The following is a 60,948-nucleotide window of genomic DNA, read 5'->3' as shown; positions in this document are numbered from 1 at the left end:
ATTCGCGCCAGTGTCACACCCTTTTACCCCGCCCATTGACTTCCTGCTTCACAGGACACTGCTGTTAGGGGTTATGGATTTACTTGAAATATGAAAGCATAAATTAGAGAGATTAGCATAGAGTATGGTTTTTCTTTTTTTCTTTTTTTTTTTTAATTCTTTATTTTTTGATTCGACAGGAGCAACAAATATACAGGGTAGGGTTTGCTTGCGCAGAAGCCAACAATAGTATTACAATAGCATGCAAAAATATGCTGCAAAACCCCCCTGAGATCCCATAGCAGCACATCCGTGTCTTTCGTCTCCCGTCGAGGGTTTTATAGGTCTCAGGCATACATCAATTGTCCCAAAGGAGATCTAAAACGGTAGCTAAACGGTCAGCTCTAGTTAACCTCTCTCCCGTATCACGTCGATCATGCCTGAGAAGATTTATTAAGAGATATAAAAATAAAAAAATTAACAAAGTAGAAGGAAGAGAAGTGACCTTCCTTTTAGAATAGGTAGAAGTGGGAAAGAAAGTAAGAGAGAAGAGAAAAAGATGTGGTGCAGAGTCCGGGACGCGACGAGGGCAGGACGGGCAGCTGGGGGAGGCCCAGCGCTACCGCCGCCAACCAGAGATCCTCAAACCCCTTATTGCTCTATTCTATATTATCTGCCTTCCGCGGAACCCACTACGCTATCATCCCACGGCTCCCAGAGTTTCCGGAACTTCTCTGTCGTCCCTCTAACCCGCGACGTCAGGTCGTCCATTATCCGACATTCACGGATCCTGGATATCACGCCTGTAAACTCCGGACCTTCAGGCGAGAGCCACGCGGTGGCAATAGTACGTCTCGCCCCAAGAGTTATTTTATGGACTAGTGTCTGCTCTCTTTTGGTCCAGCCATCAAGGGTCCTATTCAGTAAGTATACCCATGGATCCAATAGTAGGGGTTTGTTAAATGTCTGCAGCAATAATCCCTCCACTGCCTTCCAAAAGCCACGTAGTTTCGGGCATTCCCACCACATGTGGAGGTACGTTCCCCGGGATCCACAGCCCCTCCAGCAATCATCCGTGTCCAGTTTGCGCATCTTATATAGTTTTGAAGTGGTGTACCAGCGGAACATGGTCATCCACGTCTGTTCCTGAAGCGTGACGCAGATAGAGGAATTTTTGTTCGCTTCCCATATTTCTTGCCATTCCACGCCTTCTAAAACTTCCCCTAAATCTGCCTCCCACTGATCGGTATAAGTCAACCGTCCCCATTCTTTGTTCTCCGTGCCAAGATGAGCGTATATGAGTGTTATCATGCCCTTGGGGATCGCTCCATCGCGACATAATTTCTCATAAAAAGTCAGTCGTTCCTGGGCAGCTCCCTTTATGTGGGTTTTGCCCGCGAAGTCCCGGATCTGAAGTTATCTAAAAAAATCCGTCGGGGTTAAGTGGGAGTCTCGTTGGAGTTCGTTGGTATAGTTGGTGAATCCGCTGCAGTCCTGTTCCCTCTAAATTCCGGAAGTCTCTGGGGGTCATTCCCGGTGGAAATTCCCTGTTCCGAAGTATCGGGGTCAGAGGGGAGGGGGATGATGCTAATCCGTATTTGTGACGATTATCATCCCAAATGCGATGCGAGTTGAGTATGGATGGGCAAGTCCCTCGTATAGCAGGTCTATGTGCCGTCGGGACCCACATGGTGAACTGGGGGACGTCCCAGCCCACCATCATGGATTCTATTTCAACCCATCTCCTTTCTTCCGGTGGAGAGTGCAACATCGCCACCTGCGTCAGCTGAGCCGCGAGGTAGTAGAAATAAAGGTTCGGAAGGCCCAAACCCCCTCTATCTTTGCGTCTGTAAAGAATCTGTCTAGATATTCTGTGTCTCTTGTGCTGCCAAATGAACTCACCGATGGATCTTTGTAACGGTATCAATTGGGTTTTAGTAACGCGTATAGGCAAGGCCTGGAATAAAAACAGGATGCGTGGGAGGACATTCATTTTGACAGAGTTAATCCGCCCAATCCAGGAAATGGGTTTATCCGTCCATTTTTCTAAGTCCCCGGTTAAGATTCTAAGCAAGGGACCGTAGTTAGCGGAATACAGACGTAGAGGGTTAGCTGTGAGATGGATACCCAAATATTTCAGTGTGTCTCTTTCCACCCTAAGTCAGAAGGCCTCTCGTATGCGATTTACGTCTGCCTCTTGCATATGGATCGGCATAGCACTGGACTTTTGCATGTTAGCTTTATATCCCGACGTTGCTCCATACTCCCGTATGACGTCATGCAGCGCCGCCATGGAGTCTAGGGGGTTCGTGATAGTGAGGAGGACATCGTCGGCGTAAGCCGAGACAGTGAATTCGCCATCTCCCACTCGCACTCCCCTAATTCCTGGATGTTGCCTAATAGCTTGCAGCAAAGGCTCCAACGCCAGTACAAACAAGAGGGGAGAGAGTGGGCACCCCTGTCTGGTTCCATTAAAAAGCCGAAATGGCGTCATTGAGGCTCCTGTAATCTGCACCTGTGCTCGCACTTCATGATACATCGCTTTCGTAATCATTATAAACTCGTCTGGGAAGCCCAGGTGTTTCAGCACCATAAACAGAAATTGCCACCGCACCCTATCAAATGCCTTTTCTGCATCAATGGAGACCACCAACATGGGCGTCTCCGAGGTCACTTGTTTCCAAATCAGATCAATATTCCTCCTAGTGTTTTCAAACAGTTGTCTGCTCTAAATAAAGCCCACTTGATCGGCGTGGACGAGAGAGGTCAGCAGCGGATTCAGTCTATCAGCTTGAATTTTCGCTAAGATCTTAAGATCGTGGTTGATCAGCGATATAGGCCTGTCATTTTCTGGTCCGAGTGGATCTTTGTCTGGTTTGGGTATCAAGATGATAGTAGCGAGGGCCATATTTGTGTCCAGCCGCCCCCCCCTGTCTCAGGTTGGAGAAAAGTCCGGTCAGTTGAGGTGCAAGTTCTTCCTTGAAAACTTTATAGTACGAGCCGTCAAAACCGTCCGGTCCCGGTGCTTTGTTGCCTTTCAAGCTCGAAATGGCTCTACATACTTCATCTTCTGAGATGTCCGCTGCAAGAATACCCACTGCCTCCCTCCTGAGTTTGGCCATCCCGAGTGTACCGAGATATTTGAGGATATGTTCTTCTTCCTTTTCGTCATCAGCATGCGTACCCGGAGTATGATTGTATAATTGTTTGTAGAATTCCTCGAACACCTGGACAATCTCGTCAGGTCTCGATTTTGTCGTGCCATCCGGGTGTCTGATGGCTGTGATATGAGACCGGTCCTGTCTGGGACGCAAAGTTCTGGCAAGAAGTGAGTCCATTTTATTGGACTTTTCGTAAAAATTCCGCTTCGACCAGACCATAGATCTCGCTTCATCATCCAGTAGCAAGGTCCTAATATTCCTCCTGACTGCTTCCAATTGTGCGTAGGTCTCTGCATCCGGTGCCGTTTGGTGTTTCAGTTCCAGGGACCTCAGCTGACCCAGCAAAGCTTCCAATTGAGAATGTTTCAATTTCTTCCGTCTGGTAGCCAGCTTGATTAGGGACCCCCTGATCACAGCCTTATGGGCCACCCATATCGTGCTCGCATTGACGTCCGGGGTAGTATTAGTAGCAAAATATTCCAAGATTTCCAATCGTATCTGTTCCCGCAGCTAGGGATCTTGCAATAGGGACGCGTTGAGCCTCCAATTCCACGGCGAGGCTACGCACAGGTTGCCCAATGTAATGGATACGTCGGCGTGATCCGACCATGAGATGTTTCCAATCGCTAAGACTACTATCCTGGGCATGCCCGACACGTTGGTTAAGAAAAGGTCAATCCTGGAATACATACCGTGCGGCGCCGAATAATAGGAGTAGTCTTTATCTCCTGGGTGATGTGCGCGCCAGATGTCCACTAAGCCAGTGTCCGCTAGAAACTCACGAAGTAATCGATCCTGTCCCCCCCTGCCCTGAGACCTCGGTGTGCCATCCCTCGTGCTCCTATCCACGGCCGGGCATGGGGTCGCATTAAAGTCCCCTCCAACGTAAATCAGACCGTGTGGTAACGCCGCTATTTTTCTCGGAGCACCCTCCAAAAAACAGGGTCCGGCTGGTTTGGTGCATATAGGTTAATGAGATGGACGGTATGTGAGTGTAGGATGCCCGAGACCAAAATATATCGACCCTCTGGGTCAGCCTCTAGGGCCGTCTTCCGGAAAGGGCAGCTGTTTCTGATAAGAATAGCTACGCCGTTGCGTTTACGAAGCGATCTAGCCTCGTGTGATCCCTTGAAGACGTGGTCTTTCAGACCGAACTTAGCCTGTTTTGGTAGGTGTGTTTCCTGTAAAAATGCTATATCGGTGTGTAGCCTCCTCAATTCCTTGAACAGAAGGCGATGTTTCCTTGGAGCATTGAGGCCCTTTACGTTCAAAGTAGTGATTTTATACGTCATCGCGTGTCGTGGAAAATTCCGCTATCGGATGCCTGGTTACCAAAATCATTCCGACCCATGTCCGCCCCCCAGATCCGCACCACTAAGAAAGATAGCAAAGAGAAAGAAGGAAGAAATACAAGATTTTTTGGGGGGCTCCCCATATGTTAGTCGCTACCCCCCCCCCCCAAGTTAGGGGGGGGGGAGTCCGTCCCTCCGCAGGCGTCCCGCCTGCCGCCATGATCCCCAAAGGAGTCATCCACTACGTCAAGCAAGGGACCCGGAGAAAAAGGGAATAAGAAGTACTCCCCTCCACACATATTGATGCCACCCGCCCAGAGCGTGTACACCCATATGAAGTATGTTGAGGCAAAAAAGTAAAACAAAAACTATAAGACACAAAACCCAGGCCTGAACCCATAAACTTAAAGAAGAGATTCTACGGTGTCACTCATTCTCTACAGAAGGGCATAACCATCCACAAGAACTATTTACAACGTTATAGGCTATGTTTATTAATTGCACAGCTGTTATTTCAATTTTACACCCTGTCATTTTTCACGTCTTTCTGTATTCTGAATTAGGAAGTCTCTCGCCATTCAACTAAAATTATTATTTTTATATTTTTTTATTTTTTTTATTACTTATATTAATTAATTAATTAATTAATTTATTTTGTGAAGTTTACCCTATCAAAGCATAATTAAACTTAAGTGCCACACATAAAAAGGGTATACTACGTGGCGGAAAGTAACAAGTTGTGTCCGCATCCGAAAGGGGGCTAGTGTGGAACGGGACGAGGGAGGAGGGTCTAAGGGGCCCCAACTTGGCAGAAATATATACATGTCAAACAACAACATTCTCTTGGGCATATGTAGGTTTTTTTTGGGGGGGGGAGGGAGGGGTAATTTGCGAGACTAAGGGGAGGGGGGAAGGGGAAACAGGGGGGGGCAGGAGGAAGAAGAGGGGGGAGGGGGAAAAGGGACGGGGGTAGGGAGAAGAAGGAGGGGGGAGGGAGAAGAGGGAGAAGAAGAAGGAGGGGGGAGGGAGAAGAGGGAGGGGGGGAGGGTGAAGAGGGGGAGAGGAAGGCCACTGAGAAGGCTCAATACCATTAAGTCGCCAGAAGGGCCGACCCCACCCCCGTGAGCACCCACGGACCCCCGACCATCAAACATAGCATCAATAAAAACATTTGTCACATGCGTCCCACATTTACAGGGTGTCCAGGTTAAGTGGAGCTGGGTCATTTCTGCCGTGCTGTCGCGGAATAGACGGCAAGTTAAAGTAGCGTCGAGTGACAGAGGGAGATGTGATGCAAATGCTACCATCTCACGGCAAATAGCAACGGCTCATAAAATCCCAGGCCCCAGGGGACATTCATCCCCTACCCCTCCCAAACCAATCGGGAAGCTACCGTAGACATGAAGTTATCCCCTCCACTTCGTTAAGAATATTGCATCCCCAAATAGAGGCACAGGGAGAGAGAGAAAAAAGAGAGAACCGGGGAAAAGGGCCAAAAAGAAAAAAAATAACAAGAAAGGCAGCCCAAGGGGGGTGGCTTGAACCCTCAACCCGTGACTCCCCTCTGCACCCCAACCACTCGAACAAAAACAAAGTGGATATCACCACGACCCACCAAGACCCCCTGCTCCCCACCCCAAGGGGGATGCAATACAAAAGCCCCACTGTGGAAATTACCACAAGGCAGGAAACGGTCGTGATCGGTGAAGCAGCAAATACGATACCCACTGCGCATCAGCGATGGCTCCTGGCTCCTGCATCAATCCACTCGGTCGGCAACTGCGGAAGATCCTCCAAGTATAGGGAGATATCGGATTCCGCCATACGGTCCGTCACCCGATTCACCCTCTCAACCATATCGTTGTGGGCTCGGGCGGTGCACTCCATACGTTCCTCCAGGGCTGCAGTGCGCACACCCAGGGCCCCGATGTCCGCCTGGAGTACGGCTGTCGACTTGGCTATTTCTCCAGCCAAGAAAGCCCTGACCTCAGCCAACTTGGCCAGCACGGTATCTTGCTCCGTGGACGGGGCCTCTTTGTCGGCTCGAGGCGAGGTGCGAGGGGATCCCCCGTTGCCATCTTGGCTGCCCGTCCGACCATGCCGTTGCAGAGTGAAATGATCGAGGACGGAGCCCCCAGGATCAGCGGCTTTTTTCCCCTGCTTCTTGGGTATCCTCTTCTCCATAGTGGGGAGCCACTATGGAGAAGTGCAAAAAGAGGTCGCTTTTGTAAGCTTTGTGGCGCGGTTAGTGCGGAGCTCTACCAAGACACGTCTAGGCTCATCGACGGTCCAGCCACGCCCCTTTCGAGTATGTTTTTTCTTATAGCTGCATCCTATGAGTTTCCCTCCAGCACCATCTCCATCAGATACATGACGCTTGGGAGGTATGACTGTTTTAGTGTTTTTGGTCGATAAGATTCTGTAATTAGGCCCATCATAATTGTCAGCACCAGGCCCACTGTGCTCTTAATCCGGCCCTGCCCCAATATGTTAAATGGTATGAGAACTCTGACATCTAAAGACACAAAATGCACAAGTGAATTATTCAAATCTCCTCCTCTTCTCCAGACTGAACAACCATAAGCTGACAATATGACATGATATGTACATACACAAGTTAACTTTATTTTTTTTTACCGTATTTTTCGCTCCATAAGATGCACTTTTTTTCCCCTCAAAAGTGAGGGGAAATGTCTGTGCGTCTTATGGAGCGAATGTGAAGCTTTACTTACTTGTCTTGAAGCATGGGCCGGCTTCACAGCGCACACCGCGGTACTGGAACTTAAATTTCAGGTTCCGGTTTCCGGCGGAACTGAAAGGAAGTGTGCACACTGAGTGCGCACTTCCTTTCAGTCCCGCCGGAAACCGGAACCTGAAATTGAAGTTCCAGTACCGCAGTGCGCGCTGTAAGGCCAGCCCACACTTCAAGACAAGTAAGTAATTGGGGGGCACTATGGGACGAGGGGAGGGGGACACAATGGGACAAGGGGAGGGGAGGGGACACTATGGGACGAGGGGAGGGGAGGGGACACTATGGAAGGGAAAGTTCACTATGGGACAAGGGGAGGGGGGGAGAACACTATGGGAAAGGGGGGAGAACAGTATGGGATGAGGGGAGGGGGGAACACTATGGCATGAGAACACTATTGGACAAGGGGAGGAGGGGGTTAAAGAACACTATGGGACAGGGCAGGAGGGGTTGAAATCACTATTAGACAGAGGAAGGGGGGGTTAAAAATCACTATGGGACAGAGGAAGGGGGGGTTAAAAATCACTATGGGACAGGGGAGGGGGGTTAAAGATCATTATGGAACAGGAGAGGGGAGTGGGTGGTAAGGAACACTATGGGACAGGGGAGAAAAAAAATATTCTGAACAAACTTTCCCATAGTAAGAAACACTATGGGACCGTTTGTTCAGAATACTTTTTTTTTCTGGGGTTCCTCCTCTGAAAACTAGGTGCATCTTATGGTGTGGTGCGTCTTATGGAGCGAAAAATACGGTACTTTACAGTTTTTATAATGGTGACTAAGCAATTTGATTGATAAATGACTATAGGATTTATTCACTACACAGTAACTTAGTGATGTGATAAGTGAATCTCTAAATTCAAACTAAAATAGGCAAAAACTTGAAAGTTGGATAATTTGTTCACATAAGCAATTTTGGCCTACATTTTGGAATTCAGATTTCAGTTCAATACAATTTACTTTTTTTGTGAGTAAAATAGTATGTATATTGGTCATTACATTTGCTCAGGGTTCTAGATTGCTGTCAACCCCTAGCATGCTGGAAGATCACAGTGGTGTTACAAAGCAATGTCTATTTAAATCACTTTATTAAATTATACCTTTTATCCACCAGAGGGCAGTGAATAGTAGCTATTCGCTTGAAACGAGTTACCTTACTGTTATCATGATATCAAGAAATAAGATTGCATTGAATATGTTCAGCTTTAGAACTTATTGTTAACTAAACACCCTAATATCTCATAGACACTCTAATGCACTCTAATCACAGAGTATTTTTTTTTTACGGAAAAAAAACTAACATTTGTAAATGTAAAGATGTTTTACAAAATAATGTTTTAGAAATAAAATAACTCTCATATCACAGTAAATATTTTAACAAAATAATATTAATACTCGTATTATGCCTAATGCATTAATTCAAACTGATAATGCAGGTTGCTCTCCATCATTAATTAATATGACTGTTGCACACACTAATCAGATCGTTAAATATAATGCAAACTTATAGATAGTCTGTCCATGCACTACTTAGTTTTGACTTGCACGTCAAAATAGCAATTTAAATGTGTCTGTAAAGAGCTTGCAAACCACATCTTTAATATCCTCATAGACTGTGAGCTAATTTAAGCAGGTCCTTCTTTAGCTCGTGTCTGTTATATTCTGTATGTAAATTACTTGTCAAGTATCCCCATTTTAGATTTTGTAAAGCCATGTAGAATAATAATAATAAGAAGAAGAATTTCACTCTGACAGACGCATAAAAAAACATGCTTAACTGGTTTCATCAAGACTTTGACTTTACTTGAAGGCAGAGTGGAGAGTGTGTCAATGGGGATGTAGCTCAGTGGTAGAGCGCATGCTTTGCATGTATGAGGCCCCGGGTTCAATCCCCGGCATCTCCATTTTTAGCTTTGCTGTTTTTGGAAGGCACAGTGAAAGATCATGCATACGGCATTGTATGAGTACACTATAAAAGGGTAAAAAAAATATTCTCCAACTTGTTTTAACACTTGTTCTGGATACAATTTCATGCAATTCTTCTTATGTAATGCCCCCGCAGTGTTCAAGGGATTTATAATTAGTGTTATTTTATGGTACAATTGTATTGTATGGTGTAAAGAAACCCAAAAGGGACTTTCCTAGACCCGGCAGACATAATCCTGTCTCAAAAGTGCCTCATTCTCGAGCTGTTCGGCACCAGCCATATGACAAACGCCAAAACCCAGTGGTACTTACTGTTTAACCAGGTGGCATTTCCTCTACAAACATGGGATCAGGGCGCTATTTTCCAGGATTAGGCGCTCGAAGACCAGCTTTTAGGGATACAACATGTGTAGGGGTTCATACTGTATTTTGGGGTTATTTTTTTCTGTGACTGACCGCACGGCGCCCCGACTTGGTGCCTCCGCCAGTCGCTGCTTCCTAGCTGTCGCCGAGTACCATGAGCACCGCACCAGACACCATAAGCACCGTAGCTTCTTGGCCACCACAGCTGGGCTGGGGTCTCACTGTCCCTTCTCAGCCTGGACCAAACTCCTGGATCCAGCTCCTAGTGAGTAGACCTTGCCTCCAAGAGAGTATAGCACTGTAGCTCTTACAAGAGCTAGTGATTATAGCAATCCAAAGAACAATCCCAAGAGCAGGGATTACAGCTGGTATAGCTTTCCCCTACAAGCACGAGACAAGGCTCTGTGTTGAGGGTAAACTGGTACTCGTTTATTGGTAACCACAACTGGCCTTATGTGCAGGTCCCCATGCAAGGGGTTTTCTTCAACATATTCCAGGGGCATTCCCCACTGGACCTGAGAGTAGACTATGACCAAGTACATACTGTATTTACATTGGCTCTCAGGTCCAGGACCCTCCCACACAAAACAGGATAATCTCTCCCCTGTGCCTGAGAGATAATTGAGTCAAGCACTGTATTAAACGCAATTATCTCCAGGCACAGAAAACATACATTTTTATAAAACCCCAAAAATACCTTTTAAACACACAAAACCCCCACAAAAGTTACATCCCTTGATAGCGCCGATCTGGGTGACAAACATGTCCCAAAATAACCCAGAACGGTTCAGGGGTTCGGGAATTTCCTGAAAGTCATTATTTGACCAACCGCACACATGGTCCCATGCCCAAAACAGTTCCAGAGAATCAGGGCTTGCAGTCTAGTTCGGTAGTTAAAAAAATGAACATAGTCAATGTTCTTGCCCTGGAGCTTGTTCACCTTGTTCGTGGGAACGTGTCCATCGAACAGTGTCATTCTAAGTTGTGTAGAACCGAACGCAGGTGATCCTGGAAGTCCAGCGGTGTTTGGGAGTTTCAGTGTCCGAAAACAGTTCCATGAACTCGACTACCAAACACCGCTGCCTACGTTCACGGGAACAAGATGGCCACCACCTCGTGGTCGTTCATGCGAACAGCGGCCACCCAGATGAACACTTAGAATACTACGGTGGAAAATGTTACAAACTGTCAATTAGGCTTAGCAAGCTCCCAGGTGGTCTTTAGTTCGTGCTACTGTTTGGGAACCGAACCATATAATCCCAATTGCACTAACAGTCTTTTTAAAGTATTTTAGCCAGGTCTATTGCAGGCGGCCACAGTCCTGAGGCAGGTGGCTGGCAAGCAGGCCCCTCCAAAAACACGTGGCAGAGGCATTTCTGCCACAGTGTCAGCCACCTCTGTGCTGGGAGATAATTAAATATCTCTGCCGAAATCCTTGCGAGCTGTAACAAATTTCTGCTTAGTGAATATAGCCCATTCCCCCAGTAACTTAATGACACACAGTTCTGGGAGTACAACTGTCTTTATTGAGCTAAACTCTGCCTTTTTATGCGCAGACCCCAGCATTGGGGTCTTAATTTTCTGTACGCAGTGCCCGCCCATGCGTCACTGTGTCCGGCAGATAATGGAGTTACTGACCGGTAAACAAACTATCTCCATAGTACAGACAGGACAGCTCCTCTCCGTCCAACGTCAGCTCCCCCGTCCGACGTCAGTGGAGCCGAATGCGCATGCGCGGCAAGGGCCGTGCACGCATTCAAAGTGTCCATAGGAAAGCATTTCTTAATGCTTTCCTATGGACGCTCTGCGCGATGGATGCGAAATTCGCATCCAGCATCGCAGATGCGCCTCTAGTGGCTGTCCGGAAGAAGGCCACTAGCGGCTGGATTAACCCCAAATGTTTCTCTGAAACTGCTATGTTTGCATCTGAAGGGTTAAAACCTGAGGGACCTGAGCTGAAGTGGTCTGGGTGACTATAGTGTCCCTCTAATTGTGGGGATGCTTTAGATGTGGACCTATAGCTCCACAAATTCAGCTCTATACATAGGGGATGTAGCTCAGTGGTAGAGCGCATGCTTTGCATGTATGAGGCCCCGGGTTCAATCCCCGGCATCTCCATGTTTTTTTTTTTTTTCTTTCATAAAATGCTGGTGTTTGCATTAAAGTGAACCTGTTATGAGGAAAACAATCACTCCCATAAAAGTTGAATACACCATATAACCTAATGATGCATAGTATATTCAGTGTAAAATATAAAGATTTACTCACTTTGCTCCTCCCAAAGTCTTCTTTGATTTGCCCTGCTAGGGCCACATCCCCAAGCAGAGCAAGTCTCGTAAGTGACGTTGGCATGCTAGCTTCACATCTTTCCTGAACTTTGAGACATTTACTGAAAACTGGGAGAAAAACCTATTTTTAAATAGGGTTTTCTCCTAATCTGTTTATTTTGCATGTATAAGGCCCCTGCACCTCCATGTTTTAACTTGAAAGAAAGGCTACACTAAATTATATTTAACTAAAAGAACAAAAACAAGTCAAATATAATATATAAAATGTGCTAGTTTACTTTGCAAATATAAATGGTTTTAACAAATGACCCCACCTATCAATCACACCCACAGACACTCACACCCACAGACACACACACACACTCAAATTATTTATATTTGTAACATTTACAAATGTCCACCCAGCCTCCCTACCTGGAGAGCTGGCGTGAACCTGTCCCTGGGGTCCAGTGGGGCTTCAGTGAGGCAGGAGGCTGTATACCGGTCAGACGCGGCGAGGGAGCTGTATTCTTCCAGCTCTGCTCCCTCACGCCGCACGGGCTGTCTAATGATGCCGGGAGCCGTAATATGATGTCATATTCCAGCTCTCTGCATCAGCAAACTGCGCGTTTAGTTTATTTTTAGTGGCGCTGCCTTCCTTTCTTTTTTCTGTACCCCTCTATTTAAAGGCTGTTGTCATGCTTAGTTTGAGAGTTGTAAGATAAGGGAGCTGCAATGGGAGGCAAGTTGAGACAAGTTTATCATTAGATACTTTTGTGGAGTGAGTGGTGGGTGGGAGACTGAGTTACACTGTAAATTAAGAATTCCAGCATGCTAGGGGCTGGCATATGCAATGTATAAAGGGAATTGCTGAGCCCCAAATCATGTGCAAGCTGTACTGGGATTATTACATTTGATTTTATTTTTTCACACGTTTATTACATATGGGGGTAAGTAAACATAATTTAAAAATTCCTGGGAATTGACCGTCCCTGTGCAAGTTATCTTGTTTCCAAATGCAAATGAATGTCACATATGCTGCTTACTGTAATTAAGCTTTTATGGGAAAATGGATCAAATTAAATTTGCTTTCATTACATTGATATTCTTGTTAAACAGCATGTAAATGAGGATTATACTTATGTGAGTTTAGATGTAATTAGAATCTTTTTATATTCGTAAGAATCCATATCATGGAAAGCACTTACAATGAACACAGAAAGGCACATGGTCTTCTTTTGTGTCCAATATGCATGTGCAGGCCCATCAATAGAGGGGTACAGCCGATATGGCTGTACAGGGGGGCACGGCCTTCATTCCCAAAATGTATTTATAATATGCCTCTGTGGGACCCCAGGCCACTACCTGCCTGTATAGTGAACAGGTGGCCCAGTAGACTCCATCTTTAGTCTCACAGGGAGCAGGTCCTCTCCAACTCTTGCAAGCTCTGGATTTCAGAGGGTTGCCGTGGGTTATTCCAGGAATTATTTGACAGTGCTCGCGAGAGCAGAAGACTTACCGAAGGCTGAATATGGAGTTTGCTGGGCATCCACTTCACTATAAAAGCTGCTGGCAGCCTGCACAAAGTCACTGGACCACCGGGTAGTGTAATTTCCCACCTCCCAGGCCACAGGTAAGAGGCTCCTATGCATACTTTATTATTATTATTGCCATTTATATAGCGCCAACAGATTCCGTAGCGCTTTACAATATTATTTACACACACTGCATTCCCTACGGAAACACACACACTACATCCACTACACCAGGGCTGTCCAACCTGCGGCTCCCTAGATGTTGCTGAACTACAACCCCCATTATCCCGTGGCTATCTTTTTAATTGAAAGAATCATAGGAGTTGTAGTTCAGCAACATCTGGGTGGCCGCCGGTTGGACAGCCCTACACTACATCCAGCTCTGCTAGAGTCAGTTTGGCTATTTTTGCTTGACCTTTGTGTATATAACATACAAGCATGCACAGTTACTCATTTTTAATCCTAGCTTATGAGGAAGCTGACAATTTAATGTGTGTCAGTGGCAAATGATTTTTGTTTATTGTTTTACTCTAATTTTTTATTATTTTTTGTATATACCTTATATTAAAATGTATGCATCATTTCTAGTTTGGAGCATCTCTATATTTATATTTTTTTTATATATTTTACATCTGTGTTGGGTGAAAGTAAATGACCTTGTCACTGGTCACATGCTCTGATGTCTATGGAAGCTGTTGTCAGGAAGGTTCCATGGTGTAATGGTTAGCACTCTGGACTCTGAATCCAGCGATCCGAGTTCAAATCTCGGTGGGACCTTACATTTTTGCAAATCTACCAAAGGCATATTTAAAGCGCTACTGTTATTGTATGATGACTGCATAATTTGCAAAGACCCCTGAGGGTGACATTGCCCCAAGAGAGGTAGATAAAGGCGAGTTTTACTAACTGAACTTGTCCATCATTGTCTTTCTGCTGGTCCTAGTACTTTCAGTGAAATTTGAACACCATCAATATGTATATTTTATAAAGATATATATTTAAAAAAAAAAAAGTTGAAGAAACCCTTTCATGGCAGAGTTGTGTTCAATCAAACTGAAAGGTTTTTGCAGTGTTCTGACAACTCATGATTTTGATATTTATGCTTGGTTCCATGGTGTAATGGTTAGCACTCTGGACTTTGAATCCAGCGATCCGAGTTCAAATCTCGGTGGAACCTATAACTTTCTTTTGTTAAGCAACAAAATGTAAGAAAATACTTTTGAATGTTTTTAAGAAAGTCTGAGCTTCTTTCTATTAACCTCTTAAGAATGGCGGGCGTGCTATGCCGTCCTTGGGGACCCGGCTCTAAACTCCGGGGGGGCGGCATAGCACGTCTCCGCCGTCCTTTCTTCTTTCCGGTGTGGGGACTCACCTGGCAGCCCAGGGAGTCCCCCTCCGTCCATTTTGGCCCTTAAATCCTTGTGACAGGTACTCCCCCTGCTGCCTTTAAATAAATAAATAAAAAGATGTTAAAACAGTTTAAAATTAAATTATATATACTTAGATCATATAGATATTATCTAAGTATATATATATATATATATATATATGTATATATATATATATATATATATATATATACACACACATACACTGTCTAAGTGTATTTTAATATTAATATATAATTATAATAATATAAAATAAATAAATATGTAAATACGTTACAAAATTTAATTATTAAATAATTTTACATAATTAGGTCATTTTGTTAATAACAATTTGTGGGACCTGCCTGACAACCCAGGCCAAAAGTCCAGGGAATTTGATTTGCTAGCACTATATTTAAGTCTGAAGACTTCGCTGAAGACTTCGATGAACACAAATATTAGTGTTTCAAAACAGTAAAATGTAGTACAACGATGATATCGTCAGTGAAAGTAAAATATTTTTCACACACAAATGGCACTTACACGGACGATATAATTATTGTAATCCATTTTACTGTTTTGAAACACTAATATTTGTGCTCAGCAAAGTCTCCTGAATATAAAAGTACCTCTCATGTACAGGTTTTGCTGTGTTTTCAAAAGTTACAGAGTCAAATATAAGGCTTGCGTTTAAGTTTTTTCACATTGAAATTCGCCAGATTGGTTACGTTGCCTTTGAGACCATATGGCAGGGGTCCTCAAACTCCGGCCCCCCAGATGTTTCTGAACTACAACTCCCATGATTCTTGGAATTACATAGATAGACAGAGAATCATGGGAGTTGTAGTTCAGCAACATCTGGGGGGCCGGAGTTTGAGGACCCCTGCCGTATGGTATGGTTTAAGACCATACGGTCTCAAAGGCAACGTAACCAATCTGACGAATTTGAATGTGAAAAAACTGAAAAGTGTAACATGCTATATTTGACTCTGTAATTTCCCAAAACATAGGGGGTACTGTTTTACACGTGAGACATCGCTGAATACAAATATGTGTATTTTTATTTTATTGCAGTAAAAGCAAACAGTATTATGACATTCACAGTTAGAATGTCACGTATTCTTATTTTCTCCCATTTGTTAATATTTTATTCATAGTAAATGATGTTTCATACATAAATATTTGATGTTAAATGAAAGCCCTGTTTCCCCTGCATAAAATTATATATAATAAGTGTGCACATATTATGAAAGAGGCGAATTACGCCTGAACAGACATATAGCGCAAATGTGTTTGTTTACGTTTTGTCTTGACTTTTCTTTAACCCCTTAACGCCGTTACAGCGTTCTATGCCGTCGAGGCTTTAAAGGGCTTTAAAGCCGTTGCGGCGGCATAGAACACCGTAACGGCTTAAGCCCCCAGGACCTTCTCTGAAACTGCTATGTTTATAGAAAAAAGGGTTAACCTTAGCTGGACCAGGCAGCCAGACCACTTCATTAAGCTGAAGTGGTCTGGGTGCCTATAGTGGTCCTTTAACATTTTGCTTGACATCTATCATGTTGACATCTACATCTGCACTGTCCAGTCTGGTGTTCTATATTCAGCGTCTGACACAACATTCATATTTTATTTTTCAGCCATTCCAGCAGATATAATTTTTTACTGGCAACTAATAGTTTTAATAAAATTATGCTATTCTGGTTTGCAATATCTGCTTATATTTTCAACTGACCTAGGACTGTTCCACAGCAGTTGTTTTTATTTTTCTAATGTTTTATTGAGCTATTGGATGAAGGTGTATGACAGTTAGTGGTCACATGTTTTCTGGTGTACAGGAAGGTTCCATGGTGTAATGGTTAGCACTCTGGACTCTGAATCCAGCGATCCGAGTTCAAATCTCGGTGGGACCTTAATTTTGCAAATGGACTTTGTAAACAAAGTTCTTACATTTCAAACAAATCACAATTTAGGAATGTATGAGTGAGCAAGTACCGATATCAGTGTAGCCCTTCTTTATTTCCTTGAACATTTTTCTTAATCAACCTGTTACAGTTCAATTACCTTCCATTACATGGAAAGGTATTGTTCAATTATGAAATAACCATGATGAAGTACTATCTTCTGGTTCCATGGTGTAATGGTTAGCACTCTGGACTTTGAATCCAGCGATCCGAGTTCAAATCTCGGTGGAACCTTTTTTTTTTTTATTTTAAATCATTTTTGACAACATTTAATAAAAATGTTCATGTTTTCAAGAAAGTCTGGGCTTCTGTAAATAATTTTAAATAGTCTGTACTTGTGAATAGGGCAATTGACAGTTTCTTATAAAGATGTCTATGCAGCTATTGAAAAAAATAGTTGACTCTTTATTCTCCAGTCTATAGCCACATGCTCAAAGGTCTGTGTCAACTGGCTTCAGGATGGTTCCATGGTGTAATGGTTAGCACTCTGGACTCTGAATCCAGCGATCCGAGTTCAAATCTCGGTGGAACCTTACATTTTGCATATAGAAAATCACTTTGCAAAATAAGATCTTGCAAGGACATGTTTAAAACCACAATCAAATGTTTAATCACAATTAAAAAAAATAGCATATTACCGGACCACTTTAGCAAAAATATTTTTTAAAAATCAAGCATTTACTAGATATATCCCCCCCAAAACATTAATCGAATAGTTTTGCATATTTTCAGAGGGGGGAGGTTCTCCATTCTGTTTTCTGCCTATGTACGGTCTAGTCTGGCATTCTATATACAGTGACACAATATTTTATTTTACTTTATTTTCACAGTAAAACACTGTACCTTTGTTTTAATAATAAAAAAAAAACATCACACCTCCAGACTCTTGACTACTTTTGAGTTCACTTTTAATAATCCTTTCATGTAAAATAGAGCTTCTTATATTTACTCACTGCTTGAGTAACAACCACCACCCCCTGATCCTTCCTTTATAGGCACGTGGAAGATGTTTTGGTAGGAAACCTATTTACTAAAGTGAGAATTCAATGTAAATTGAAAATGTAAGGTAAAACTAGCCAAATTGGACTTATTCTCCAAGTCCGCTATACTTCTATTTCGGCTTCTTTGACCTTAAAATCGAAATTCACTTTGAATTCTCCCTTTAGTGAATAACCCTGTGAGTCTCAGTGGTAAAAGATATGACTTAACCCACCACCGCTCAATATGTACTAAATCCCATGAGACTGAATCTAAGCTTCTCCCTGTAGTATCCATCAACCCCGTTTTTACATTATTTATACTCTCCCTTTCATGTTAATTAACGGCACTGAAAGATAGCTCTGGGCACTCATCTCCATCTCTGGTGGAATGCTTTCTGGTATAAAATACCAGAAACCGTCTTTAAATGGTTTAATGGGAAACATTTCGTCGTAACTGGAAAGCCAAAGTCACCAGTTTTAATTTACAAAGTAATAGAAGTAATAGCTTTACTAGAGTTTATGAGTGAACTTACTTGACCTAAAGACATCATATAAAGTCAACTGTCCTTTTCTGTTTTCCTTTCTACCTTTCTCATTTGTATGGTGTTTTGAAAATCTACATACCTGCTGCTGAGTCATTGTTAGCACTCCCCCCTTCCCCCCTAACATCAGTTTGCATAATCACAGTTTATAGTTCTCAACTCTGCTGTTTTCTTGCCGCATGTTTTGCTTCTTCACTGACGACACCCCACCTCAGGTGCGGGTGGGCCCTGATCACATACCTCAGAATGTCTGAAGTTATGCTTTTTTTGTCTTCAAACTCTAAAGCAGTGGTTTCACAGTGGTTTCCAAACCAGTCTTCAAGGCACATCTACCAGCCCAGCATTTAGAGACTATCCAGATGTGTCTAAGGCGTTTTTAGAAAAAAATGATAATGAAATTCCAACCTAGTCAAAAGATAGACTGAAACAAAGTAAGGAAGTCTGTGTCAGGGTGTGTGTGTATCTGAGTTGGTGTATTTGTGTGTCAGTGTGTGTCCAGTACGTGTATGTTCCAGTGCGTGTATGTTCCAGTGCATGTATCTGTGTCTAGTCACACCTTCATGCATGTGCCTTACACAGCTTTCCTAAACACTTCATGTAAAAATAGATCTACAGGGTATTCACTAAAGTTAGAATCAGAAGTGCATTCAAAGCGAGTATCAAATTTAACCTCTTAGTGACCAGTGTGTCGGGTTCTCTGGGGGCTAAAAGACCTTATTTGGAGGGTGCACATTCCAGTTTTCCAACTTGGAATTTTCTCAGCTGTTCTTCGTGCACCCATGTTCTATTTGGGACATTTTTTCCAGCTAATGTAATTTACCCCCTAGGGTATTTCTGAAAAGTAGACACCCTAGGGTATTTCAAATGGTGGTATTTTAACACTTTCCATGCACTAATTCTACCACCAGTCTTTGTCAAACGTTTGGGTAGTCGTTTTTTTTTTGTTTTTGTTTTTTTTGTCAGGTTTTTATTGAGGTATTTGCACCAAAGACATAGTATACCGTATTACAAGGAGCAAGGAACATATGTAACATCATATACAGCGGTAGCATATGCTATACCTCGTTTCAAAATACAAACTAGGTCCTCAGGGGATAAGTGCAACTCATGCAATGACAGAAATATTAGCAGTTGGTCATGTAGTGAGTAGCCCTGTCAGCTAGAGGTGGTGCTATAAATAGGCTTTAGGAGACAACAGGTTTGCAGCCTTAAGTATTGCCACGCTGTACAGGTGGTGGCTGCAGCTTCATAGGGTCCTGATTGTATACTGGTGTTGTTCGCATGAGTTTTCCTCTTTTTTTTTTCCTCTCTCTGTCCTTGGCTTAGCTTTGATAGTCTGATATTAAAGCCAGTTATAGTGCATGAGATATGGCAGGTTAGTGTATGTGTTTTGGTTATTTTTGAAGGTGGGGCGCATAGGTCCCGCGTTATCAAGTGTTGCAAGCTGTTGTTAAATTAACCCCTTAGTGACCAGACGGTGTTTCAATTTTCTTACCATTAACGACCAGGGCTGTTTTTTAAATTTCTGCTTTGTTTGTGTTTAGCTTTAATTTTCCTCTTACTCATATACTGTTCCCACACATATTATATACAGTTTTTCTTGCCATTAAATGTTCTTTCTAAAGATACCAATATTTTCATCATATCATATAATTTACTATAAAAAAAGTATAAATAAAGTATAAAACACACCTTTTCTAACTTTGATTCCCAAAATCTGTTACGCATCTACAACCACCCAAAAACACCCATGCTAAATAGTTCCTAAAATTTGTCCTGAGTTTAGAAATACCCAATGTCAGGGCCGCCATCAGGGGGTGACCGGTTGTCACGGGTCCCGGCGGTCCTGGGGGGCCCGGGCTGCTCTGGCAGTCCTGGGCCCCACTTTCCCTCTCTGCACACATAGATAGCGAATATCGCGATCTATGCGTGCAGCCGCGGGCCCCCGGCTCCCCGTTACCGCAGAGGGGGCCCAGCACACTGCCTCTTCTCTTCTCTCTTCTAATAACTCTCGCGAGACCCAGTTGCCATGGCAACACTCCGCGGGTCTCGCGAGACTTATTAGAAGAGAGAAGAGGAGAAGCTGTGTGCTGCCTGGGCCCCCTCTGCGGTAACAGGGAGCCGTGAGGGCCCCCACCGGACCACCAGGGATGGAATCTCCCCCTCCCTGGACCAGGTAAGCAGGGAGGGGGGAGAAACAATTTAATTAAATTTAAATCTTTTTTTTAATTATGTGAAAATGCCCCTTCCTCCCCCTCCCCCTCAGATTGCACATTTACACACACACACACACACACACTACATACACTGACACAACACACACACGCACTACATGCACTGACACAACACAACACACACACACACTACATACACTGACACAACACACACTACATACACTGACACAAAACACACACACACTACATACACTAACACAACACACACACTACATACACTGACACAACACACACACACACACTGCATACACTGGCACAACACACACACACTACATACACTAACACAACACACACACTACATACACTGACACAACACACACACACTGCATACACCAACACAACACACACTCTGCATACACTAACACAACACACACTCTGCATACACTGACACAACACACACTGCATACACTAATACAACACACACTGCATACACTAACACACACACTGCATACACTAATACAACATGCACACTGCATACATTAACACACACACTGCATACACTAACACAACACACATACTGCATACACTAGCACAACACACACTGCATAAACTAACACACACACTGCATACACTAATACAATACACACACTGCATTCACTAATACAACATGCACTCTGCATACACTACACACTAACACACTCACTGCATACACTATACTGACACACACTCTGCATTCGCAACACATGAACACACTCTGCATTCACTACACTAACACACACTCTGCATCCGCTACACACTAACACACTCTCTGCATTTACTACACATTAACACTCTGCATTCACTACACTAACACACACTCTGCATCCGCTACACACTAACACACACTCTGCATCCGCTACACACTAACACACACTCTGCATCTGCTACACACTAACACTCTGCATTCACTACACTAACACACACTTTGCATCCGCTACACACTAACACACACTCTGCATCTGCTACACACTAACACACTCTCTGCATTCACTACACATTAACACACTCTCTGCATTCACTACACATTAACACACACTCTGCATTCACAACAAATTTACACACACACTACATTCATTACACTGACACACTCTGCATTCACTACACCCTAACACACACTCTGCATTTATTACACACTAACACACACTCTGCATTCACTAAACAATGCACACACTCTGGATTCACTATACTGACACACACTCTGCATTCACTACACTAACATACACTCTGCATCAACTGTACACACAGCATCCACTACACAAACATCCTGTATTCACAGTACACACAATACAGCCACCACAAATTGAAACACTCTGCATTCACTATACACAGACACTGCGTCTAATACACACACTACATCCACTACAGACACTGCATCCACTAAACACATTTCATCTAGTACATACAAACACTACATCCACTACACAAACACACACTACATCACTGTACACACACTACATCCACTACTCAAACACACTCTGCATCCGCTACACACTAAAACACCCTCTGCATTCACTACTCATTAAGACACTGGATTCACTACACTAACACACACTCTGCATCCGCTACACACTAACACACTCTCTGCATTCACTACACATTACCACACACTCTGCATTCACTAAACATTTACACACACTCTGCATTCACTGCACTAACACACACACTACATTCATTACACTGACACACTCTGCATTCACTACACACTAACACACACTCTGCATTCATTACAAACTAACACACACTCTGCATTCATTACACACTAACACACACTCTGCATTCACTAAACTATGCACACACTCTGGATTCACTATACTGACACACACTCTGCATTAACTGTACACACAGCATCCACTACACAAACATCCTGTATTCACAGTACACACACTACATCCAACACAAATTGAAACACTCTGCATTCACTATACACAGACACTGCGTCTAATACACACACTACATCCACTACAGACACTGTATCCACTAAACACATTTCATCTAGTACATACAAACACTGCATCCACTAGACAAACACACACTACATCACTGTACACACACTACATCAAACACTACTCAAACACACTCTTCGTTCACTATACACACTGCATCCGCTACACAAACACACACTCTGCATTCACTGCACAAACAGTATCTAAAACACACAAACACTACATCCATTACACACATTCTAATTCACTTCCACTATACACACCACATTCAGTCCTGCATCATTGTCAGCGGACTAGGTAGGGCGTGGGCGGGCCCGGGAGAGAGGGGGTGGGGGGGGGCCCAGACCTTGTGCTTTGTCACGGGCCCCAAAATTTCTGATGGAAGCCCTGCCCAATGTTAACATGTTCTTAGCTTTTTTTGCAAGTTATAGGGCAAAAAGTACAAGTAGCACTTTGCTATTTCCAATCCATTTGTTTTCAAAATTAATGCTTAAGTTACATTGTAATCCCCGAATAACCCTTCACTTGTATATATTTTTATTATTTTTTATTTTAATTTTTTTTATTCTTTATTTTAGTAGTGCATAGATGGTAAACAAGCATTGTACAGCATGACATAGGTAGTTAATATGATAAGGTAAGTTGCGTGTACATAACAGGTCATGTGAAGAGGCTTGCACTTTTTTTTATATAGAGATCAGTCCAGAAGCAGGCCATATAAACATGAGTAATACATTGAACAAGTGTAGAAGCGTGCGTGATATGTATGTCAAGAAGAATGCTCATTTTGACAGAGTACTAAACAAGAGTATGTAGTCGTTCACTCTAGAGCTATTGTAAAGAATCATAGGTAATATGTTAGAGGTTAGGACACGTTTTAAGTGTATACTTTCAACAGCACAAGGGCATGGGCTGGGGTGCAGGTGTCCTATAGCCCACTAGACTTTGTATTTCAGCTTCAGCCCACCCCAACCCGACAGAGGATAGGTAAGAGTCCCAAAGTCCCCAGTAGGGCTCCCCTCCTGCCCCAGACCTTGTAACTTGACTCGTTGGCTGCCAGGGTTGCGTTGTGGAGCTTGGTGGAGTAGTCAGCCCTGTCTCGTGCTTAGGAGAGAGTCTTTATAGACTTGTCAAAGGTTTGTGGTCTGGTGTGTTTCTGGGTTGGCCCCGGTGAGTTCAGCTGATGGGCCCTGTAGATCCGTCACGTGGGTCTGGGTTGGTGCCTTGTGACTCTTTGTGTGTGCCTTGGGGGTAGTCCTCTGGAGGGCCTGGGAGCTTTCATCCATTGGTGGCACGTCCTGGGACCTGCGGCCTACGGCGGCCCTGGTGTCGGGTGTGCCGAGTTGGTGCAGGCAGCGTCCTGTGCCCGGCTCTTGGCAGGCCCTTTCACCGGTCGTATTTGAGCCGTCTTGCCTCCCGGCTGTGTACTGACCGTATGTGCAGTGCATCGCTGCTGCAGTCTCCACCAGAAGCGATTAAATATTTTATCTAACTTCGCCTGGGTATCTGCGGCATAGTCATATGGCCACCCCTGCTCCAGGTCCTTGCCTCGTCCGACCTCCGCCATCTTTGAGCGTCGGGATTGATTCAGTGTCTTCTCGCTGTACGTTTTTAAATGGTATATTATGGTAGGGGTTCATTTCTGGGCTGCCATACCGTCTCGAAATCTACATAGCCAATCTGGCAAATAGCAATTTACAAAAACAAAAATTGGCAAATCTTATGTTTGACCCTGTAACTTTCCAAATCACCATAAAACCTGTACTTGAGGGGTACTGTTGTACTCGTGAGACATTACCCTGCACAAATATGAGTGTTTTAGAGCAGTAAAATGAATTATACTGATAATATCATCAGTGAAATGGCAGTTTATGTGTGAAAAATGCAAAAAAAACAAATATAAATGCTAATTTTGGCCAGGGTTTGTGACTAAGTGACAATACCATGGGTTGTCTACTTTAACAAATGGTATGCCATGATGGGGTTAATTTTCATTCCTGGGCTGCTATACGGTCTCAAAGGCAACAGAGGCCAAGCAAACGAATCGGGCAAATTTCAATATGCAAACATGGAAAAGAGGAAAGCCTTACATTTGACCCCTGTAAGTTTGCCAAAAAAACATAAAACCTGAACATTGGGGGCACAATTGTACTCGGGAGATGTTTCTGAACACATATTGGGGTTTTCTTTGTCAGTAATACTTAACAGGAACTGAGAATCCATGCCTTAAGTACAATGTGAGAGAAAAACAACATTAAAAATTACTACCCGAAAGCTTGACAAAGACTGGTGGTAGAATAAGTGCATGGAAAGTGTTAAAATACCATGATTTGAAATACCCTAGGGTTTCTACTTTTCAAAAATATATGGTTTGATGGGGGTAAATTACATTGGTCAGCTTTAAAAATGTCCCAAATGGGACATGGGTGCATGATGACCAGCTGTGAAAATTCCAGGTTGGAAAACTGGAATGCGCAACCTCCAAATAAGGTCTTTTAGCCCCCAGAGAACCCGACACACCTATACATGGGTGGTATCACTGTACTCGGGAGATGTTGATGAACACATATTGGGGTGTTCTTTGACAGTAACCCTTAAAGTTATCAGTACATGTATTCTTAAATTGCTAAGTATGTCAAAAAAATCAGCAATTATTTTTTTTTTTTTCAATTTGGCATAGATTGCTGGTAAAATGGTTGCATGAAAAGAGTCAAAATACCCCATGTTTAATACCATAGGTTGTCTTCTTTTAAAAATTATATACATGTGAAGAGTTTTTCAGGGATTCCTGACAGATATCAGTGTTACAATGTAACTACTAATTTTGAAAAAAAAAAAGGAAAAGGGTTTGGAAATAGCAAAATGCTAGTTGTACTTAATGCCCTATAACTTGCAAAATAAAAGCTAAGAACATGTTAACATTGGGCATTTCTAAACTCAGAACAAAATTTAGAAACTATTTAGCACGTGTTTTGTAGATGCGTAACAGATTTTGGGGGTCAAAGTTGGAAAAAGTGTTTTTTTTTTTTAAATTTCATCATATTTTATCATTTTTTTTATAGTAAATTATAAGATATGATGAAAATAATGGTATTAGAAATACTATTTAATGGCGAGAAAACTGTGTATAATATGTGTGGGTACAGTAAACGAATAAGAGGATAATCACAGCTAAACACAAACACCGTAGAAATGTAAAAACAGCCCTGGTCCTTAACGGTAAGAATTTTTTTTAAAACGGTGTGGTCTCGAAGGGTTTAAAAAAGTTGTTGGGGCTCCCTTGATGCTGCGTATCTCTGTCTCCTACCACTACCCTAATCCTACCTTTTTTCTATTTGAAAGTATAAGTTCAGTATTACCACCAGTTTTTGCACGAATTGACTGGTTGTCTCATTGTATAAAGGAGCCCGGATAGCTCAGTCGGTAGAGCATCAGACTTTTAATCTGAGGGTCCAGGGTTCAAGTCCCTGTTCGGGCGCTCCTCATATTTTTATCACTTTTAAAAAATAAAAAATGACCAGAGATTGTCACAGTGAGATATACTATAAAACAAAACAATGAGGATGTGTGGTGACTAAAATTAACATTTAACATAATATTAAGGACACCTTCAGGACGGAGTCAATAGTGCACGTTCTGATCAAAACAAAACGTAAACAAAAACTAGAATTTGCGTTATATGTCTGTTCACCCGTAGTTCCCCTCTTTCAAATTATATGCACCCACACTTATTATATATAATTTTGTTCAGGAGAAACAGGGCTTTAATTTATCATTAACTATTCATATATGGAACATAATTTATTATGAATAACATTTTTTAAAAATGTGAGAAAATAAGATTTTTTTTAAAATTTGCATTTCCGTCTGACATTTTAACTGTGAATTTCATAATACTGTTAGGTTTTACTGCAAAAAAATGCACATATTTGTAATCAGCGATGTGTCACGAGTACAACAGTACCCCCCATTAACAGGTTTTATGTTGTTTTGGAAAGTTACAGGGTCAAATATAGAACATTCCATTTTCAAATTGAAATTTTCCAGATTAGTAATGTTACCTTTGAGACGGTGTGGTAGTCAGGAATGAGAATTACCCCCATAATGGCATAGCATTTGAAAAAGTAGACAAGCCAAGGTATTGAAAGTGGGGTATGTTTAGTCTTTTTTAGTAGCCACTTAGCCACTTAGTCACAAATTACTTTTATGTAATTATATGTATTTATCTATATATATATATATATTTGCGGTTATTTGCATTTTATATATAGATAGATATATATAGAATGTCATTCTAAGTGTATTTTGTTACCAATATATATATATTAATAACAAAATACAGTTAGAATGAAATTACATATGTATATATAATTTATATTAAATTTTGTTTCAATATTTTATTTATTAATTTTATTATTTTATTTATTTATTATTGTAATTATACGTATTTATATATATAATATATGTATATATATCTATTATATATATAATATATGTATATTATATATATGTAACGTCATTCTAAGTGTATTTTAATACTAATATATGTACTTATATTAGTATTAAAATACACTATGTATGACGTTAAATATATATAATATACATATATAATATACATATATATTATATATATAATACAAAAATGATGGGAGTTGCACTCCAGCTCTCCTTCAGTTTCTGCCCGGTGCTCAGCTGCACAAACGTATAGAATTCAAAGAAAGCCAGCACTCAAGGACTTTTGTGTTGCAAAGGTAAGAAGACCTTTTTAATCCAATAGATCGAGAGGTCGACGTTTCAGTCTACCGTTGTGGACTTTCATCAGGACATAAAATACATTATACAATATTCAACTTAAATAAGAAAATACTAACTTACCAAACCACCTCCACCTGTGTGCTGGCGTGGTCCGTTCCCCATCGCGCATGCGTGTCTATCCGCTCAACCCCTTCCGGTGTGATAGTGCAGCCTCTCCATCACCATGGTGACTGGTAAACAGATCCGTGTTTACATGATCCTATGTAACGTGACAAGTGATTAGTGCTAATAGCTCAGCTCAAACTTAGTGTCGAGCTGTCATAAAGAGATCAAGTGAATCTGCTTATGATCTACTATATAGATCGAGAACTCAGCAATATAGACATATAAGCATGTCTGTGAATCCATGCTTCTAAAGTGCTATGTGCAAAAATACACTATATCTATTCCTATATAAGTACACATCACAGTGTATATACTAAAGTGTGTAGTGAGAAGAAAGGTAAATATTCATTTACCAAAAAATACAAAGAGTGCAAGTGCTCTGATATATTTAGAAACCGTGCAGTGCTGTGATAACCTCTTAAAGTGACATGTGCCTAAATTTACATGTAATCCAACTCTTAGATATAACATAAGGAGGGAAGACACTTTGCTAATATGGGGTTGCAGTGTGACATAATATGCAATCACTACCTACACTATGCTTAATATATTAAAAATATGATAGTCTACTGCACAACAGTGTAATTCCCAGATTTAAGAGTTATAATCAAAATCCCGTAAGGGGATTCTTTATAGATTAATTTATCTACTTATATCATGACGATTATTTGTATACTCACTGATCTAAGTATGGACACTGAAAGGCGATTGGAGCAATGGTCCCTCAAATGGATCCATGTACTCATAATAAAGACGCCTACAGTATGGTCCATATGGGATCCTCTCGGGATATACACTGTAAATAGGACTTATCTTACGTCTTTGAAGACCCATACTGAGGACTTATCTTACGTCTTTGAAGACCCATACTGACAACATTCTGAAGGAACATCGAGTTAGACATAGTAATATGTCTAGAGCTCAACGTAACCTCATACAGAGTCTAGCTAATGATCCATCCATCTATTGTATTGATACCTGCGGACAAAGGAGGTGGGATGGTGCTTCTTACTTATGAGGACTATGCATCGGAAATTAATAGACAATTGGCAGACCATAATACCTACACTCTTTTGAACAATGATCCAACCTCTACAGTGATGCACAAAATTGAAGATACTCTTGTTACAGGACTACGAGCAGGATACATAGAATTGGACTTATTCAACTTTTTGAAGAAAAGTAACCCTAGAACGCCAATTATATACACACTGCCCAAAATACACAAGAGTCTGCAGTCCCCACCTGGACGTCCGATAGTTTCTGCTATTGATGGGGTACTAGAGCCCATTGCTAAGTACCTAGATTTTCTATTTAAAGATCCGGTCGAGCATCTACCAACGTGTATTAAAGGGACACTATAGTCACCTGAACAACTTCAGCTTAATGAGGTTGTTTAGGTGAGTGCTACAGCTACCCGGAGCCTTTTTCTTGTAAGCACTGTATTTTCTGAGAAAATGCAGTGTTTACATTGGAAGCTTGGAACACCTCTTGTTGCAGTCAATCAGACGGCCACCAGAGGGACTTCCGAGTTCAGAGGCCCTAAAAAGGCCTCTCGTCCGATGCATTCTGGGTGAATGCATCAGACGGGCTATCAGCACACAAAGCACTGTGAACGCGCTTTGTGTGCTGACAGCCTGTCAGCACTGCTGTGGGCGTGGCTTCAGCTGACAGCTGAAGCCCGAACCCACAGGGATGCTGTCTGGCCACAATAGTGGTAGAAGGGAGGGGGGGGACGGACCTACTCTCCTCCCCCCCCCCCCCCGGCCCCCACCCCTGAGCGGTGAGTGGGGGCCCTAAAAATAAGGGTGGCACATACTGCCCCCCCGGCCCCCACCCCTGTGCGGCGGGTGGGGGCACTAAAATTATCAATAAGGGGGGACCTATTGTCCCCCCCGGCCCCCACCCCTGTGCGGTGGGTGGGGGCCTTAAAATAAAAAATAAGGGGGGGACATACTGCCCCCCCCCCCGGCCCCCACCCCTGTGCGGCGGGTGGGGGCCCTAAAATTCACAATAAGGGGGGGGGGCCTACTGCCCCCCCTCCCCGGCCCCCACCCCTGAGCGGTGGGTGGGGGCCCTAAAATTCACAATAAGGGGGGGGACCTACTGCCCCCCCCCCCCGGCCCCCACCCCTGAGCGGTGGGTGGGGGCCCTAAAATTCACAATAGGGGGGGGACCTACTGTCCCCCCCCGGCCCCCACCCCTGTGCGGCGGGTGGGGGCCCTAAAATTCACAATAAGGGGGGGGACCTACTGCCCCCCCCCCCGGCCCCCACCCCTGAGCGGTGGGTGGGGGCCCTAAAATTATCAATAGGGGGGGACCTATTGTCCCCCCCCGGCCCCCACCCCTGAGCGGTGGGTGGGGGCCCTAAATACAAAGGGGGTGGGGACCCTAGTTAACCCTCTCTCCCCCCCCCCCCCCCCCCCCAAAAAAAAACTTATCTCCCTACCTACCCCCTCACCCTAAAAATAATGAGGGGGGACCCTTTAACTAAAAACCTGTAAAGAAAAAAAAAATAAGATAAAAACAACTTACCATTCGATGTTTTCTTGCTTCTAAAATCTTCTTTCTTCAGCCCCAAAAAAGGCCAAATAAAAATCCATAATAACCGACGCAATAAAAAAAAAAAAAAAAAACCCGAGCGCAAAAAAAATAATCCATCTTCACCCATGGAGGGCTCCGCGCAGACTGAGCTCCGCAGGGCGGGGGAAGGCTTATAAAGCCTTGCCCCGCCCTGCAATTAGGCTAAGAACACTCTGATTGGTGGGTTTAAGCCAATCAGAGTGCTCTTTGTCATTTTACAAGCGTGGGAAAGTTCTTTGGAATTTTCCCACGCTTGTAAAATGACACAGAGCAATGTGATTGGATGGCTTGAAATCCATCCAATCACAGTGCTCTTTGTCATTTTACAAGCGTGGGAAAGTTCTTTGGAATTTTCCCACGCTTGTAAAATGACACAGAGCACTGTGATTGGATGGATTTCAAGCCATCCAATCACATTGCTCTGTGTCATTTTACAAGCGTGGGAAAATTCCAAAGAACTTTCCCACGCTTGTAAAATGACACAGAGCACGGTGATTGGATGGCTTGAAATCCATCCAATCACAGTGCTCTTTGTCATTTTACAAGCGTGGGAAAATTCCAAAGAACTTTCCCACGCTTGTAAAATGACACAGAGCACTGTGATTGGATGGCTTGAAATCCATCCAATCACAGTGCTCTTTGTCATTTTACAAGCGTGGGAAAATTCCAAAGAACTTTCCCACGCTTGTAAAATGACACAGAGCACGGTGATTGGATGGCTTGAAATCCATCCAATCACAGTGCTCTTTGTCATTTTACAAGCGTGGGAAAATTCCAAAGAACTTTCCCACGCTTGTAAAATGACACAGAGCACTGTGATTGGATGGCTTGAAATCCATCCAATCACAGTGCTCTTTGTCATTTTACAAGCGTGGGAAAATTCCAAAGAACTTTCCCACGCTTGTAAAATGACACAGAGCACTGTGATTGGATGGCTTGAAATCCATCCAATCACAGTGCTCTGTGTCATTTTACAAGCGTGGGAAAATTCCAAAGAACTTTCCCACGCTTGTAAAATGACAAAGAAACCCACCAATCAGAGTGTTCTTAGCCTAATTGCAGGGCGGGGCAAGGCTTTATAAGCCTTCCCCCGCCCTGCGGAGCTCAGTCTGCGCGGAGCCCTCCATGGGTGAAGATGGATTATTTTTTTTTGCGCTCGGTTTTTTTTTTTTTTTTTTTAATTGCGTCGGTTATTATGGATTTTTATTTGGCCTTTTTTGGGGCTGAAGAAAGAAGATTTTAGAAGAAAGAAAACATCGAATGGTAAGTTGATTTTATCTAATTTTTTTTACAGGTTTTTAGTTAATGGTCCCCCCTCATTATTTTTAGGGTGAGGGGGGTAGGTAGGGAGATATTTTTTTTTGGGGGGGGGAGGGTTAACTAGGGTCCCCCCCCCTTTGTATTTAGGGCCCCCACCCACCGCTCAGGGGTGGGGGCCGGGGGGGGGGGACAGTAGGTCCCCCCCCCTTATTGATAATTTTAGGGCCCCCACCCGCCGCACAGGGGTGGGGGCCGGGGGGGGGACAGTAGGTCCCCCCCCTTATTGATCATTTTAGGGCCCCCACCCGCCGCTCAGGGGTGGGGGCCGGGGGGGGGGACAGTAGGTCCCCCCCCTTATTGATCATTTTAGGGCCCCCACCCGCCGCTCAGGGGTGGGGGCCGGGGGGGGGGACAGTAGGTCCCACCCCTTATTGATCATTTTAGGGCCCCCACCCGCCGCACAGGGGTGGGGGCCGGGGGGGGGACAGTAGGTCCCCCCCCTTACTGATCATTTTAGGGCCCCCACCCGCCGCTCAGGGGTGGGGGCCGGGGGGGGGCAGTAGGTCCCCCCCCTCATTGATAATTGTAGGGCCCCCACCCGCCGCTCAGGGGTGGGGGCCGGGGGGGGACAGTAGGTCCCCCCCTCATTGATAATTTTAGGGCCCCCACCCGCCGCACAGGGGTGGGGGCCGGGGGGGGGGACAGTAGGTCCCCCCCCCCTCATTGATAATTTTAGGGCCCCCACCCGCCGCACAGGGGTGGGGGCCGGGGGGGGACAGTAGGTCCCCCCCTCATTGATAATTTTAGGGCCCCCACCCGCCGCACAGGGGTGGGGGCCGGGGGGGGGACAGTAGGTCCCCCCCCTCATTGATAATTTTAGGGCCCCCACCCGCCGCACAGGGCGGGTGGGGGCCCTAAATTATTATTGATAATTTTAGAAAGCGAGCTGAGCTGTCAGTCAGACAGCTCAGCTCGCGAACGCGCATTCCGCGCACATGCGCGGTAAAGCGCTCAGGTTCTTCATAGGGCGGCATTCAATGCCGCTCTATGAAGAACGCGATTGGTCCAGCGCGAAGCCGTCCCATTGGGCCCCGCGATTTCGTCATTTTGACGAAAAAGGGGGCGCGGCCTAGCGGGGAGCTCGGCGCTGGAACGGAGGTAAGTTTTTAATATAAAAACACCGATTTTTTTTTTTTAATGAATGAAAGTTCATATAAAAGCAAGAAGGAAGGCTGGGGGACCTGTCTTTCTTGCTTTTATATGGTGACTATAGAGTCCCTTTAAGGACACACAGGATTTGATCAACAAATTGAAGAAAATCCAACAAATCCCTACAAACCTGGTGTTAATTACATTAGATGTGCAAAGCCTTTACACTGCAATCCCTCATGAGGAAGGCGTAGAAGCAATGAGACAAATACTATCAGAGTCATATTTTTACAAGGGTCCTCCCATAGAATTTATCATGGAATTGCTTATGCTCACTCTACAACTCAATTACTTCAGATTCGAAACTCGGTGGTATATGCAACGCTCAGGAACATCGATTGGCGCAGCAATGGCGCCGATGTATGCAAATGCATACATGCATATATTTGAGAAAGAACACATTTTGCATCCATATACAGAACAGATGGTACAATACGTACGATTAATCGACAATATTTTGATCCTTTGGAAGGGCTCGGTTGCTGAGGCTGAACAGTTTGTGAAAGACATTAACAGCTCACCCAGTCCCATTAAAATCACGGCCAATATCAACGATACAACTGTACAATATTTGGATCTGGAGATCTTCATCAGAGATAGCAAAATAGAGTACCAACTGTACTCAAAGCCCACGGATAGGAATACCATACTTCATTTTAAGAGTGCACACCCTGAACATAGTAAACAATCTCTACCATATACCCAGTTCCTAAGGGTATTTCGAAATAATTCCCTTGTTGAACGGGTCGAAAACCAAGTGGACATCATGTACAACAAATTCCTCACGAGGGGGTACAACCGACACATACTGGATGCAGCTTTACATAAAGCAAGATTGGAAATGGCAAATACTACGAGTACCCAGCAACAACTAAAGACACCTAGAGTGACTTTCTCAATGAAGTTTAATTCAGCTAGTACCAAACTTGTTCAAGCCGTGAGGGGTAATTGGAACATCCTAACGGGAGATCCAACCTTGCCAGCAGTATTCTCTCAGAACCCGATGATATGCTACAAGAGGGAGAAAAACTTGCGAGACTTGTTAGTCCGCACTGATCCGGAACAGAGCTATCTGCGAGATCAGAGTAAATTCCTCAATCCGGGATGCTTTCGCTGTCTAGGATGCGTGACGTGTGGGCGTCTCATCCCCACTAAATCTTTTTTCCATCCACATACTCAGAGAAAATATTTGATTAGACACCGTATTTCATGTAAAACCGACCACGTAATTTACAAACTCTCATGTCCCTGTGGATTAAGTTACGTTGGGAAAACAGACACACAACTTTGTGAAAGAATAAGGGGGCATCGATTGAGTATACGAACAGTGATTAGAGATGGCCGCACTGACAAACCAGTGGCACGCCATTTCCTTGAACAGAAACATCCATTGACAACACTCAAGTGTATTGCCATCGATCATATCCCAATATCCAGAAGAGGAGGAGATCGATACACTGCATTGTTGCAAAGAGAGGCATTTTGGATCCGAGAACTGAATACCATGGCCCCTTTGGGCCTCAATGAAAAATTGACATTTATATAATTTATCTAAGTTGTTGGATGAGTTTCCACATTGATTTTATTTTTTATCTCTGCACATATATTTACAGTGTATATCCCCAGAGGATCCCATATGGACCATACTGTAGGCGTCTTTATTATGAGTACATGGATCCATTTGAGGGACCATTGCTCCAATCGCCTTTCAGTGTCCATACGTAGGTCAGTGAGTATACAAATAATCGTCATGATATAAGTAGATAAATTAATCTATAAGGAATCCCCTTACGGGATTTTGATTATAACTCTTAAATCTGGGAATTACACTGTTGTGCAGTAGACTATCATATTTTTAATATATTAAGCATAGTGTAGGTAGTGATTGCATATTATGTCACACTGCAACCCCATATTAGCAAAGTGTCTTCCCTCCTTATGTTATATCTAAGAGTTGGATTACATGTAAATTTAGGCACATGTCACTTTAAGAGGTTATCACAGCACTGCACGGTTTCTAAATATATCAGAGCACTTGCACTCTTTGTATTTTTTGGTAAATGAATATTTACTTTCTTCTCACTACACTCTTTAGTATATACACTGTGATGTGTACTTATATAGGAATAGATATAGTGTATTTTTGCACATAGCACTTTAGAAGCATGGATTCACAGACATGCTTATATGTCTATATTGCTGAGTTCTCGATCTATATAGTAGATCATAAGCAGATTCACTTGATCTCTTTATGACAGCTCGACACTAAGTTTGAGCTGAGCTATTAGCACTAATCACTTGTCACGTTACATAGGATCATGTAAACACGGATCGCCGTTTTCGCAATCTGTTTACCAGTCACCATGGTGATGGAGAGGCTGCACTATCACACCGGAAGGGGTTGAGCGGATAGACATGCATGCGCGATGGGGAACGGACCACTCCAGCACACAGGTGGAGGTGGTTTGGTAAGTTAGTATTTTCTTATTTAAGTTGAATATTGTATAATGTATTTTATGTCCTGATGAAAGTCCACAACGGTGGACTGAAACGTCGACCTCTCGATCTATTGGATTAAAAAGGTCTTCTTACCTTTGCAACACAAAAGTCCTTGAGTGCTGGCTTTCTTTGAATTTTATATATATAATATATATACATATATTATATATATATATAAATATATTTATTTTATTTTTAAACATGTTTAATATTTTTTTTTTTACAGATCCCACCAGCAGGGGGACTGTCTGATATTTTAGACAGTCCCTCTGCTGGCAGATCCACAGCCAGCTATAGGGGGCCATGTGATCGCTCTTTGAGAGCGATCACATGGCCCCCGGGGGCCTGATTTGCCATGTGGGGGCTGCCTGGGCTGTGAGGCAGTCCTCCCGAAGCGGATCGCCGGTAAGGTAAGTATACCGGGCGCTCCAGGGCTCAAAGCAGTTACGGCGTTCTATGCCGTCGCAACGGCTTTAAAGCCCACTTAAAGCGCGACGGCATAGAACGTTGTAACGGCGTTAAGGGGTTAAATGTATTTAAAGGGACTCTATAGTCAACAAAACAACTTTAGCTTAATAAAGCAGTTTTGGTGTATAGATCATGTCCCTGCAGTCTCACTGCTCAATTCTCTGCCTAGTCACACCTCCCTGCATGTGACTTGCACGGCTTTTCTAAACACTTCTTGTAAATTGTCAACAAGTTTTGTTTAATTGAGATTTTCTTATCCAATGCTATGTTAGTAGCTTGCTAGATCCTAAAAGAGCCCCCTGTATGTGATTAAAGTTCAATTTACAGAGAAAGAGATACAATTGTTTATGATAAATTACATCTGATTGAAAGTGAAACCAGTTTTTTTCCATGCAGGCTGTGTCAATCAGAGCCAGGGTGACAAGGTCTGCATAAACAGAAACAAAGTGATTTAACTATTAAATGGCAGTGAAACCTGATAAGCATGATCTATACACTAAAACTGCTTCATTAAAGGGATACTCCAGGCACCCAGACCACTTCTGCCCATTGGAGTGGTCTGGGTGCAAACTCCCACTACCCTTAACCCTGCAAGTGTAATTATTGCAGTTTTTTATAAACTGCAATAATTACCTTGCAGGGTTAACTCCACCTCTAGTGGCTGTCTACTAGACAGCCACTAGAGGGCACTTCCTGCCCTATAGCTAGAGCGTCGCTGGACGTCCTCACGCTATGTGAGGACCTCCAGCGTAGCTCAATTTCCCATAGGAAAACATTGAAAAGCATTTTCAATGCTTTCCTATGGGGAGCTCTAATGCGCATGCGCGGCATTGCCACGCATGCGCATTAAGTCTACCCGGCCGGTGGGTGGGATCAGTCTCACCCACCGGCTGACGTAAAGACTGGGAGGAGCGGCGGCGAGAAGAAACCACCGCCGTGGGACATCGGCGGGGTCTCATGTAAGTGACCTGAAGGGGTTTTCACCCCTACAGTAACCGGGGATGGGGGGTGGGAGGGAGAGGGGACCTGCAGTGCCAGGAAAACATTGTTTTCCTGGCACTGGAGTTTCCCTTTAACCCCTTAAGGACTGGACTGTTTTTGCGATGTTGTACATTTGCGACCAGGCATCTTTTTACACTTTTGTGGTGTTTGTGTTTAGCTGTAATTTTCCGCTCTCTCATTTACTGTTCCCATACTAATTATATATTGTTTTTTTCAGGACAGAAGGGGCTTTCTTTACATACAATTATTTATATAATCTCATTTAATTTAATTTTAAAAAAATGAAAAAATACGATGAAAAATTGAAAAAAATACATGTTTTTTTACTTTTATGTGAAAAATCTTTTACTCATCTACAAAAGCGATGAAAAAAACTGCTAAATAGAGTTTAAAAATACCCAGTGTTGGGGGCGGGGCCTGGCTGCTGACTGAACAGGACGCAGGGTGAGGAAGCTCCTCAACTCTAAAGCATATCTACGCCCAAAAAATGATAATCTGCCCCAAAATTTCGCCCATCAAGGTCATACCTCGACTTGGAAACACGCAGGCAAAACACTGCGGTAAAAACCCGATGGCGAAATACACCCGTGGTGAAGGGGGCGCCTTGCGGCCTACTAACAGAAACCGGGCGGGAGGCACGGCCGGTCTCCTGTCCACTAATCGACTTGCAAGCAGCCTTGGTCTCGCTTTCCCCCCCTCTGGGCCGGTGGGGGTCATCCCGGTCCCTGCTGGGCCCCACTCTAAGGTCCTCCGAGGTCGTTGTGAGCTGCCCACACGACAAGCAGAATGCCTCGCAGTGGCACCCAAGATGGCGGATGCGCCAGTAACTCAAACTTTGGTAAAACATCAAGATGGCCTTACTGACTCACTCAATCGCTTTGAAGCGAGACTGGATGCAGCCTTCGAAAAATTCTGGACCGACCTAACTGAGCGGATGAACCGAGCTCAACCTGCGGCGCCACCACGGGTGAGAAATCAGGCACTACGAGAGAAGAAACACGAGAGTTCCCCCAAAGGCAACCCGACCGCATCAAAGGCACACCGCGCCACCTTACACCTTCCTGGGCCTAGAGCCACCCTGGGAACACCCCTGAAGCTCAGACCACACATGCAGGAGGGAACAACAAGCCGACACCAACACGGTAAAGCTCCCTGCAAACTCCCGGCTGGGAAACACTTTGACTCAAAGAAGACCCAAGTCTGTAGCAACAAGGTGCAGGCCCTGGAACAGGCCTGGGGCACGGGGAGTACCTCGCTCTCGACAAAAGGCATGGCTCACCGCAATGGACAATACACGTATGTAATACAGAAGCCTAGCCAGGGCATTGGCTAACTTACTGACTCTGGGATATGGCTGCAGGCCAAGACAAGTCACTGCACAGGGACTCGGGATCGAGACTGCTGGCCCAGCGGCATCAAAGCATAGAGACATAAAAGCATAAAAGTGTATATGTTTTGCTAAATAACTCAGCTGTACACCAGCTTACACCATAAGCAACTTTGGGATATTAATCTATGTCTAAGCTAAAGTTACATTACCTACTTTATAGTATCATAGCTACATAATTTACTAAGCCTGTTTACGTTATAAGCTCAATATTAATGTTACCTCTTCAATCCTAATATTAGACTCTCAAGGCACTTATGTTATATCGTTAGCAAGTCACACGTGTATAACCTTAAACATCACCAGCATAACTATGAGCGACTTTACCTAAGCAGGTTATTCTATATAAGCAAACTGTTAACTGTTAAGCGTATTATCTCTCCTGTTTCATATAACTACCTAACTATTGTTCTATCTGAAAAATATGCACCCAGATAACATGTCTAGCTTGTATATCAGCTTTTCTATATACACTGTTATGTCTGCCTTAACTCATGACAAAAAAAAAAAAAAAGAGGCTGTTTGTTCACGGAGCCTAATTTACTCGACTGCATTTAATGTTAACGTGCTGATTGCTCCTACTGCTATTTTCTGTTACCTCTTGTATTCTACTACTTAATCCCATATCTAGCGGTCCGTCTATACATGGACTGTAGCTGTCATAATCTTGATCTAGAGAGATCTCTAAATAAGCTTGTTTATATTCCTGTTATTCCTATTTAAAAAAAAAAAAAACTGTGCATCCTAAACGTAATGCCTGTTTGCATGTAAACTATGTATCCTACACTCTCTTGTTCATTGCTATTGGGGCATAACAAGCCATATGTTATTCACTGCACTACAAAAATAAAGAATTTAAAAAAAAAAAATACCCAGTGTTTACATGCGTTTGTGCTTTTCTTTTGCATGTTACAGGGCTATACGTACAAGTAGGGGTTTCAAAACATACATTTTTAAAATGCATCAATAGTGACATTGTAACACTATTATCTGTCATAAATCTCTGAATAACACCCCACATGTACATATTTTTTTTTAAAGTAGACAACCCAGGGTATTCAATATGGGGTATGTCCAGACTTTTTTAGTAGCCACTTAGTCGCAAACACTGGCCAAAGTTAGCGTTCATATTTGTTTGTGTGTGAAAAAAGTAAAAAACTAAATTGAACGCAAATTTTGGCCAGTGTTTGTGACAAAGTGGTTACTAAAAAAGACTGAACATACCCCATTTGCAATACCTTGGGTTGTCTTCTTTTGCAAATGGTATGCCTTCATGGGGGTAATTCTCATTCCTGGGCTACCATACGCTCTCAAAGGCAACGTAACCAACCTGGCCATTTTCAATGTAAAAATATTTGACCCATATATTTGACCCTGTAACTTTCAAAAACGCTATAAAATATGTACATGGGGGGTACTGTTATACTTAGGAGACTTTGCTGAACACAAATATTAGTGTTTCAAAACTGGAAAATGTATCACAACAATTATATCATCAGTAAAAGTGCTGTTTGTGTGTGAAAAATGCAAAAAAAGTCACTTTCACTGACAATATCATCGCTGTGATATGTTTTACTGTTTTGAATCACTAATATTTGTGTTCAGTGAAGTCTCCCAAGTAAAACAGTACCCCCCATGTACAGGTTTTAGGGTGTCGTAGAACATTACAGGGTAAAATACAGTGCTAGCAAATTAAATTCTCTGGACTTTCGACCTGGATTGGGACCCTATCGAAAACATTTACCTACTTCTCCTCCATAGGAGGATTTCGACTTTAGACCTGGATTGGCAGACAGGTCTCTCAAATTGCAATCAATAAAATTACTTAATTATGTAAAAATATTACATAAATACGCACGTAGAATTTAAATATATATGCATATTTATATATTTGAAGTCTACGTGTATATTTATATAATTATTTATGTAATTTTGTATATGGACATATGTATAGTTCGTATTCTTTTTATTTATTTATATATACATAGATATATATACAATTTCATTCTAAGTGTATTTTGATATAAATATATATATATTAATATCAAAATACAGTTAGAATAAAATTTAATATAGTATATAATTTTTCTTAAAATTTTTAGTATTATTTTTACATTTTTTAATTTAATTTAAATTACTTATTATTTGTATTTTATATAGTTATTATATTATATATATACGTGTGTAATTTAATTATAAGTGTATTTTTATATTAATATATGTACATATTAATATAAAAATACACGTAGTATGACATTATATATATGATATATAGACATATATTATATATATATAATATATGTCTATATATCATATATATATATATATACACATATATAATTATTATTTTTTTATTAACATTAACTTTATTTTTTTTATGATTTTACACTAGCAGGGAGACTGCCTGTCAGCACAGACAGTCCCCCTGCAGGCAGACACATGGACACCAATTGTGACCATGTGATCGCTGTGTTGAGCGATCACATGGCCACAGGGGTCCTAATCCGCCATGGGGAGACTGTCTGGGCGCACCGGGAGCACCGCAGATCGCCGCCGGGGGAACAACGGCGATCGGGTAAGTAACTAAGACCGTTAGGACGGTTCAGGACCATCAGCGGTTGGCAATGCAACAAGGCCGATGACGGTCCTGAACCGTCCTCGGTCCTTAAGGGGTTAAGCTAAAGTTGTTTAGGTGACTATAGTGTTCCTTTAAATAACAGTGGTCATTGGAATCTTACTAAAACCTTTATTTTAATGTACATAGGGATTCGGGATAACTCACAGATAACTTTCTTTGCTTTTGTATTATTTATGCATTCGGGCTGATGAGACTTTGGGAATTGCTCTCATCTTAAAACAGTGCTAATTTAAGTGTTTGCTGTGGTGGTTATGATGCAAGGAGTGCCCCCTCTAATGTATGTAAAACCATTTTAGAGCAGTTTGACTTCTTTCCCGGGGTCGCAAGGCATCACTACTTGCCCCCACTACTTCTTTGGAGAGCCAGAAGCTCAAATATCAAAACGTCTATCTACTATAGCCCTCTGATTCTTTGATGCAGTTTCAATATTAATCTAATTTAGTGACCGAGTCTGACAAAATTCACATTTGGGTAAAGCTTGGACTAAATTGATAAAAAAAAATGATATGAGGCCCGCATCAAGGAAACAAAATATAAACACTGAAGCAAGGTGAGACGTTATACAAAATTACTAAGTTGTGAAGAATCCACTAAAGTTTGAAATTGTAAAGGAACGCTGTAACTGTATTTCTAACGTTTAAGCGCCCCTCTCCCTGGTTAGATGTAGGTCCCCAAAATTAAATATAATAAATTTAAGGAGTCCTAAAATATTTAGAAAAGGAAAAAATTAGATAAAAATCACCCTTTCTGAATAACAGAAAATTCTGCATTTAAAAAAGAAGTGATCTGGTGATCAGACAATAAAAGCAAATGAAAAAAAGTGGTGCAGTATTAATGTGTGTAGATTCCCCACACTAAAATAAATAAATCAAATGTACGTATATGTCCAGCAGATGGCTCCCTCTGCCGATTGGGCAAGATCAGGACGGTACATAAAAAATATAATAATAATATTATAACCCTTTTTTATAAATACAATTATATGTTCAAATAGTATATTGAATTTATGGCTCATAAATATATCATCTGTACGGTAAAAACTATTTAAATTATTTTGAATAGTGGATGCTACTTTTTTTTCCCATAAAATATTTCTTCGAACAAAGGTTTCTACTAGATTTATTAAGGTCTGTATAGAACTGGAATTAATCAAGACCTTTTGATGGGGGGGAATTTTAGACCCTTATTTAGCAGGCTAAAGTGTTGTCTTTCTGACATGGATAATATTTGATAAACTAAAAATCCCTATAGGCATTATTTCTTTGTTCTCCTTTCTTCCTCTCTTTGTTTCCCTCCCCCCCCCCCCCTCCTCTAGTACCTCTCCCTCTTTCTCTTTAGTGTTTTGACTTGAAATTGAGGGGATAAAGGATTCCAAATCCTCCTTCTCTTTTGTAAAAATGGGGAGGAGGGATTGTTTTGCCATCAAGATCAATTAACAGTTCAAATATGTTCCTAATTGGAATGTTTTTGTTTCTCACAGGGGTTCTTTTACTGCAATTCCCATTATGTTTCTGAATTTGCTGTGACGAAACCAACCTCGCCACTGAGAACTGGAGAAGCCTGGTTGCTAGCCTCCTGCCCAGTGATTATGGTCCCTGGGAGATTTGGCCCTTCAGGTGCATCATTTGGGCATATTGTACTTTATTGTGCGACTGCTGGCCCTTTAAGAACTGTCGGGGGACATATTGAGACTTTGGGTAATAATACCCGTTAAGACTATGGCCCCTGGAAGGTATTACCCGTTAAAGACTCGGTTAGCAGATTGGATTTTATAAGACTGTACCTTTAAATAATATGGAACAATTCTGCAGCTTTAAATGGGCACTTCGGATGCAGCCGAAGTAGTCGAAGTGGCCGCCATTCGACAAACGAACACGTGGCGGCGGCCATCTTTGTTCCTTCGAACGAGGTCAGCGGTGTGTGTAGCCAAATCCATGGAACTGAAATCGGCTACACACTCTACCGAACACCACTGACCCTTACCTTCTTTTACGCTTCGTTTTTCAGCTTCAGAGACTAAGTCCCGTTCGAATATTCGAACGCCCGTTCGAATGGGACTTAGCCGTTTTTCTGCATGGAATTGACCGACCGCACAGCCCAAATCTATGGAACTGTTTTGGGCAGGAAATTGTGCTTGCGGTCGGTCATAAAGGACTCCCACCTAACTTTTGATTCACTGGAGGGATCGGTGTGATTTTTGGAAGGGTTTATGTTTAAAGTGTGCTGATTCTAAATATGCAGTTTTTAGGAAGATTGGATGTATGGATTTAAAGTTATAGCCCATGTATAAAAACTGTAGTTTTCTTAGCTGGATAATTATGCTAACTGGTTATCTGAGGGGAGGGAACTTGTGGGTTGTAACCGTTATGCTATTGGCTGTTTTACCCCGCCCCTGTGGGCGGTCTTTTATGTGTAAGATGGAAATAAAAGCAGACTGGGTGTGCTAGCACCTCAGATCATCTTGTACCTTCCTGAAGTCTCGACTCATGTTTGGGGGATTGGAGAACTACACTCTGGGGATTGCTATAATCACTATACTCCCCAGGGTTTTATTGCTGAGCTCTGCTAAGAGCTGTTCCTGTGCCTGCCCTCTGGAATTCGGAGAGGTCCATCTACTGGAAGCTAGATCCTGGTCTTGAGTATCCAGAGTGGGTAGCGTGGCGAGACCCCAACCAAGCTGCGCGGTTCGTGGGAGTCTACAGTGGTTATGGTGTCTGGTGAAGTGCTTGAAGTCCTCAGGAGCGCTAGGAGCATCCGTCAGCGGAAGGTACCCGGTCGGGGTGCAGCGGTTCCGTTACATTTGCCACTTAGGTATATGTACATCATGGCCTACTTTCTCATTTACCAGTGTGCTCTCATTTCTTACCCTCTTTGAACGATCTCGTGAGGAATCTTTTCTATTTGTTATAGAATTTCTTTGTTTAAATTGATAATTGCTATTATATATTTTTTAAATTATAATGTGTCATTTTAGTATAAGCTGTTTTAGTGATATAGTCAATTATGTCCCAGTGGTACTTTTTTTGCTCAACAGATACCACTTCATATTCAAGTTGATCAAGTTTATCCCCAATGTGCGAATGTTCTATAAATTCCTCCTCTGTCTTAAGTTTTTCACAATCCTTTGTTTTTTTTTATAAATTTGGCAATACGGTGCACAGCGAATATCAGTGTTATTCATACATCGAAATTTACTGTAATAGAAAGATATAAGGTGATGTCCTACTGGGCATCTGCTAAGTGGTGTGGAGTGAGGGTTTTTTAATGAAAAAGAAAAGGAGATACTGTGAAGGAATGCCCCATCACTTGGTTCGGTACTATTCTTTTATTTGCCCTGTTCATTTGCTCGTTTGAAATCATCTAGTCGGTTCACAACCGAGGACCACCAAAACACCTAATTAAAAAGTATCCAGTGCAAAACCACAACAGAAACTATTATAAAATGCTCCCCTAGGTATCCGCCACCCGAACGCACGTGGTCAACAGAATGGATGGCGGCCATTTTGTCTCCGGAACGCAGGCAGTGATACCTGGTCGTCGAGTGTCTGGGACATATTTCGGCTAGGCATTACCGCGAGCACCGGTGAAGATGGAACTGCTGCCCGTTCAAGTTCCCAACCACCTATACGAACGGCGTTCGGGGGATATGAACTACCGACTGGGGGGGAGCATTCGACACTTGAAACATTCAGATAGTTTGAGTGGTTTTCATTTTGAAATCCTCAAACTAAAACCGGCCTTTTGCACAATTTCTCTGGAACTATTTTGGGCTTCTACCTCGTGACCTGTCGGTGAAAACATTACCTCCATGGCAATTCCAAACCACAGAACTGATCTGAGTGCTTTTTGGATATGTTAAGCACTCAGATCAGGTCTATCCGGAGATATGACTCTCAAGGGGTTTCCATGTATTTTGGGGATACTTTTGGGGTGTCAAATTTGTCATATTTTTCTGTAGAGAGAAATTGTAAGTTGCAAGTTTCCTGACTCGATTATCTCTCAGTCACAGAGAGGAGTTTAATGTATGTATAAATTGACAGTGCTTGCCTGAAATAAACAGATCAACTCCCAGCATTCACTCTTGACTAATGTATGGGGGGAAGCAATACCAGCTATATTTATCTTCACTATTGGATAGAGCTATTTCACATTGGGAAAGGGAATTTGGGGCAGCGATATACTGGCAGTCCTATGGAGGAGAAGTAGGTAAATGTTTTCGATAGGGTCCTATGAAACAGTATAAAAACTAGGGTATCTGGAAGGGCGGGCTATCCCTATGGTATGATACCCCCCTGTGCAGGAGTAGCCACTTATCCATAAAAGGGAAATGATCTACGTTTGTAGATTGAAGGATCTTGTTTTTAAATTTGCTATCTATATCAATGCACAGGGATGTTCTTTTCATAAAAACTTCCATTTTACTATTCTTTGGCTGCTCCTATTAATTAGGGTAACAAAATATCAAACCAAATTAAATATAATAAATTCAAGAAGCGCTAAAATATTATATCACACTCTCTGAATAACAGAAGAATTCTAAAATGTTTTAAAGAAGCAAGTGCTTTGGTACTAAGCACTAGGGATAAAATAACTGCTTCACATTTAAGTGTTATGACCGTACCGATGTACATTTCAAAGTCTCAGGTGCTATATTTATGAGCCATAAATTCAAAATACTATTTGAACATTTATTTGTATTTACAAAAAGGGTTGCAGTATTATTATTGTTATTATTATTATCATCTGGTTTTTATGTGCATTCCTGATCTTGCCCAATCGGCCGAGGGAGCTATCTGCTGGACATATATGGATATTTGATTTATTTATTTTCCGTAGTTAAAAGTAGAGTTTGAGTATTATCATTTTGTTTGTAAGAACGTTGATCATTGCTTCATCAATGGAGCCCGGATAGCTCAGTCGGTAGAGCATCAGACTTTTAATCTGAGGGTCCAGGGTTCAAGTCCCTGTTCGGGCGCTCCTGGAATTTTGTCTAAAAAAAAAAAAAAAGTCTTGTTATGTTGTTAGTGTTTAATGCAGCGCTTACTCTTACTTACTAAGCAAAAGTGCCACATGTGAAATGTTTAAATCCAGTGCCCTTTAAAATTTTTGTTACTATTTTTTCATGAGGTCTTTTTGTTTTTGTAAAAGATTTAGCAAATTACAATATAATCAAGTTCAGACAATGTGATGCCATGGCAAACATTGTAAATGAAGAAAAACAGAAACATTAGGGATTCGTCAGCGCTGGGTCAGGCTCCACCCGTGCTTGCATTAGCATTTCCCCATAGGTAAATCAATGCTTTCCTATGGGGAAATATTTGACAGTGGAAGTCCTCATGCAGAACGTGAAAAGAAGTGGACCCAGCAGAGTATAATGCAATTGTGCATCATTCATCATCTCTCCGCACCCTATGTTCAACTGCCAATTTCAGAATTTGTAGTTTTATCAATCAGACATATCGGCTATATTTTTGGGATATTATTGTTTCAAGCAGTTTCAGTATTAATGAATTAAAATTGATGTGTAGTCAGCATCAAGAAAAACAAGATATGAACACCGAATCAAGGTGAGACGTAATATAAAGGAGCGCCCAACGGTGTGAAAATGTAAAGGAGTGCTGTAGAACTCCTCTCCCGGGTTGGATGCTGGTCCTCCCCGGTGTTGTGGTTCCCTTGGTGCTGCTTATCTCTCTTTCTCCTGCCACTAATGCCCCTAACCCTATCTTTTCTTATATTTAAAAGTATAGGTTCAGTATTACTACTGTTTTTGCACAAATCAACTGGTTATTTACCTCAATTAAAGCGGCACTGTCATGCCGAACTTACCTTTCCTAAATTTCTTCCTCTTCTCCCCCTCTCTCGGGATCTGTTATTCTTTTCTTCCTGTCTTCTTTAGTTTTCTTTAAAATCATAAGACAAAGTAGGGACTCTTTGTCTTATGGAGGATTTCTCCGCTTGACCAGCTCAGACCAGCGGAGGAGCAAAGTGTGCTTCATTTCCGCTGGTCAGAGCAATTTTCCCATAATCCTTATCTTTCCTCTGTGTTCCCGCGATGCTTCCTGTCATTTTAGACGAAACTACCGAATTGCGTTCTAACTGAATGAGAACAGTATGTTCGTTTGTTTTAGAACGCAATTCGGCACTTTGTTCGGATCGCAATTTCATTCTAATGAATGAAACTCCGATCCTATTCATTGCTGTGGCTGCATCTTGCAGCCGCTTAGTAGATAACTCCCTAATTCCCACGGTATTAGGGAGCTATCTACTAAAAGGCTGAAAGACCTAAACTTTTCTTTCAGCCAAATTTACTAACACTAAGTAAAAATGACTTGGTATTAGTAAATAATATGCCCCTACTCGCTATACCGCGAGTAGGGGCATGTCTAGTAAGCAGTGAGCAGCCTATGGCTGCTCACTGTAAAAAAAACAGAAAACCTATTGGCCCCCACACCTAAACGACGGGTGGGGGCCCTAAAGTAAAATAAGGGAGGGAGACCTATTGTCCCCCCCCCGGCCCCCACCCCTGAGCGGTGGGTGGGGGCCATAAAGATAATGAGGGGGGGACCTACTGTCCTCCGCCCCCGGCCCCCACCCCTGCGCGGTGGGTGGGGGCCATAAATTAAAATGGGGGGGGGGCCTACTGTCCCCCCCCCCACCCCTGCGTGGTGGGTGGGGGCCATAAATTACAATGGGGGGGAGGACCTACTGTCCTCCCACCCGGCCCCCACCCCTGGGCGGCGGGTGGGGGCCATAATGGTAATAGGGGGGGGAGAGGAACCTACTGTCCTCCCCCCCCGGCCCCCACCCCTGGGCGGCGGGTGGGGGCCATAATGATAATGGGGGGGACCTACTGTCCTCCTCCCGCCCCCACCCCTGAGCGGCGGTTGGGGCACTAAGTAAATTCCCCCCCACCCCCCCATCAAGGTGACTAGGGGTCCCCAAGCACCTAGTCACCCACCCCCCACCCAAATAAAATGCCTCTACCTACCCCCCTCACCTTAAAAAATAGTGAGGGGGGAATAAAATTGCTAACCTGTAAAGTAAAATTAAACGTCTTCTTTTTTCTAAAATCTTCATTTCTCAGCCCCAAAAAAGGCCAAATAAAAAAACCATCATACCCGTCGAACTAAAAATAAAATAAAAAACCCGACGGAAAAGAAAAAACCGGAGCGCAAAAAAAAAAAATCCATCTTCACCCATGAAGCCTTGCCCCGCCCTGCAATTAGGCTAAGAACACTCTGATTGGTGGGTTTAAGCCAATCAGAGTGTTCTTTGTCATTTTACAAGCGTGGGAAAGTTCATCCAATCACAGTGCTCTGTGTCATTTTACAAGCGTGGAAAAGTTATTTGGAATTTTCCCACGCTTGTAAAATGACACAGAGCACTGTGATTTGATGGATTTCAAGCCATCCAATCACAGTGCTCTGTGTCATTTTACAAGCGTGGGAAAATTCCAAATAACTTTCCCACGCTTGTAAAATGACACAGAGCACTGTGATTGGACGGCTTGAAATCCATCCAATCACAGTGCTCTGTGTCATTTTACAAGCGTGGGAAAATTCCAAAGAACTTTCCCACGCTTGTAAAATGACAAAGAACACTCTGATTGGCTTAAACCCACCAATCAGAGTGTTCTTAACCTAATTGCAGGGCGGGGCAAGGCTTTATAAGCCTTCCCCCGCCCTGCGGAGCTCAGTCTGCGCGGAACCCTCCATGGGTGAAGATGGATTCTTTTTTTTGCGCTCGGGTTTTTTCTTTTCCGTCGGGTTTTTTTTTTTGCGCTCGGGATTTTTATTTTATTTTTAGTTCGACGAAAATGAAGATTTTAGAAAAAAGAAGACGTTGAATGGTAAGTTTAATTTTACTTTACAGGTTAGCAATTTTATTCCCCCCTCACTTTTTTAGGGTGAGGGGGGTAGGTAGGGGCATTTTTATTTGGGTGGGGGGTGGGTGACTAGGGGCTTGGGGACCCCTAGTCACCTTGATGGGGAGTGGGGGGGGGAATTGACTTAGTGCCCCCACCCGCCGCCCAGGGGTGGGGGCGGGGGGAGGACAGTAGGTCCCCCCACATTATCATTATGGCCCCCACCCGCCACCCAGGGGTGGGGGCCAGGGGGGGAGGACAGTAGGTTCCCCTCCCCCCTTATTACCATTATGGCCCCCACCCGCCGCCCAGGGGTGGGGGCCGGGGGGGAGGACAGTAGGTCCCCCCCCCTTATTACCATTATGGCCCCCACCAGCCGCCCAGGGGTGGGTGCCGGGGGGGGGGAGGACAGTAGCCCCCCCCCCTTATTCCCATTTAGGCTGCTCACTGTTTAGTGGACGTGCCCCTACTTGCGGTATAGCGAGTAGGGGTATTGGGGAGATTTTAATCTCCCTTATGCTATTATGTGGGTCATATTGACCCCCATAGAGTGAGGGTGGGACCTGGGGGGGCTTATGAAGTGGTGGGGAGCACAGCTCCCTGACGCTTCTGTCTTTACATATTACAAGGAGGGAGCTGCATGCTGGTAGCTCCCTCCTTGTAATAAACCGAACAAACAAACGAACACTGATATTCGGTGTTTGTTTGTTCGTTTGATTTTTTCTATTCATTCATTCGTCTGTCTGATGAATGAATGAATAGGTGAAATTCCCGTTCGCATGTCCAGGTGTTTCACTGGGCATGTGCGGGAATCTCACAGTCTGTGTAGTGTGGGTAGATGACGTGTCCCACAGGGACTTCACCTACCCACACAAAGATGGCGGCGCCCTGAATAAAGATCGGGGCAGAAGATATAGAACACAAAATAGATAATGTGGGGGGCTTAGGGGCATTTGGGGGTGACTAGGGGGTCGATTGGATGTAGTGGAGGCGGGAGGGGGGTTAAAAAAAAATGGGATTCAGCATGACAGTGCCGCTTTAAGGAGCTTGGTTAGCTCAATTTGTAGAGCATCAAACTTTTATTCTGAGGGTTCAGGGTTCAAGTCCCTGTTTGGGTGGGCATTTGAAAAAAATTATAATAATCATAGTAAAAAACAAAGCAAGGAGAATGTATGGAGTTACTAAAATTAATGGTAGTGAGACGTGCATCATTCATTCAGTAGTGAGGCAATTGCCAGATATGTTTATTTTACTGTGATCTGATTATTTTTTTTTACCCCTAAGGGTTAATGTTTATATTTTTTAACCCTCAGGGGTTCAGTTTATTTGATTAGTTACTAAAATATTTATAAATTATTTATTAATTTAGCTAGGGTGGGTAAAAGTTAGTGGATAAATTGGGGGGAGTTTAGGTTAGTTAGGGGTTAATAGTAAAAAAAAAAGTTTTAAAGAGTTTTATAAAAGTTTTTACAAATTAAAAAATGTTATTAAAAGCAAAAAAAAAGAGGAGCAGCATAACAGCCCGACACACCAGAGGATAATGAACCCAAAGAGGGAACACGTTACAAGGCCTTGGACCAACCTGGTGCACCGCCCAGTTCCCCGTAGGGAGCCTGAAATGGAAGATTTGCCCACCCACAGCCACTAAAGCGGGACTCACCACATGCCCAGGACTGGTGCTCGGCTGGAATACAAGTGACCCAGGAATAGAGCTGCGACCCCCCTTTAAGGTCACCCAATGGGACTATAAGCACAGAGGCAGCCATTAAGCATTTTCCCACACTACAGCATACTACACTGCACACTAAGAGGTGATCCTGAATGCTGACATAGACTCTTACCTGACTGTCACTGGGTTAACATGGGGTGGTTATTTTAAGCATTTTTAAGCATCTTAAGCGTTGAAGCACAATCTTTACTTTTGACACTGCTTTTCTGTTTTAAGCCTCTGTACCTATCAAGCACTAAAAGCTCATTTACTCTAATGTACATCAACAAGTAACCCACATACATTACTATAAGCTTATGCATACCCAACTATGTTATTCAAATGCCTAACCAAGCATGTTCATTATAACTTCACGAGTTTGTCTTTTTCATGTAATTTAAAAAAAAAAAAATGTGCCATTTACACTGCCACGCATTTGTAACACTATGAAAATGCCTGCAGTTGCTGTTGTGGCTCTGCATGATTATTGTTATTTGACACAAATAAAATAAAGAATAAAAAAAAAAAAGAAATTGCCACGTCTCTTTTACAGCACTGTAACTTCACAAAATAGTGTCTATGTCATACATTGTATGAACAAAAAAAGAGAGGATTACTACATACGTATTGCAATCCTGCTGCAACCAGACCTGGGGTTAGCTACCCCTTCTGTGATAGTTGAACAAAAATGTATGTCCAGGTACTCAAGGATCAATTCAGCACATTTAGTGGAACAAAGTGCAACGTTTTGATCCCACAAGGGATCTTTCTCAAGCTTGAGAAAGATCCCTTGTGGGATCTAAACATTTGTCACATCCTGTTCCTGTTTGCGGATCATTTCTGGCCATGGCTTCTGGTATCCAGTACTCTTTTTACAGTTCTTGTTTAGTTTTTCATGGTATTTTTCTGGTTATTTATTTTATGTCTGGTTTTCTTTATGCTGGGTTTTCTGGGTTCATTCCTTTATTCCGTTACTGGAATTCACAGTCTCCGAGATTCTCTTTAATGTTTGGTTTTTGTTGCCACACCCATCCCTTTGCCATTTATCCTTTTGTTTCAGTGTGTTCCTGCTAGCAGTGGTCTCATTCATCTGCTCCTTTCCTTGCTGTACTGTGTGTGTTTTATTATTGTACTTTTAGTCATGCATAAGTAGGCAGTTAGGACCCACCGTAATTGGAGTACTTTGGTGCAGTGGTGGGCTGCATACATCTTGGCCATTTATGTATTTCTAAATCTCCAATGTTAATTACATATATAATACTTAGTTATTTCTCCTCGTGTTTTGCCTTGTATCTCTTTTCTTGTTTTATTTTGCACAGTCCTGTCCTGCCTTGTCCATGTCCTATTCTTGTTTCCCTCATGTTTCTTGTGTACATGTTCTGGGTTCTGCTTTCTGTCCTGTTCTGGGTTCTTCAAGTCTTGTCTTGTTATCTTGTTTGGTGCCTATTCAGTTACTGGGGGGAAATGGGTCTCTTTATATCCTAGATGGTTCCTGTTTAGCTGAAGGAAGAGAAATAGCGAAGGTAACCGGTCGCGTTACCAGGTGTTCCGCTACAGTATTCCTGTAGGGATACAAGGGATTGCTGTACAGAGAGTCTGAAAGTGGCTAGGTCGGTGCTGATCCCCACTAAGCAGCTAGGTATCCCACAGAAGTATAGACAGGAACTGCTGCGGATAGCACACAACATCCCGCTATCCGGGCACTTAGGAGTCAGTCGGACCAAATACCAGCTGACTCAAAATTTCTTCTGGCCCGGGATCTCAAAAGATGTTCGGCAGTATTGTCAAAACTGTGATACCTGCCAGAGGGTAGGAAAGAAGGGAGACCGCCGCAAGGCCAAGCTTCACCCTCTCCCCATTATAGAGGAATCGTTCGGCCAAATGGTCATTGATTTAATAGGACCCTTAGTGCACACTTGTCCCTCCGGCAAGAAATATATCTTGACCGTGGTACACTACGCAAGCTGGTACCCAGAGGTGGTGGCATTGACCAACATTCACACCGAAACGGTAGCGGAGGCCCTAATGCGAATCTTTTCCCAAATGGGGTTCCCACTCAAGACCGTTTTTACATCAGGGCACCCAATTTACTGCAGAGGTCACTAATCAACTTGGAGGCTTTGTGGCCTTAAACCAATCCTGAGCTCCCCTTACCATCCACAAACCAATGGTCTATATGAATGATTTAATGGGACATTAAAACAATTGCTCTGAACGTTTACAGCCACCAACCGAGACTGGGAGAGATTCTCCTGTTCGCATACTGGAGATGCCACAATAATTCACTGGATTCTCCCCATTTGAGCTGTTCTCCAGGAGGAGGAGGAGGGGGCCACTAGACCTGGTTAGGGAACACTGGGAGGCAGAACGCCTATCGTTCCCTATGTGCTGGAATTCCAAGATAACTTGGAGAAGCTGACCCGAGCTGTGCGAAGCAACCTCCAGGCAGTTCAGAGACGCCAGTGCACCTGATGCAATAGGGGAGCCATGGACTGCAGCTTTCAAATAGGACAGAAGGTTTTGATTTTAAAACATGTCCACAATGACAAGCTGCAGGCCGCCTGGCAGGGCCCATAATGGGTGGTAGAGCGAAAGTGCGCTATGTGATCGATCCTTGCTCTGGTGCTGAAAGGGAGACGCATGCTCCATGTGAACATGCTCAAACCCTACCACAAGAGAGAGGAAGAAGTGGTGGCAATCTGTGTCCCTGCCTCTGAAGACTTTGAGAACCTTCCCCTACCTAACCTCCTAGTGTGACGGAGAACAGACAAGAACGTTAGAGGAGGTACAGTTGGGTGATAGGTCAGGTCCTCAGGAGCTTACCCAGGTAAAACAGTTACTCCAAATGAAGAAAGCCACCTTCTCTAATGCACCAGGGTACACTCCTTTGGCGACCCACAGGGTAGAAACCCCAGGGCAATTACCCTTCCACCAGCCCCAGTATCATATACCAGAGTCGGTCCTAGAGAACATGCACCAGGAGATTCAAGAAGTGCTCCGACTGGGGGTCATTGAGCCATCCAACAGCCCCTGGACCACACCAGTAGTCCTAGTACCGAAGCGGGATGGTACGACCTGCTTCTGTGTAGACTACCAGAGGTTGAACGACAAGACTGTGTCGGACGCATATCCCATGCCTAGAATACATGAGCTCCTAGATAGAATGGCCAAAGGCCAGTACCTCACTACAATCGATTTATGTAAGGGGTACTGGCAACTTCCCCTAGCCAAGGATGCCATCCCTAAGTCAGCGTTCATCACCCCGTTCGACTTACACCGCTTTCGGATCATGCCTTTCTGGATGAAGAATGCTCCGGCTACGTTTCAGAGGATGGTGGACTGACTCCTAGATGGCCTCCAGGAGTGTGCTTGTGCCTACCTGGATGACATCACCATCTTTAGCGACACCTTGGAGGAACACTTGGTCCACAAGATCAGGGAATCGGGCTTGACCCTCAAGCCCAGCAAGTGCCATATAGGGATGGCTGAGGTGCAGTACCTGGGACACCGGTGGGTTGTGGGAAGCAGAAACCCGAGCCAGTGAAAATTGAGACTGTAGCTCAGTGGCTGACACCCCGAACCAAGACCCAGGTACTGCTAGCAGAATGCTTGATTGCATTGGGAGAGGTATTAGCAGTAGAAAGAAGGAAGTGCTTATACCATTGTACAGAGCACTGGTGATACCTCACTTGGAGTTTTGTACAAAGTACTGGAGACCATATCTCCAGAAGGATATTGACACTTTGGAAATAGTTCAGAGAAGGGCTACAAAATTGGTTCATGGATTGCAAGGAAAAACTTACCAAGAAAGGTTAAAGGATCTTAACATGTGTAGCTTTCAGGGAAGACGAGAAAGGCAGGATATGATAGAAACATTTAAATAGATGAAGGGAATCAACACGGTAAAGGAGGAGAGTATATTTAAAAGAAGGAAAACTACAACAACAAGAGGACATTGTCTTAAATTAGAAGGTCAAAGGTTTAAAGATAAAATCAGGAAGTATTACTGAGAGAGTAGTGGATGCATGGAATAGCCTTCCAGCTGAAGTGGTAGAGGTTAACAGTGAGGGAGTTTAAGCATGCATGGGATAGGCATAAGGCTATGCTAGATATAAGAGAATAATGAAAAGATTTAGTAAATTGGGCATACTAGATGGGCCGAATAGTTCTTATCTGCCGTCACATTCTATGTTTCTATGTTTCACTCCTCTCGCGTTGACTCCCCACTGGGAAGGGAGAATTGGAAAATAATAGGGCAGCTCATGTTGTCATTCCATTTAGGGACATGACACAAACTTTAAACCACAGTAAAACCTTTGATAGCCCACTGTGGCAGACCCTGTCCTTGTATCTTTCTGTTCACTATCCCACCTGGTTAAGTACTGTCCCTTCTCCCAAACATTTACTGCCGAATGCATCTCTCTCTGGCACTCATTCGGCTATAAAACTCCTGAAAGGTCTACAGCAGTACTTGGCTGCAATCCATCTGGAAAGCTTACATGTCCACTGCACCTCGTGGTCCTGGTCACCTTGATCCACGGTTTTACTCCACTTGCCGACCTGCCAGGAGAGTGCTAATTGGAGGGAAGGTTCTACAGACTAATTTAAACAATCGCTCCCTGAGAACCATGAGGAGCCCCTTTTCGTTTGACCCCAGGAGCTCCCGCTATTTGACAGGCTCTAGCCATAATTACACTGGAACTCAAACAAATCAAAACTTTACCTCGGTGGCGATTGGACAATTCTTCATGGATCCAGGTGCCTTTTTGACAACATGGGCGCTCGTATCCGAGCTATCCGGGGATGTATAATATGTGGGGTTCCTGTGTGTTTTTATTATGTTATGGGGTGTTTTTATGTTATGCACTCTGTATCTGGGACATAATTAGTTTATTGGACATCAACTCAATTATCTCCCTGACACAGAGGTGCTTGGCAGGCACTGTATGTACTTAATAGAGACCCCATGCTTGGGGTCTGTGCATTAAAAAGCTGCATTTGGCTCAATAAAAAACAGTTGTACTCCCAGAATGTGTCGTCTAGTTACTGGGCCATTCTTCCAGCTTCGAGGATATTCGGTGAAGATAGTCAGTTGGGGTATGGGAGCTCCGCTACAGTAGCCATAAACATTGCAATGGTTAATTTCTGGCATATTTGTGAATGTATATGTACAGTGTGTAACAGGTGATGAATAAGTTGAATATCATAATTTACTTTAAGGTGTGAGGGGTATAGTTTGAAGTATACTGTAGTAATCCAAAACTTGTTAAGTCAGCAACAATCAACAAACAATATTCTTAAAAGTACAAGTAGGACACTTACTATAAATTACACTATGTAATAATAAATGGGTAAAACTACTTGGAAACTAATTGTTGATATAACAAATAACATGTAAATGCCTAATGGCAGGCAGTGGTGTACTAAGAAAGGGGCCGGTGGGGGATAGAGGAGGAAGAGTCCGCCCCGGGATCCAGCCGTCAGGGGCTCCCCTCCTGCTGATCACAAAATGCAGCATGGCGTGGCAGAACGCAGTAAAGGAGCCTTTGTTCCCCTACCCGGTCTAACAGGAAGTGCTCACTGAGAGCACAGAACTGTTTCCTGTCGGACCGGGTACAGGAAGCAGAGTCTCCTCCGCTGCTGACCTCCATTTCAGGTGAGTCTTAGCAGGCACAGTAGGGGAGGGGGGCTAAATAGGGCACAGGAGGGACAAAAAAGGCACAGGAGGGGAGGGGGGCTAAATAGAGCACAGGGGGACACAAAAGATACATGAGGGAAGGGGGCCAAATAGGGCACAGGTGGAGACAAAAAGGGCACAGGAGGGGAGAGGGGCTAAAGATAGCACAGGAGTCAGGCTAAAGAGGGCACTGGAGGGGGGCTAAAGAGGGCACAGGGAGGGTGCCCAAACACAAAATCTGCCACGGGTGTGAAATGCTCTATGTACACCCCTGATGGCAGGTATTGTGGCCGAACAAGGCTTAAAAATTAAAATAATGAAAGTGTTGCCGAACGCAGGACGACTGTACTGAACAAATGTAAATATGTAAATGTATGTAAATGTGAATATAAAAATCGCGGCATAAAATAGGCCCAATGTACTGAACTAACATGAAAATGTTAGGTATATAATACATATAACTCACCCCTTTTAAATGACTTGTTTGGGGGTGTACATAAAAGATAAAAAAGATATACAAAATAATTGTGCAATATTGTATATACACAGTACTTTATATCTAGTGTGAGTTTAAATTTACTCACATTTTTTAGAGCCTTTTTAGTTTTTAGGCTCTAAACTTCCAGGCTTCCGTGTCTTTAAGGTAGACAACTTGACCCCTTTTTTCTTTTTGGTTCTTTCCTGTATCTTTACTGCTTGAAGCACGAGCCATGTGAGACCATTGTCTTTGTGCTACAATTCTATTGCCGAGCTTGGGGGCGGAGAAAAATTGTCCTATATGTTGTCCTGGGAAAAAGATCTGGGCAAAACATTCTCCTTGAAACAATGGTAAGTTGCTATTTTACATACCAAACAATCCTCCAAAAGCTTTCCACACTGTAATGCTTACGCCAAGGTTCTAATGAGATGGTACCTAGTTCTCCAGTGGCTCTCTCGTATTTATGTCACTGTTAGCTCTATGTGTTGGAGATGCGGAGTGGAAGCAGGTACGATGAAACAAATATTCTGGGATTCCTCTCTACTGCGGCAGTTTTGGGGGAAGATCAGCAAACTTATAAGGGAAGTGTGCAAAACTAGCCTAGATCTATAACCAGAAAACTGTGTCTTGAATATGTCCCATAAGCTAGATGAATACCCCGATAAAACTGTCATACTAAATCTTCCTATAATAGCAAAAACCTGCATAGCACTCCACTGGAAAAGCACCCTCGTTCCAACAATAGATGTTGTTGTACAAAAACTGGAACTAACATATCAGTATGAAAAAACTATGAGTAAGGTGATAGGCAACCAGAGCAAACACAAATAATTCTGGAATAGTTGGAAAGTAGCGAGGAATCTCCTTTTGGATGGTATCTAAGGTATAAAAAACCATAATAAAAAAATAAATCCACAGGAAATGTTTGGGTACCTATACAAGTGTGCAAATGCTGGGTGGTTTGACAGGCTTTTTTGTGAAGTGTTTGTGATGTTGGTGATTAGTGATGTACCGAACTGTCCGCCGGCGAACAGTTCCCGGCGAAATTAGCGTGTTCGCCGCGGCGGGCGGACACATGCGCAGTTCGATCCGCCCCCTATTCGTCATCATTGGGCAAACTTTGACCCTGTGCCTCTCGGTCAGCAGACACATTCCAGCCAATCAGCAGCACTCCCTCCCTTCCACACCCTCCCTCCAACCTCCCTCCCAGCATCCATTTTCGATTCATTCGGAAGATGCATGCTTAGTGAGAGGAGGGAAAGTTTAGCTGCTGCTGATTAGATAGGGAAATTGATAGCTAGGCTAGGGTATTCAGTGTCCACTACAATCCTGAAGGACTCATCTGATCTCTGCTGTAAGGACAGCACCCCAAAAAGCCCTTTTTAGGGCTATAACATCAGGCTGCTTTTTTTTTTTTTTTTTCCTGTGTAATGTAATTGCAGGTGCCTGCCTGCCAGCTTCTGTGTGAGGTTCACATTGGATACTGTGCCTATTTGCCCAGTGCCACCACTCATATCTGTTTTAACAATAGGTTAAGCTTTACATTTAAAATAAATATTTTTTTTTCACTGTAATAGAAGAGCAGTTGCCTGCCTGCCAGCTTCTGTGTGAGGTTCACATTGGATGCTGTGCCTATTTGCCCAGTGCCACCACTCATATCTGTTTTAACAATAGGTTAAGCTTTACATTTAAAATAAATATTTTTTTTTCACTGTAATAGAAGAGCAGTTGCCTGCCTGCCTGCCAGCTTCTGTGTGAGGTTCACATTGGATACTGTGCCTATTTGCCCAGTGCCACCACTCATATCTGTTTTAACAATAGGTTAAGCTTTACATTTAAAATAAATATTTTTTTTCACTGTAATAGAAGAGCAGTTGCCTGCCTGCCAGCTTCTGTGTGAGGTTCACATTGGATACTGTGCCTATTTGCCCAGTGCCACCACTCATATCTGTTTTAACAATAGGTTAAGCTTTACATTTAAAATAAATATTGTTTTTCACTGTAATAGAAGAGCAGTTAGTTGTCTGCAAGCGTCTGTGTTTCAGGCCTACTTCAGCGTGTGCTCTGCAGACCTGTGCCAGCGTGCTTTGACAGTTGCCAATCATATTTGGTGTCTCTTTAGCGTGCTTTTACAACCAAAATTTTGTTTCCACTGTAATAGAAGAGCAGTTGCCTGCCTGCCAGCTTCTGTGTGAGGTTCACATTGGATACTGTGCCTATTTGCCCAGTGCCACCACTCATATCTGTTTTAACAATAGGTTAAGCTTTACATTTAAAATAAATATTTTTTTTTCACTGTAATAGAAGAGCAGTTGCCTGCCTGCCAGCTTCTGTGTGAGGTTCACATTGGATACTGTGCCTATTTGCCCAGTGCCACCACTCATATCTGTTTTAACAATAGGTTAAGCTTTACATTTAAAATAAATATTTTTTTTTCACTGTAATAGAAGAGCAGTTAGTTGTCTGCAAGCGTCTGTGTTTCAGGCCTACTTCAGCGTGTGCTCTGCAGACCTGTGCCAGCGTGCTTTGACAGTTGCCACTCATATCTTGTGTCTCTATAGCGTGCTTTTACAACCAAAATTTTGTTTCCACTGTAATAGAAGAGCAGTTGCCTGCCTGCCAGCTTCTGTGTGAGGTTCACATTGGATACTGTGCCTATTTGCCCAGTGCCACCACTCATATCTGTTTTAACAATAGGTTAAGCTTTACATTTAAAATAAATATTTTTTTTTCACTGTAATAGAAGAGCAGTTAGTTGTCTGCAAGCGTCTGCGTTTCAGGCCTACTTCAGCATGTGCTCTGCAGACCTGTGCCAGCGTGCTTTGACAGTTGCCACTCATATCTTGTGTCTCTATAGCGTGCTTTTACAACCAAAATTTTGTTTCCACTGTAATAGAAGAGCAGTTGCCTGCCTGCCAGCTTCTGTGTGAAGTTCACATTGGATACTGTGCCTATTTGCCCAGTGCCACCACTCATATCTGTTTTAACAATAGGTTAAGCTTTACATTTAAAATAAATATTTTTTTTTCACTGTAATAGAAGAGCAGTTAGTTGTCTGCAAGCGTCTGTGTTTCAGGCCTACTTCAGCGTGTGCTCTGCAGACCTGTGCCAGCGTGCTTTGACAGTTGCCACTCATATCTTGTGTCTCTATAGCGTGCTTTTACAACCAAAATTTTGTTTCCACTGTAATAGAAGAGCAGTTGCCTGCCTGCCAGCTTCTGTGTGAGGTTCACATTGGATACTGTGCCTATTTGCCCAGTGCCACCACTCATATCTGTTTTAACAATAGGTTAAGCTTTACATTTAAAATAAATATTTTTTTTCACTGTAATAGAAGAGCAGTTAGTTGTCTGCAAGCGTCTGTGTTTCAGGCCTACTTCAGCGTGTGCTCTGCAGACCTGTGCCAGCGTGCTTTGACAGTTGCCACTCATATCTTGTGTCTCTATAGCGTGCTTTTACAACCAAAATTTTGTTTCCACTGTAATAGAAGAGCAGTTGCCTGCCTGCCAGCTTCTGTGTGAGGTTCACATTGGATACTGTGCCTATTTGCCCAGTGCCACCACTCATATCTGTTTTAACAATAGGTTAAGCTTTACATTTAAAATAAATATTTTTTTTTCACTGTAATAGAAGAGCAGTTAGTTGTCTGCAAGCGTCTGTGTTTCAGGCCTACTTCAGTGTGTGCTCTGCAGACCTGTGCCAGCGTGCTTTGACAGTTGCCACTCATATCTTGTGTCTCTATAGCGTGCTTTTACAACCAAAATTTTGTTTCCACTGTAATAGAAGAGCAGTTGCCTGCCTGCCAGCTTCTGTGTGAGGTTCACATTGGATACTGTGCCTATTTGCCCAGTGCCACCACTCATATCTGTTTTAACAATAGGTTAAGCTTTACATTTAAAATAAATATTTTTTTTTCACTGTAATAGAAGAGCAGTTAGTTGTCTGCAAGCGTCTGTGTTTCAGGCCTACTTCAGCGTGTGCTCTGCAGACCTGTGCCAGCGTGCTTTGACAGTTGCCACTCATATCTTGTGTCTCTATAGCGTGCTTTTACAACCAAAATTTTGTTTCCACTGTAATAGAAGAGCAGTTGCCTGCCTGCCAGCTTCTGTGTGAGGTTCACATTGGATACTGTGCCTATTTGCCCAGTGCCACCACTCATATCTGTTTTAACAATAGGTTAAGCTTTACATTTAAAATAAATATTTTTTTTTCACTGTAATAGAAGAGCAGTTAGTTGTCTGCAATCGTCTGTGTTTCAGGCCTACTTCAGCGTGTGCTCTGCAGACCTGTGCCAGCGTGCTTTGACAGTTGCCACTCATATCTTGTTTCTCTATAGCGTGCTTTTACAACCAAAATTTTGTTTCCACTGTAATAGAAGAGCAGTTGCCTGCCTGCCAGCTTCTGTGTGAGGTTCACATTGGATACTGTGCCTATTTGCCCAGTGCCACCACTCATATCTGTTTTAACAATAGGTTAAGCTTTATATTTAAAATAAATATTTTTTTTTCATTGTAATAGAAGAGCAGTTGCCTGCCTGCCAGCTTCTGTGTGAGGTTCACATTGGATACTGTGCCTATTTGCCCAGTGCCACCACTCATATCTGTTTTAACAATTGGTTAAGCTTTAGATTTAAAATAAATATTTTTTTTTCACTGTAATAGAAGATCAGTTAGTTGTCTGCAAGCGTCTGGGTGTCAGGCCTACTTCAGCGTGTGCTCTGTAGACCTGTTCCAGCGTGCTTTGACAGTTGCCAATCATATTTGGTGTCTCTATAGCGTGCTTTTAAAACCAAAATTTGTTTTTCACTGTTATAGATTGAATAGCAGTTACTTGTCTTCAAGCGGGTGTCTCAGGCCTACAGTGTGTGCTCTGCAGAACTGTTCCAGTGCACATTGCCAATCATATCTGGTGTCTCTATAGCGTGCTTTTAAAACCAAAATTTGTTTTTCACTGTTATAGATTGAATAGCAGTTACTT

General features: G+C 43.0%; 10 non-coding genes across 10 annotated transcripts; all 10 read left to right on the top strand.

The window, feature by feature from the left end:
- Positions 1-9,013: 9,013 nt before the first annotated feature.
- TRNAA-UGC (transfer RNA alanine (anticodon UGC)) lies at positions 9,014-9,085 on the top strand. The gene has a single exon. It is a non-coding gene; the product is annotated as a tRNA-Ala (tRNA).
- A 2,431-nt stretch (positions 9,086-11,516) lies between these two features.
- Positions 11,517-11,588, top strand: TRNAA-UGC (transfer RNA alanine (anticodon UGC)). Its single transcript has one exon. It is a non-coding gene; the product is annotated as a tRNA-Ala (tRNA).
- Positions 11,589-13,977: 2,389 nt separating this feature from the next.
- On the top strand, positions 13,978-14,049 carry TRNAQ-CUG (transfer RNA glutamine (anticodon CUG)). The gene has a single exon. It is a non-coding gene; the product is annotated as a tRNA-Gln (tRNA).
- Positions 14,050-14,377: 328 nt separating this feature from the next.
- On the top strand, positions 14,378-14,449 carry TRNAQ-UUG (transfer RNA glutamine (anticodon UUG)). The gene has a single exon. It is a non-coding gene; the product is annotated as a tRNA-Gln (tRNA).
- A 2,028-nt stretch (positions 14,450-16,477) lies between these two features.
- Positions 16,478-16,549, top strand: TRNAQ-CUG (transfer RNA glutamine (anticodon CUG)). Its single transcript has one exon. It is a non-coding gene; the product is annotated as a tRNA-Gln (tRNA).
- Positions 16,550-16,762: 213 nt separating this feature from the next.
- On the top strand, positions 16,763-16,834 carry TRNAQ-UUG (transfer RNA glutamine (anticodon UUG)). The gene has a single exon. It is a non-coding gene; the product is annotated as a tRNA-Gln (tRNA).
- Positions 16,835-17,061: 227 nt separating this feature from the next.
- TRNAQ-CUG (transfer RNA glutamine (anticodon CUG)) lies at positions 17,062-17,133 on the top strand. The gene has a single exon. It is a non-coding gene; the product is annotated as a tRNA-Gln (tRNA).
- An 8,550-nt stretch (positions 17,134-25,683) lies between these two features.
- On the top strand, positions 25,684-25,756 carry TRNAK-UUU (transfer RNA lysine (anticodon UUU)). The gene has a single exon. It is a non-coding gene; the product is annotated as a tRNA-Lys (tRNA).
- Positions 25,757-31,166: 5,410 nt separating this feature from the next.
- Positions 31,167-31,309, top strand: LOC134579718 (small Cajal body-specific RNA 11). Its single transcript, XR_010086257.1, has one exon. It is a non-coding gene; the product is annotated as a small Cajal body-specific RNA 11 (non-coding RNA).
- Positions 31,310-45,146: 13,837 nt separating this feature from the next.
- On the top strand, positions 45,147-45,219 carry TRNAK-UUU (transfer RNA lysine (anticodon UUU)). Its single transcript has one exon. It is a non-coding gene; the product is annotated as a tRNA-Lys (tRNA).
- Positions 45,220-60,948: the final 15,729 nt, after the last annotated feature.

The sequence above is a fragment of the Pelobates fuscus genome, chromosome 12, assembly GCF_036172605.1.
Source record: "Pelobates fuscus isolate aPelFus1 chromosome 12, aPelFus1.pri, whole genome shotgun sequence".
NCBI lineage: Eukaryota > Metazoa > Chordata > Amphibia > Anura > Pelobatidae > Pelobates > Pelobates fuscus.
This window is presented reverse-complemented; position numbering and strand designations above follow the sequence as displayed.